Genomic DNA, 60948 nt, shown 5'->3' on the forward strand with positions numbered 1-60948 from the left:
GTTTAGTCCTTGATACCAATTATTATCAACATTTTTGTAGTGTTGTGTTGTTGTTCTCCTCTTATATTTATGCGTTTCCCTCAGTTTTAGTTTGTTACCCCGATTTTGTTTTTTGTCCATGGATTTATGAGTTTGAACAGCGGTATACTACTGTTGTCTTTTTTTAAGAATAATTTATTGAGAATTCAAAAATATATAAAATTGACTCCTTTGATAATGGATCATTATATTTTATAAATGTCACTTCTATGGAACGAAGATTCAGAGTCGTTAGGCAATTACCCTTGATGAGCATGATATGATTGTTTAATTCCACTGAATGCTCTTTTTGTCTATTTTTACCTCAGTTTTACTCTGGCAGTGAAAAGAAAATCTCGTCATATAGAAAATTTGAAAAAAATATACCATATCTATCATCCAATCAAAATACAGGTTTATTTCCTAGTGTGGAATTGTAATTAAAAGCTGGTAATTTTATAACACCTGTTTTGTGTTATTCGTTGGATTTACTAGACAACAGGTTTTTTTCATCTATGGGTTGGTTTACTACAAAACCAGGTTCAAGCCATCTTTTTTTTTCTTAAAATGTTATGTAACAAGGCAGGATAATGACAATTGCTATCTTATACTTTGTTTATCTGTGTGTTACATTGTCGTTTGGTTTGTTTTCATACACTCCAGTGTTCCTGTTGTTTCACTGTTTTTCTCATAAATTTTATGTGTTTCCCGCAGTTTTAGTTTGTAAACCGGATTTGTTTTCTCTCAATCGACTATGACTTTCGAACAGCGATATACTACTGTTGATTTTATTTATTAAACGTATATTTTATTATTTTCATATTTTTGTTAAAATCATAAAGGTTCTTTTTTCAACAAAATATATTGATTTGATACTAAAAATGAAATTCAAACGAGCTCAATCAAGTCATGTGAATCTCATGTGAAACTTTGAAATAAAGAAATTCAAATAATATTGATTTAAAATTTTGTAAAAACTCATAAAAAACACAATTTTCACTGTAGTCAAGTGTACGTGAAGTTCACATAACAATTTGCAAGTTAATTTTATAAATTGGAGGCGAGATTCCTGTGAAAATCACGTGAGCAAATTTTGCATGTGTTGTTGTTGTTTAATATGTGCCTGGTGTTAAGTGCTACCGTTTATGTTTCTTTCAATAATGTCCAAGTATTGCTATCATAAAAAAACAATCTTTGAATTATTAAGTTCTTGTTGAATTAAACTAAGGACTAACAAACCCCAGCACAAATTGGGGTGATCTAAGATGCTCCGGAAGGGTAACCAGATTCTGCTCCAAATTTGGCACATGTGGCACCCACCGTGTTGGAAGGAGTCCACCTACATATATGTGTCTAATCTAGACGACGACAAGACATCTTTTCAAATTAAATCTAAAAATGATTGGGTTTTAATCAGTAACTCTTTTTGTTAGATAACTACCATCAGCAAATCGACAATCTCATCCGAACAAGCGGTTACAATTCTAACAGTGCTTCTGATATTCTTATATAATTTTAAATACAACACAAGTCCAAAGTGGGTGGAAAAATAAATGATAATTTTTTTTTGTGTTGTCTACTTTTCCTACTGTATTTACATTACAGCTTTCTATTTAACAATCAATGCAAGTAAAGACAACAAACAATGACAGTATACACAACAATTAATGACAGTTTACACAAAAATCAATGACAGTATACACAACAATCAATGGCAGTATACACAACAATCAATGACAGTATACACAACAATCAATGACAGTATACACAACAATCAATGACAGTATACACAACAATCAATGGCAGTATACACAACAATCAATGACAGTATACACAAAAATCAATAGTAGTATACACAACAATCAATAACAGTATACACAATACTAAATGATAGTATACGCAACAATCAATAACAGTATACACAACAATCAATGACAGTATACATAATAATCAATGACAGTATACACAACAATCAATGTAACAAATAATTATTGTAGTTTTAACATGCTCGGCTACATTTAATCACAAACATAACGCCTACCTATGCTTGTAAAAGCCAACAAATGGCAACGTGATTTTTCAGAGGGAAGAGTTGTGAACAGCCAGCATTAACGTTTGTCGTATCTAGGTCAAAAATGTCAATTTCGAATTGCAACACATTACAGTAATTAAAAATGAATTAGAAATAACATGTGCATCATTAAACAGTTTGGAGAGTGTTTTATTTTGATATGAGCGTCACTGATTAGTCTTATGTAGACGAAACGCGCGTTTGGCGTAGTAAATTATAATCCTGGTACCTTTGATAACTATTTACACCACTAGGTCGATGCCCCTGCTGGTAGACGTTTCGTCCCCGAGGGTATCACTAGTCCATGAATAACAATAATGTGGTCATTTTTATAAATTTCCTGTTAACGAAATTTTGAATTTTTCAAAAAACTAAGGATTTTCTTATCCCAGGCAGAGATTACCTTAGTCGTATTTGTCATAACTTTTTGGAATTTTGGATTCTCAATCCTCTTCAACTTTGTACTTGTTCGGCTTTATAAATATTTTGATATGAGCGTCACTGATGAGTCTTATGTAGTCGAAACGCGCGTCTGGCGTAGTATATTATAATGGTACCTTTGATAACTGTAAAGTTAATGAAAAATATCAAATACATGCCAATTTGATAACATTCATTATTCTGCAGTAATCAATAAACGCATGTGATATCAAATTTTATTGGATTGAGCATGGGTTTAGTGACAAAACGAAAGAAGCACGTCATATAAGAATACAATATAGACAACAACCAATAACTGTGTACACATCTTGATAATCAGTTTTATTTACGCATATATTTACAACACAGTTGGGACCAACTCATAAAAACTTCAGAACATGAAATAATGCTTAACACTAAGTTTGTTAAATGAATTATAAGTAAGGCACATGTTCAAAACAAGGAAAGCTGTCCACCCTTAATTTGTGTTTTTTCGATATTTAAATTTTAAAACGACCACAACATTATCAAGTCAGAGAAAATGTCTGTCCTGTCCGGCCTGGTTCGTTTGTACACCTACAATACTTTTTCAATCTTATTTTTTTTGCTTTTACACATTATTATCCAATGTTTCAAATGCTCTAATCTGTCTTGATTCCAAATTCAAATCAATTTCAATTATCAAAATAAAGTAATTAACCTTTTTTAAATCGATTAGGGCATAGTCTAGGCAAAGTCGAACTTGGTCATGTAAGTTTTTTTTTAGAATATGGCTGTTATACTAAGTGTGAATTTGCATTGCTATACAAAGTGTCTCAACATATGTACATTCAATATTCATGTATTTATTTGTGATGTTTCTGTTATGTTTTCGGTTGGATAATCTGTTTTGTCTTAACATCAGTTTTGTAAAGCGTATTTCCGGCATAGTTTTAATGGTAGACATCTTAAAAACAAGAACCCGGACCATTCATTTTTCCCCGTCTTTTTTGTAATGATTTACTTTTATAAATTGTTATTAGATTAAGAGTTGTCTCATTGACACTCATACCACATCAATTTATGACATTTTTTTCTTCATTTTTTAAAGAGAAGCGAACATCATTAAATCCAATGAGATTTAAGATGCGAAGTATAACTTTTATAATCCATAAATCCTTTCGCACAGTGCGTACACACGTAAGGGAAGTCTCTGTTATGACAACGTCTGTGCTTTCTTAAACCTAATCGTGTTTGAAAAGCTTTCAGACAAATATCACACTCGAACGCTTGACTCGCATGTTTCCTACAATGTATCTTAAAATCATAGTGTCTTTCGAATGTCTTTTTACATTCTATACAATTGTACCATTTTTGATGGGAATGAATAGGCATATGTGCCTCAAGATATTCCTGTCGATTAAATTTTGCACCACACTTCTTACATGAAAAGGTTTCGACTCTATGTGATGATAAATGTCTGTCATAGTTAATAAAACTGTCAAACGTTTTCAGACATATATGACAAGTTGTTTTACTACTTTTATGAAACTGCATGTGAAGTCGTAAATGTTGGCGCATGCCAAATGCCTTCCCACAGATACGACAACCATACGGTTTGGTGTCTAGATGTTGTATCATGTGTTTGAAAAAATTTCGATGGTCCATATAGCAATTTCCGCAAATTAAGCATTTATATGGCTTGTGTGTTCTTTCATGAAGTTTAAGAAAAAACATACTTGCAAATTTTGAATGGCAAAACGAACACGGAAACAACTTAATCTGAATATGCGAGTACATATGAGCTTGAAGGTGACACTTCTGAATGAATGATTTGTCACAAACTTCACAAGCATGAGGGCGGCTTTCTGAATGCATCTTTAAATGTATTCTAAATGAATGAAGTGTACGAAAGATTTTGTTGCAATGTTTACATATTACATTCGAGGAGTGTTCCTTTTTCAGGTGGAGTCGTAATTTATTACGTAGAAAGAATCCTTGGTCGCAGACGACACAGTTATACGGTGCTTTCCTGTCACTTTGGTTATCAAAGGCTTTAACTTCATTATGTCTGCAATCATCAAGGTATTTTCTTCTTATTTGATTGCTGTATAATCCTTCATTATATGAATGATAATGACTAGCATTTAAATCAATATAAAATTCTTTCCTTTCTTTGTTTTCTTCATTATTCATTGCAAATATCTTGCTTTTAACTCTTGAGCTGTATAAATTTTCTGCTGCTATGGTTCAACCTACAACAAAAGAAATAATTTGATTACTACGATTTTTTTATAAGTTCTAGCAGCAGTCATCATTAGCATATCATGGACGTGAACACATTATAATTAAAGCAAATTTAAGTTAATCTTTAGAATAGTGTTACAATGTAAGTGCTTTCGACCAATGGAATTGTTTGATTTAAGGAAGCGTAATTGTAAAGAACCAATTTAATACGTGTTCAACAAGTAATGAGATTATCTTATGGTTAAAAAGGGGGATTTCTATAAATGAGTATCTGCACTGAAACAGAATCAACTCTAACAATTTGAAAAGATTTCTAATTAAATTCAATGCATATTAGAAAATAAGTACCAAAAATTAAAAGAAGACGATAACTTAAAATTAATGAAAACAACAAAATTTCGGAAAGAAAATTCAACCTTCAATTGAATACGCTTTTCATGACTATATAAAGATGATCTCACGGGTTGTTATCTACTCATTTCAAATAAACCTTCTTTAGTACATCTAAAAACATATTTATCCCTTAAGTTATTCCATTGACACAGTCCGGACTATAAACATGATAAAGGTATTATGAACTAACGGAATTACATTCTTAATAAAATATGTTAAACAATTTCAATATATATTTCCGTAAAATAGAAAATGTGTTTTTCTGCGGAAAAGAAAGTACACCATATGATAAATTATAAAAATATGAATATCTTAAATTTTGCATCGAATGCAATCCTTAACCAACATGAATTAACTAATAATTTAAAGAATCAAAACAGACTTACATCCCCAGAAATTCAATATAAACACTATAGCCCGTATCCTATCCTCATATTCCAGTTTGATAGTCATCTAATAAATGTTTCCCTTTTTATCACAATTAACATATTTTCATTTTGCTCTATTTCAATCAATATTATGAAAATTAGCTGTGAAAACTTAATATTATAAGACACCTTTAGAAATCAATAAATTACATCTACAGTGTATCTTTATTTTACTTTGACGAAAATTAATGTTTATAAATAGTGGCTTTTTTGATAGTGCGAATTTATGTATGTTTACAGTCAAATATCAAAATAACAAAAATACCAAGGAAAATTATACACGAAATGTTCATAATCAAATGTCAAAATCGATCATACACATCACACTAATGGAATTTCATAAAAGTGTAAGCATTAGGTTAGACATTCTTTGTATACTTCCAACCAACCTAATTTACTTATGAATGGATAATTGTATCAAATTACTGTTAATGACAATTTAAAGGCTGCTGCTCAGACTTTAACATTTACATTATTGAAATCATAACCATGATGTCTTTCATGTGTTTCACAGCAATACAAGTCATACATTTTATCATATTGCTGTGTCGGAAAATAAACAATAGTTGCTCCCGATAGAAAAAGGAGAAAGACTATAACAATCAAAACAAAGGAGTAAACAAAGACTCATAAAACCAAAAGACATTTACATCAACAAATAATAGTAGAGAAACAACACGAACTCCACTAAAAACCGGAAGTGAAATCAGGTGCTCCGGAAGGGTAAGCATTTCCTGCAGCGTATACGGCACCCGTCGTGTTATTTCTTTGCTCAGTTGGGTAATGATGGAAGGTTATTATGTCTGTTTCAAGTAAAGAATATGATAGTTGATTTCCATTCGGTTGAGGTATTTACGCTTATGGTTATGCCATTCAATAAGAGACTTTCCGTGTTGATTTTTCTTTGGAGTTCTGTAATTTTTATTTTTTTTTGTACCTTTTAGCATCGTTCGCCTATATTTTACTGATGTATTGATAAGCATCTTTATACAGTAATGTCTGAATTAGTTTTACAATTATCGGATATAAATTCAGCTTTTATATATGAATTTGTGATTTTCAGTTAAATAAAAAAGATTAATAGAACACAAACGGACAGTAATTAGAAGAAAGAACGTATTCAAATCGTTTGCCGAAAAATTAACTGAATATATTTTGTAGACGGATTGTAATTTAGTTAATGCTGTTATTTTAAGGAAAATGAAATTAAAAAGGAAAAACTGTTTATAACTCTAAATATATTTCTGTTCTAAATTGAAATAAAATGAAAATGGAAAAAAGTTGGTTTTGTTTTTTTCTTCTTTTTAAATCCTAGTGTGGTCTGTTTATTTTCAAGTTTGAATGTTTATATGGTATATTTTCTCTCTCTTTTGGTCTCTAGATTATTTTTTATTATTTTTAAAGGATTAAAAGTAATAAAACAAGCTTACTGGATAAACACATTTTCTTAGGTATTTGTACTTATTTTATATCGTAGACTGACATACCGAGACTGAGGACAGAAAAGTCGACTTTGATATGAGCGTCACTGATGAGTATTATGTAGACGAAACGCGCGTCTGGCGTACTAAATAATAATCCTGGTACCTTTGATAACTTTTATTTCTATTAACTTATGGTGTTATGATTTGGGGTAACAGAAAAAACTCTTTATGAAGTTGCAGTTTTCTGTGTATACGTTCCTTCAGTAGAATTACAAATACAAAACATGATTAAAAATTATTCACATTCTGTATAATACATTATACTAATTCCCCTTTATGTCATACCGGCAATACATATATGAAGGAATGTTATTGTTCTTTTTCGTTATTTATACATTACTGACCTGGGTCAGTGCACCCGTCACACCATTTTTATGCAAATTGTATGTTTATTTTCTGATATTCTGTACCAAGTCATAAATATGACAGTTGTTATCCATTTGTTTGGTGTGTTTGGGCTTTTAATTTTGCCATTTGATTAAGGACATTCCGTTTTGCATTTTCATCTAAATTTGTTATTTTTTTAATTTTACTTTTTATAACGAGTTTTGAGTGACCTGATTTAGAAAATGTAAAGGTGAAAGGTCCACAAGATGGATATCAAGAAAGAAGAAACCAAGATGGCAATCACCTGATTAACTTAATCGTATTGGTCGTAAATCATTTTGACGTCATTAACGCTTACATTTTCTCCTTAAAATAGGTCATGATTCTATATAATGCACCCTTGCAGTTCTAATCTTATACGAAAATTTTTATTTCAAAACGGCCTCTCCAATCAATCAAGATTATATCTCAGTAAAAATAACGTCTTATAAAGAGCATGTGTTGATTGCATGATAATTTGGTTTTATGTTACATGTATCAGATACAAAACAAAAGTAACAAAAATTGTCTGGTAACAATTTAACGGTGTCGTATATTTATTTCTGCTCTAGTAGTCGAGGACTGTGACTAAAAGTGCAGAAAAAGTGTGCTACTGGTTGTTACAATCCGTTTCTTTTGTTAGTTTTGATTTTTATCTGACTTGTGCTATCACGGTCGCACAATTAAAAAGATTGAACACAAGAAAATGTGCACACTGGTTTTTCAACTGCTATGCTTGAATATTTTTTAGTTTTTGATAAATTATGCATTTATTTTGAACACTAGCGGTTCTCGATTTTATAAGTTGGTCATGAGTAAAAGTATTGCAAATTTCTTTGAGTCATAGCAGTAAAGTAAGAGTAGATTGAAAATTCCAGACATAATAAACGAGTGACCGGTGAAAAATAATGTTATTTTCAATTCTTGAACCAATGCATACAAACATCATAAACTTAGTCTTCGCATACGGAAAATATGTCAGGGAATTGCTTCCTTATTAAAATAAAGTAAACTTCTAAATATTAACAAATTAAAGAATTTCCTTCAGAAAAAGTTTATGCACATAAGTTTTATAATTAAAACTATCCATTGAGTTATAAAAAAACATATGCATTATTTTTTTTAATTTGAGGTTTATTATGACTTTAAGTTTGGAGGGAAGCGGAATTCATTCTTAAAAAAAACTTAATAAATATTTTCTTTAACAGTAGTCATGTACTTTAAAAATAAGCCTTTTCAGTCATTTTATATTCTAATAGCAAATAAATTGCAAAAATTAAGGGGGGTTGTGCTTATAGATTTGTAGCTCATGTATGTGTGAAATATTCCGTTTTGGTTCAGTCCATATATCCCACGTATATATCCCTTCACAGAAAATTGCAAACATGCTTACATCATCTAAACCCCTTTTTGATAGTTCGAGGGTGATTGTCCCTTCTTGGGCGCGTACCCTCCCTACACCCCCCCCAACAATTTTTTTTTTAAGACAATTAGAAATTCAACAACGTGAAAAGTGAAATAAGAAGGAGTAATCAGACAAACGTAAATAAAACATGTTAAAATCATGCAATAAACAAAATAAACAAAATGAATAAATGTAAAATAAATGTTTTTCTTTTACTAAATAGTGTGGGGAAAAAATACTTAACGAAAATTATTGATGTTCTCTCGTTTTAATTTGTTTATCCACTTATTTTTTATTTTTATTTTTGATTTGTTTCTAATTTATTTTTTATATAAAACAGAAGATGTGATATGATTGCCAAAGAGACAACTCTCCAAGAGAGACCAAATAACACAGAACATAACAGCTATTAGGTCACCGTACGGCCATCAACAATACCACATAGTCAGTATAAAAGGCCCTGGTATCACAAATGAAATAAAAATCAAACGAGAAAACAAACAGCCTTATTAATGTACAAAACAATTTACGAAAAGTATATAACACATCAACAAACAACAACCGCTGAATTACAGGCTCTTGACTAGGAACAGACATATACATACACAAACGACAACCACTGAATTTCAGGCTCTTGACTTGGAACAGACATATACATAAACAATGTTGTAGGGTTATATTAACTTATATACATACACAATGTTGTAGGGTTATATACATACACAATGTTGTAGGGTTATATACATACACAATGTTGCTGGGTTACAGTTATTTGTAGTCATGAACTTCGAAGACACTGTATTTGATTTCAACATTTTGGGGCAAATATAGCTTTTTTTTAAATATCACTCTTTTTTTATATAAGTTAAAGTGACATCATTACATGACAGAACTAAATTCAAAAAGTGTCTGTGTAACACCCGTAATAATGGGTTAATGGTTGTCATATAACTGCTGCGATCGTTATTGGTGTTAAAGTTCTCAGACAGAATAAAAACGTCTGGTGTCCTTATTTATCAACCTGGTATTTGTAATGAATTCATTTTTTAAGAAAATAACACATGCTTTTGGAATTGATCTCTTCATTATATCAAAAACGCCATCTGATACTTTTTGCAACATTTTAATATCCAATTCCCATTCATATATCATGTGTATAACATATATCAAAATATGATCTATGTGTTTGCTTTAAAAATAAATCTAGCAGTAGTATACGGTATCAGCACTTTTCTTGATAACCCTTTATCAGGAATGCTTATTCTTAAACTTATAAAGCAAGAGGTTCAAAAATATACTGCAACAATAGATTCTATATAACTAAAAAAAACTCATCAGAATAGTCAAAATGCATAAGATGTGGTGTGAAAATTACTAGTGTAAAACCATTCAAACGGGCAACCCAACGGTCTAATATATATAAAAAACGAGAAACGAGAAACACGTATAAATTACATAAACAAACGACAACTACTGTACATCAGGACATTTTTGCCATAGAGCGTTGGAACTTTTTTTTTCTTATTTCGTGATTTACTAAAAGGGAATTTTCTTGGTTAGTTTACCAGCAGCTTTATCTACGAGTGCTAAAAAAAATGACATCAAGCTTTATAAACTGTGTGCTTTTGGAGAGCCTTTTGTGTTTATTTTTATCTTAAACGGGGATCAAAATGCTGATTCAAAAATAAAATAAACGGTACCATTATATTTCTGCACCAGATGAGAATTTCGACAATCAATGTCTCTTCACTGACGATCGAGGCCAAAATAATTGAAAATGCAAAGCTTATTAAAGCATGAAGAGCTATGAACAAAAAAGGAAAAAGTAAAACCAAAGCCTTCCTTAATTTTATAACTTTTGACACAGCAAATTTTAATAACCCAAAATTGTATTTTCAACTGCAGTTGCTTTTAAATCCTTTATTTGAAATTGTACACCTATTAATTAAGTTATACCCCGTAGAAGCATATGCATTTTTTCAATTTAGAAATGAACATAAATTAATAGTTAATTCTTAGTTATGGTTAGAATGTGTATACGTAAAAAGGTACTCACATTGTATTTGCTTTTCTCCAACTATAATTACAATTGGACATGTGTTATCCTTACAATCACCTATTCAAAATTGTCTAACAGACGGGTTCATCTTCGTGAAAATAACTAAAGGCTTGATATAATAACACACCTTTAAAATCAATACATTAAATGTTTAAAACCTGACAAATTGATTGGTTTTAAATTTTAAATAAATATAATCGGTTGAAAAAAGAATAATCGACGGTAGGAAGCATTTATATCTACAAAAGAGGGGCGAAAGATACCAGAGGGGCGAAAGATACCAGAGGGGCGAAAGATACCAGAGGGACATTCGAGCTCATAGATCAAAAATAAACTGACCACGCCATGGCTAAAAAAATAAAACATTCTAACAGAAAAATATTAGTACGCAAGATACAACATAGAAAACTAAAGACTAGTGTTGCACGAACCCAACCAAAATCTGGGGGTGATCTCAAGTGCTCCGGAAGGGTAAGTAGATCCTGCTCCATATGTACAAATTACAGTACATACTGTATGGTTTTCATACAATAGAGACGGACGATGCTAAAGGTATATCCAAAGTTTCTTTGTTGAATTGAATAATGTAAAAAAATTTAAAAAAAAATATCGTATATTCCGGAATTGACCCTTTATTTCTTCCAACTACATTATCAAAATGTCTATTAATTTTAAATGTTTTGCCTCCGCTATCTTTTCTTTTACTTTCTAGTATGATATAATTTGTTTTCAAAACTGTCAGCACAGCCATTACACTATACCTCCCACTTCTAGAACAAACCATAAAGACAAATTGTAGGCGTAAAATGAAAGGACTCTTCTTAAAGACAGTTTGTCGTTTGCTCTTGATGAACACAAACATGCCATCTGATTATCAATCACATACTTATTGGCGGGGAAAGTAGTCGTGTTTGCAATTTATTTTCTACATAAATGATCGATGCATCGTATTAATTACTTAAGCTAACAGCTCATTCATATTTGAACAGTGGTGACTTTATTTACATTTATGATCGATGCATGTGATTAATAACTTAAGAAATGCTCATTCATTTGATATAGGTGGTCGTTTTTGCAATGTGTATTTAACATATTAGAACAATGCTTGTTTTTATAATATACTTGCGGTTTATATCTGTTTCAGATATAATCGAACGACATTTCCGTTTTCTTAAAGGTTTTTGCCTTACAACAAATAACATTTTAGGAATAATACCACTGTAATATTAAAATAAAAATGGTCTGACTTGTTTTTCTCAATATCAATTATGTAAATTATTAAATTGTTGAATAAAAACTTACTTTATTAGAAAAAAAAATACTGCAATCTAAATATTAGCAACAATCTATTATATCATGAACTATATAATACACTTTCAATGTTTATCATGGTTATAAAATTTCTTATTTCTCGTATTGCAAATAAATATCTAAAAAGGTTACGAGGTTACGGGTCGGGAACATCAATATATGCTTTACAATTTACAATCATGTTTCAATATAAGTTCACACCAAGTATAGCAGATCTATCAAAAAGTAAAATCACAAAAATACTGAACTCCGAGGAAAATTCAAAACGGCAAATCCCGAATCAAATGTCAAAATCAAAGGCTCAAACACATCAAACGAATGAATAACAACTGTCATATTCCTGACTTAGTACAGGCATTTTCTTATGTAGAAAATGGTGGATTGAACCTGGTTTTTTTGACAGTCGATTCAAATTCCATTATATTTACAACGATGCGTGAACAAAACAAACAGACATAATAGGTAAAAATGTATATACATTATATAATATTATTAATTGTAGAAAATGATTCCTTGTGAAAATGTTCACTAACGTTAATGGTCGTTTTTTTAATAAAATCGTGATTTCTTGTCCCAGCCATTTTTAAACAAATGTGTTTGATCTTTACAAGTACTTTTTGGTGCAGTCAATACATTGAATTAATTTAACATTTTAAAGCAAAGAAACAAACTATGTTAAAAGGGATTACTAAGATATTGATTCCTGAATGGTTCAAAATAACCAAAATGGCATGTTCCTAGACCTTTTGTTGAACATTCACACTCTAAAATATTGTAGAAAGGGTAGAAATAAATGTTATTTTTACTTAATATAATTTCTTTAATTATTCAAAAGTATGTTTAGCACCAAAATATTTCAATAAACAGCTTTTGAAAAAGATTTTATTTTATTTTAGAAGGTGTGTCCCTGACATATCTGACAAAATGTCCACTACGAAACCAAGTCATTAAATTTAGCTAATGAACGGTTTTATAAAATCAATGTTTGCAGGAGATATAAACATTAGGGTCATACAAAAGAAGGGATACTTTTATAACGGCAGTTAAATTGTTGGCAAAAGACATTGAGCACAGCAAATGGACCAGAGTGATACCGTATGTTTGTTAATGTCTACTACGAAACGGGTCAAATCTCCTTCAGTATCTGGTATTAATATTATAAATAAAATATCAGTGGACAGCTTAGTACGTGCTTTGAGGAATAGAATCATTCTTGTTAATATTGCATTATAGGGATTGTGGGGGGGGGGGGAATAAACATGTGAATATGTCCACTACGAAACGATCACCTACGAAACAAGTATGAGAGAAAAACGTTTCGTAGTGGACACTACCACTACCATGCACTCGTTTTTTTACTCTGTTTTCAATTATATTCGTGAAAAACAATTAACAAGGTTAGTTTCATATAATTTCAGTATGTTTTTATCAACATAGAATAGGGTTGATGTCAGCTACGAAACTTTTTGTTCACTACGAAACGGTTTTGTCAACTACGAAACTCATCAAAATTTCCTCTACATAACATGAGTTGTACCTTCATATATGAAGTACTGTCTAGTATGATATAAAGTAAAACAAACTGGAATGTCTATTGGAGACATTACAATGTAATAAAATGTGCGTTTAGAAGCAGTTTCGTCATGTCCGCTACGAAACAGTACATAAATTATGAAAATAATATCATTTTGAATAGTATTTGAGATTGCACTTTTATTTACAAAAGGTCTATAATAGAGGTATTCAAAATAAATATTGAAATAAAATTTTAGACAAGTTGGTTTTCCATTTTATTTAGGTCTAAAATTCACACTTTTATTGAAAAATACCCTTATATCCCGTCAATACCTGACCTTATTCCGCCATTTTTATCATTCGTGGACAGTAATGTGGATGTTATATAACAAGAAGCAGGCCAAGGATTTTTATGATTTTGATGATTCTCACATACATTATAAATTATCATATATATCCCATCGATACCCGACCTTGTTCCACCCTATTTTAACATTCATGTTCAGTAATAAGAATTTTATTTTACAGGATGTAGGCCCTGTAAAGAATTTTTATGATTCAATTTGTTTTAATTTATATATGTATAACCTTTCCAAAATGAATATTCTCCACGTTTTACTATTTGAAGATCAGCGATTGAGGTGAGCGGGTGCGTTTGTATAATTAACTGCATGGAATGAATTCATGTTAAAGGGGATGTTAACTTTCTTGTTGTTAGTGACTAGACTAGGGAACAGTACCATAATTCTAACTTTCAACACCCAATAACTATATCAAAGAATTTAAAACAGACACACACAATCAGCGGTTAACTAGAGTATCCTCTAGCTGTTAATTTCTATGTCTATGTTTATCTTGTGGAGACATTTCTCATTCGCATCAATACCTCATCTTCTTATTTTTGTATTATTTTATATTTAAAAAATCCCAACTTACCTTACTTAAGATCGGTCGTCCGTCTAACAAGGTAGCACAGTTGGATTTGTAATCACATAAACAACACGACGGGTGCCACATGTGGAGCAGGATCTGCTTACCCTTCCGGAGCACCTGAGATCACCCCTAGTTTTTGGTGGGGTTCGTGTTGTTTATTCTTTAGTTTTCTATGTTGTTTCGTGTGTGCTATTGTTTTTCTGTTTGTCTTTTTCATTTTTAGCCATGGCGTTGTCAGTTTGTTTTAGATCTATGAGTTTGACTGTCCCTTTGGTATCTTTCGTCCCTCTTTTGTTTGTACTACAATAACTGATCGCAATTTTAACTGTTATAATCAATAAACGTGTAAGCTGCCTTCATCCCCTACTTTAAACATGAAGTTCAAATATCAATCCTATTTAATATTCATTAGATATAGGAAGATGTGGTGTGAGTGCCAATGAGACAACTCTCCATACAAATAACAATTTAAAAAGTAAACCATTATAGGTTAAATTACTAAAAGGAATTAACCTCTAATGTGTATGTATTAAATGAGGACAAAACTTCAATTTACGTTTAATTCAATTGAGGTCATAAAGTCATAACTACAGAAATTGATAACCAGATGTCGTATGATTGACCACAATGAGACAACTTTCCGACAAAGAACGGTGAAAGAACAATAATAAATGAACTCATAATAGATTTCCAGAGTAAACGTGCGTACTCTAGACGCGCGTGTCGTCTTCAAAAGACTCATTAGTGCGACACGAATTGAAAAAGTTTTAAAAGCAAATAAATGGTTCCCAAGTTGAAAAGCATTGTTAACGAAAAAATCCAAAAACCACGTCAACACTGCTAATTCAATACAGAAAAAATAATCTTGAAATGTCGCTGTAAAACATAATGCAGAAGTCAAAAGAGAAAAAAACAAAAGACACGATTAAAGCTAATAGAACTTAATGAAAAGAGAGGCGAAAGATTCCAGAGGAACAGTCAAAGTTATAGATCGAAAATAAACTGAGAACGCCATGACTAAAAAGGAAAAGACAAACAGACAAATAATAGTTAGAAAGATACAACATAGAAAACTACATACTAAGCAACACGAACCCAACTAAAAATTGGATGATCTTAGGTGCTACGGAAGGGTAAGCAGATCCTGCTCTACATGTGGAAAAAATACTAGGGCAGACAGCTATCAACAACAATCGTTGACATGTATCTCATCGAGCTAAGTAAACAAAAAGGAAAATCGTCAAGCTTGACAAAGTTTAGTTATTGATAGTTTTGCTTTCACCTTAAGCAGGATTGAACAAACCAAAACATTTAAAAGCCCAATATGCAAAAATACTTTTATGATGTACTTATGCAAACAGGATCTGAATATCGAAGATCCTAAACCAATAACAAAGCAACACAAAGCAGGGCAGCTTTCCACAAATAGTTTAGGTGTAATACCACCACTGGATTTTTTTCCTATTAGCCTTTGTCAAATTTGCACTTTCAAAACAAAATGTGCAGAATATTATCTTTGTTTAAAAAAAACTTACCTGTCATGAGTAGAGTTTTATACTATCTAGAACTACAGACAAAATTGCATATTACATTTCATTGCATATCAGATAATAATCATTATTTAAATTAAATATTTCAAATGTTCACCTTTTATTTTCATGTCTCGGTCTAGTACATTTCAGGCAGACCGCCACTATTTAGCCATATAATATGGGTATGCAACGTTTAAACCAAAATGTTAACCATCAACCAAAATCTTATAGCAAAAATAACATCTTTCATGACCAACATTTTGTGTTTCAGTACTTTCTTAAGTTCTATGTATCTTTATATACAACTTAGCAGATGTGGATTGATTTCCAATGAGATAACAATATACTACAGACTGAAGAATACCAGAGCGCAAGTGCTGAAATGTCTCGTCTGCTTTACTTATGATAGCATATTTGTTGATCGTCTGTAATATTAGGGTTTTACAAGACGTGTTTCATACTCTTAAGATTGTCAATGATTGATATAAAGAGGTCAATGTCAGATAAACCATGTCATACAAAACTCTACAAACATCCCGTACACCAAATATAGGTGTTCTGATGATTACAATTCCTTAAAAACTGGGAATTTTAAAAGTTATGTTTGACCAATAAATTTAGAATAAAAGGTCGAAAGTATATGAACCCTGACCGATAGCCAGACATAGATATCTTACTACCATTCAATAAATCAAATACAATTAGTGTCATATATGAAACATACAGACAGACATGTACACCATACACCAAATACCGTGGCGCTATAGCATACAGGTATAAAAACAAAAAGCCAAACAACATAAAACGAACATTGCCAAATGATGTATTATAATGAGGTCAATGTTATTTTGAAACCTTGCAAAAGTCGAAAATGTACACCTCACAATCATAACAACAAACAGTTATCCTAAAGCTTAACGAATCCCCGATACGGACTTGACCATAAAACAAAATCTTAATTCCTCCATCATTGGCGTTTTATTGGCCATTGTCTTTTCTGATTTCCGTAATACTAATACTTTGGAATGCTTAAATTTATTGAGGATCTTGGCCAAACTAGTTTTTCTCAAAACCAATAACAAATATTAATTATCATATAACTGAAGAATAATTTGAACGTCTTCATAGCATCAACTCTTTCACGATCCTTTTCACGATCTTCAAAAAAGCGGTACGTGATCTTTCACGAACCGAAAAATCATTTTGTGTAAATATTTCTTTTTTTACCAAGTTTCAGATTATGTTTATACAAAATAACTATGAGAACCATTTGATTCGTTCGAATAGAATGCCCTTATTTGGATAACAGTAGTTTATTTTATTCGACTTTGTGAAAAATCATGTTTGTTTACATTTTTGAGGTCATTGAAATGTCGAGAAGCAATTTGCCTTTTTATAGTTTTGTAAAACTATGTACTTTTTAAAAACAGGATTTTCTCACATACTGATCATACTGTTGAACCATTTTGACAGACAGTTTTATTTTGCTGTAAATTTGTCTGTGTAATTTATTAAATTAGGTTATTTAATGACCTTTGATATGTCTTCTCGATTAAATGTCATTCACGATCCAGTACCAGAGCTTTCACGATCGTCTAGCAATACTTGACCACTGTTAGATACTCTTTCACGCTCACTTCTCTCGTTAACCGAATGACACCCGTGTACTCAATTTAATTTATAATTAAATAACTGTGTGTAAATAATTATACAGTTTGTTTTGGGGCATTATGATTGATAACAGATAACACACAACTGTATATTTGTATCTGTTTCTTATATAAATAAAAATGCTAGCTATTGGCCACTGTCTGGCGAATCTAATGCATGTGAATTTGTAGTAGAATGGCTCGATCACTGTTGTCTTATTTAACAATTATTTTTGGATTTTAAATAGCGTATCGTTTCGTTACTTATATTATTTGATAACTAAAAAATACTTACACGTTTGCAGAAATCGTGGTACTGTTGTGCGGCCCTTAATGATTTTTATGTAATATATAACATATATAAAACATTTCATTCTGCATATCAGGTGAATAAATTGTTTTTCATCATGCAATCTTTAATATTTTGATGTAAACTGCTTCTGATGTAGAGCATTATAAGTTTTGAAATTCAACTTATATTGAAGTACAAACACTGGCGTTATAAATGGTTACGTGAATAACGTACGTTTTGTCAATACTTTCAACTCTTATTATTTATTAAGAGAAGCAAATATTCGTGCTAACGGCATTCATTTTGAACTTTTATTTAATTTGTCTAATGTATTCTCGATAGGAAAAAAGTTTTGAAAAATTTGACATAACATCATACATCATCAAGCGTCCACGTTACCTTATGGACTTGTTACCCTTTTTTTGTACAAATGGAAAGTAAACATTGAAATATATCATTTTAATAGCACCAATTCCTGGGGTTGATAGTTTTCCAACTTGTCAATAATCGTTTCACAGCAAATGTTTCTGAATTAACATACATCTGGTAGCCTTAAAACAAAATTAAACAGAAAGTTTATAAAAGCCAAAATCATGTTAACAGTTTAAAACCGACAGATAGGTACATCCAAGGTAAGTGAATGATAACACATCAAAATAATAAAAAGGTTTTTTTTCATAAAATTAAATGTTGAATTGTTATTCAATTATATACCTTTATATAATCAACATAGATGTGAGAACTAAGTATTTTCCCTTACAGCTGTTAATATCTCAGAATCAAAACAAGTCATTGAAATACCACTGTTTATAAATGGTAATTTTAAAAAGTTGGCTTCTATGGGTATTTTTTTCTTTTCTCACTGACATTAACATACATCTCCTGGGTTTACCTTTAAAAATATATTATATTACAATTTGTTTTTCAATTAAAACTTGAGCACACTTATTACCTGATGGATTCGTGTGACTGGGCGGGGTTTATCCGGATGTCGAATCATAAACCAGTCAACCAACAGACAGATGATCTGGGGATAAATTCATCAATGAAGTGCACAGTTATGGTTATTCATGCGTTAAAATATATACAGACTATAAATGTATTCAACAAGTACATGTCGAGACACAAATATTTTACAAAAAGTTGCATTTTGGAAGATATGGCAAACAGTTAGTATAATTATGAAGACGCCCGTTGCAAAATATTCATATGTTAAAGTTGATATTTTACAGCGTGTTAATAAACGTTTTACTTTTCCTCATCATTATTCATGAAACCATTTTTTGTTTTGTTTTGTTTTGGTTGAAAGGGAAGGCAAATCGAACTTTAATTTTCTCCCTTTAACAGCTCGAATAAATTTCTTTTAAGATTGTCTTTTAAGATTTTACTAAATGAATATTAAATGTAACCAAAAAAAAAGGAAAAAGTTTAAATAAAAAATGAAAATGACTCGCATACTGATTTAGACATCATTTCTTTTATTCTATATCATGTTTCTTTGATTTTTTTGTCATTTTTCTTTTTTCTTTCTCCTGCATTCAGGTTTTGATAAAAGTGGAAGGTGGGAGTAAAATTGCTATATTTCCTTTTTTCATGTTTTGATTTTAACTTTCTTAATAAGGGTGACACATGTGGAGTAGGATCTGCTTACCCTTCCGGAGCACCTGAGATTACCCCCAGTTTTTAGTGGGGTTCTTGTTCCTTAGTCATTAGTTTACTTTGTGTATTTCGTTCTATTATTTGTCTGTTTGCCTTTTTCTTTTTAGCCATGGTGTTGTCTGTTTATTTTCGATCTATGAGTTTGACTGTTCCTTTGGTATCTTTTGCCCCTCTTTTATTACATATCAGATATATAAAAAAAAGAAGATGTGATATGATTGCAAATGAGACAACACTCAAGACAAGACCAACGGACACAGAAATTAACAACTATAGGTCTCCGTACGGCTTTTAACAATGAACAAACCCCATACCGCATAGTCAGCTATTAAAGGCCCCAATATTACTATTTTAGAACAATGCAAACTAGAAAACTAACGAACAAATTCATGAACAAAAAATTATAAACGAGATATCAAATTGTAACACAAAAACTATAATCTATTTTCTTGTTAGTCCAACTTTGATGACAGCAGTAGCAAAATATGGATATATATATATATATATATATATATATATATAATCAAAACATGAAGTCGTTACCCAGTTTATTGTGGGGTTATTGTTGCTTTGTCTTTAGTTTTCTATGTTGTGCCTTCTGTATTATTATTTGTCGGTGTATCTTTCTAGTTTTAGCCATGGAGTTGTCAGTTTAATTTCAATCTATGAGTTTGACTGTCCTTCTGGTATCTTTCGTGCCATTTTATATATTGTTCACCTGTCTATGTTTTTAAACCAACTTGGCTTTAAAATAGTTGGCTTTAAGCAAACCGGATGAGGGTACAATAAGAACTAGAGGCCCTAAAGAGCTTGTGTCGCTCACCTGTATTTACTGATGCTTTGGAATTCATGTAGAATAAGGTTAAAAACATAATTTATAGTAGTCCGGAAACTCAGGGACAGCAACCCAACAACTGGTTGTCGGATTTGTCTGAAATTTCACGGCAGATATATCTAAATCTGATGAACATTTTTGCCACCAGTCAGATTTGCTCCAAATGCTTTGGTTTCAGAGATATAAACCAAAACTGCATTTTACCCTCTGTACTATTTTTAGCCATGCCTGCTATCTTGGTTCGCGGGCAGGGTCATCGGACACATTTTTAAAACTTGATACTCTTATGGTGGTTGTGGACAAGTTTGGTTACATTTGTCTAAGTAGTTTCAGAGGAGAGATTATTGTAAAAGATTACAAAAATTTATGAAAAATTGGTAAAATTTACTATAAATGGCAAAAACTCCTTAAGGGGTCAAATGCCCATTTTGGTCATGTAGACTTATTTGTAGATCTTAATATGCTTAACATTATTGCTGATTACAGATTATTTCTATCTATAATAATATTCAAAATAAAAACAAAAAACGGCAAAATTTCCTTCAAATGACCAATTTAGGGGGTACCAACCAAACAAACGGATTGTGTGATTCATCTGAAAATTTCAGGGGTAATAAATCTTGACTTAATTGACAATTTTAATTCTTATCAGATTTGCTCTAAATACTTTGGTTTGAGAGTTATAAGTCAAAATCTACACTTTTCCTCTGTTTTCTATTTCTAGCCACGGCAGCCATCTTAGTTGATATGTGTACCTGCTTTTAGATATAAGCTGATGTGGTATGAGTGCCAATGTGACATATCTCTCATCCAAGTCTCAATTTGTAAAATGAAACCATTATAGGTCAAAGTAAGGTATGTACGTTAGTGCTCACACATTGCTGTTACTATAATGTAATTATGTATGCCTATCTGTATCATACATATACGACGTTTAGTTGGCTATAAAACTAGGTTTAATCCACCATTTATATAAAAACAAATGCCTTTACCAAGTCAGGCAGTTGTTTTAACGTAACGTAGTAGCATTTAACTACATTAAATAGTTTGTTTCTATTAAAATTACCTCCTTTTACATAAACTGTACTCAAAAACTTAATCCTTCAAAAAAATCCAGTTTTGTTCATTAAAGATATTAATAATTGCATCAGTCTCCAGCTTGATAAAAACAAACATGCTTTTTGCTTTATCCACATTAACTTTGAGCCTCAAAACATGGGTACAATTTAAAAAAAAATCAATAACAATCTAGATTGGTCGAGGTCAAAAACAAAAGATTACAACTCAAACTGGTCTTCTTTTCTTTCCTTTGGATTTCAGATTACACATTTTTGGCAAAGCCCAAATGCGTGTAAAAAAGGAGGTGATAAATTTATTTATCTCATAAACGTATTCAATAATTTATGACTTTGTTATTAGATAATTACCCTCTGACAGCTCCCAGAAAGAAATATAAAAATATTACATTGAACAATATTTTTATTTTTATTTTTACTACTTAAATCAACGCACTTCTTTATTTATATAGCAAGTTTCTATCAACAATCAATGCAATAAAGACAACAATAAATGACAGGTTACACAACGATCAATGACAGTATACACAACGATCAATGACGATATACGTAATCAATTACAATATAAACAACAACCAATAACTGTGTACACATCTTAATAATCGGTTTTATTTACCCATACCTTTACCCCGCAATTAGTAAAATTGAGAATGGAAATGGGGAATGTGTCAAAGAGACAACAACCCGACCAAATAAAAAACAACATCAGAGGGTCACCAACAGGTCTTCAATGTAGCGAGAAATTCACGCACCCGGAGGCGTCCTTCAGCTGGCCCCTAAACAAATATATACTAGTCCAGTGATAATGAACGCCATACTAATTTCCAAATTGTACACAAGAAACTAAAATTAAAATAATACAAGACAAACAAAGGCCAGAGGCTCCTGACTTTGGACAGGCGCAAAAATGCGGCGGGGTTAAACATGTTTGTGAGATCTCAACCCTCCCCCTATACCTCTAACCAATGTAGAAAAGTAAACGCATAACAATACTCACATTAAAATTCAGTTCAAGAGAAGTCCGAGTCTGATGTCAGAAGATGTAAATAAAGAAGATAAACAAAATGACAATAATACATAAATACCAACAGACTACTAGCAGTTAACTGACATGCCAGCTCGAGACTTCAATTAAACTGGACTAAACTTACAACAACTTCAGAACACTTGCAAAATAACGTGTAACACTTACTTTGTATTATTTTAATGAGTTATAAGGTAGGAGCAGATTCAACACCAGAAAGGCCATCTCCCCTTAATTTTTGTATTTTCGTGATATATTTTCATTTTTTTTTTAAAACGATCACAACATTATCAAGTCATAGCCGCTGTCGGCCAATTTCCTTCTTTTTTTACATCTTCAATTATTGTTTTTTAAATGTTTCTAGTTTCTATTCTTATTCAATGTATTACATACTATAATCTACCTTGATACCAAAATCAAATCAAATTCAATCATTAAAAGTTATGAACATTTGTACATCGAAAAGGACATAGTCTAGGCAAAGTCGAACTTGGTCAAGAAAGACTTATAGAATCATTGTCATTTTGTATAGCTTTTGCAATTATTAATATAAAATGGAAAACGATCTACAAAAAAGAATTTCCCGCCAAATTTGGAATGGCTCATATGTCAAAAACATGATCATGGACATTTCCTTCGTTTTTTTCATTTATTTATATATCATCAACTTTTCGTTTAGTTAAAAGAGTAGCGACCATCCTTAAATCCAATGAGATTCAAGATGACAAGTAAATCGTTTATAATCCATAAATCCTTTTCCACAGTACGTACACACGTAAGGAAAGTCTCTGTTATGACAACGTCTGTGCTTCCTCAAACTTAATCGTGTTTGAAAAGCTTTGAGACAAATATCACACTCGAACGCAGCTTGACACGCATGTTTCCTACAGTGTATCTTAAAATCATAGTGTCTTTCGAATGTCTTTTTACATTCTATACAATTGTACCATTTTTGATGGGAATGAATAGGCATATGTGCCTCAAGATATTCTTGACGATTGAACTTTGCATCGCACTTCTTACATGAGAAGATTTCAACTTTATGTGCTGATAGATGCCTGTCATAGTTAATAAAACTGTCAAACGTTTTCAGACATATGTTACAGGTTGTTTTACTACTTTTGTGAAACTGCATGTGAAGTCGTAAATGTTGGCGCATGCCAAATGTCTTCCCACAGATACGGCAACCATACGGTTTGGTTTCTAGATGTTGTATCATGTGTTTGAAAAAATTTCGATGGTCCATATAGCAATTTCCGCAAATTAAGCATTTATATGGCTTGTGTGTTCTTTCATGAAGTTTAAGAAAATACCTACTTGCAAATTTTGAATGGCAAAACGAACACGGAAACAACTTAATCTGAATATGCGAGTACATATGAGCTTGAAGGTGACATTTCTGAATGAATGTTTTGTCACAAACTTCACAAGCATGAGGGCGGCTTTCTGAATGCATCTTTAAATGTATTCGAAATGAATGAAGTGTTCGAATGCTTTTGTTGCAATGTTTACATATAACATTCGAGGAGTGTTCCTTTTTCAGGTGGAGTCGTAATTTATTACGTAGAAAGAATCCTTGGTCGCAGACGACACAGCTATACGGTGCTTTACCGTCACTATAGTTATCAAAAACAAACTTTAACTCCATTATGTCTGCAATCATCAAGGTATTTTTTTCTTATTTGATTGCTGTATAATCCTTCATTATATGATTGATAATGACTAACTTTTAAATCGATATAAAATTCTTTCTTTTCTTTGTTTTCTTCATTATTCATTGCAAATATCTGGCTTTGAACTCTAGAGCTGTATAAATTTTCTGCTGCTATGGTTCAACCTACAAGAAATAAAATAATTTGATTACTACGATTTTTTATAAATTCTAGCAGCAGTCATTATTAGCATATCATGGACGTGAACACATTATAATTAAAGCAAATTTGAGTTAATCTTTTGAATAGTGTTACAATAGAAGTGTTTTCGACCAATGGAATTGTTGGATTTAAGGTAGCGTAATTGTAAAGAACCAATTTAATACGTGTTCAACAAGTAATGAGATTATCTTATGGTTAAAGAGGGGGATTTCTATAAATGAGCATCTGCCCTGAAACAGAATCAAATCTATCAATTTGAAAAGATTTCTAATTAAATTCAATGCATTTTAGAAAATAATTACCAAAATTTTCAAGAAGACGATAACTTAAAATTAATGAAAACAACAAAATTTCCGAAAGAAAATTCAACCTTCAATTGAATACGCTTTTCATGACTATATAAATATGATCTCACGGGTTGTAATATACTCATTTCAAATAAACCTACTTTAGTACATCTAAAAACATATTTATCCCTTAAGTTATTCCATTGACACAGTCCGGACTATATACATGATAAAGGTGTTATGAACTTACGGAATTACATTCTTAATAAAATATGTTAAACAATTTCAATATATATTTCCGTAAAATATAAAATGTTATTTTCTGCGGAAAAGAAAGTACACCATATGATAAATTATAAAAATATGAATATCTTAAATTTTGCATCGAATGCAATCCTTAACCAACATGAATTAACTAATAATTTAAAGAATAAAAAAAGACTTACATGCCCAGAACTTTCATATAAACACTATAGCCCGTATCCTATCCTCATATTCCAGTTTGATAGTCATTTAATAAATTTTTCCCTTTTTATCACAATTAAATTTTTTTGATTTTGCGCTACCTTAATCAATATTATGAAAATTACCATGACAAATACATTATTATAAGACACCTTTAGAAATCAATAAACGAAATCTACAATCTATCTATATTTTAGTTTAATAAATCGTAAAACCTTAAATGATATTAATGTTTTTAGATATCGTTGCTTCTTTGGTAGTGTGAATTTATGTACTAGTACAAAAATGTATGTATAATACAAACTATACAGTCAAATATCAAAATAACAAACATACCGTATTCTTAGGAAAATTAAATACGAAAAGTTCATAATCATATGTCAAAATCGATCATACACATCACACAAATGGAATTTCATAAAAGTGTAAGCATTAGGTTAGACATTTTATTTATACTTCCAACCAACCTAATTTACTTATGAATGGATAATTGTATCAAATTACTGTCAATGGCAATTTCAAGGCTGCTGCTCAGACTTTAACATTTACATCATTGAAATCATATCCATGATATCTATCATGCGTTTCACAGCAATACATGTCATACATTTTATCATATTGCTCTGTCGGAAAATTAACAATAGTTGCTCCAGATAGAAAAAGGAGAAAAATTTAGATGTCTATCAGTTTTCTTCCTTTCTTCTGGTGCTTTATCTTAAATAACGGATGTTTAATTGTCTGTTCCATTGTCTGTTATCATTGTAAATATAACGGAATTCGATGAGACTGTCAACAAAGTGAGAGGTTTAGCGCTATAAAACCAGGTTTAATCCACCATGTTCTTCATTTGAATATGCCTATTCCAAGTCAGGAATATGACAGTTCTTGTCCATTGGTTTTTGATGTGTTTTTTCATTTAATTTTTTGCCATGTGATTATGGACTTTCCGCTTAGATTTTCCTCTGAGTTCAGTATTTTTGTGATTTTACTTTTATTTTTTCCAAGTAAGGAACATGACAGTTGATTTCCATTCGGTTGATGTATTTTCGCTTATGATTCTGCCATTTAATAAGCGACTTTTCGTGTTGAGTGTTCTGTAATTTTGTTATTATATCTTTTAGCATCGTTCGCCTATATTTTACTGATGTATTGACGAACATCTTTATACCATTATGTCTGAATTAGTTTTACGATTATGGGATATAATTTCAGCTTTCATATATGAATTTTTGATTTTCAGTTAAATAAAAAAGATATTAGAACACAAACGGACAGTAATTAGAAGAAAGAACGTGTTCAAATCGTTTGCAAAATCAATAAACTAAATATATTTTATTGACGAATAGTGTTTTAGTTGATGCTGGTATTATTAGGAAAATAATATTAAAAAGGAAAAACTATTTATAACTTTTAATATTTTTTTTGTTCTAAATTGAAATAAAAATGAAAATGGAAAAAAACGTGGTTTTGTTTTTCTCTTTTTAAATCCTGGTGTGGTCTGTTTATTTTCAAGTTTGAATGTTTATATGGTATATTTTCCCTCTCTTATGGTCTCTAGATTAATTTTTTTATTCTTTTTAAAGGATTATCGCTCAGTATTAAAAGTAATAAAAACAAGCTTACTATATAAACACATTTTCTTAGGTATTTGTACTTATTTTATATCGTAGACTGACATACCGAAACTGAGGACTGAAAAGTCGATTTTGATATGAACGTCACTGATGAGTCTTATGTACACGAAACGCGCGTCTGGCGTACTAAATAATAATCCTGATACCTTTGATAACTTTTATTTCTATTAACTAATGGTGTTATGCTTTGGGGTAACAGAAAAAACTCTTTATGAAGTTGCTGGTCCTAGTTTTCTGTGTATACGTTCCTTCAGCAGAATTACAAATACAAAACATGATTAAGAATGATTGACATTCTGTATAATACATTATACTAGTTCCCCTTTATGTCATACTGGCAACACATATATGAAGGAATGTTATTGTTCTTTTTCGTTATTTATACATTACTGACCTGGGTCAGTGCAACCGTCACATGCGAATTGTATGTTTATTTTCTGATATTTTGTACCAAGTCATAAATATGGCAGTTGTTATCCATTCGTTTGGTGTGTTTGGGCTTTTAATTTTGCCATTTGATAAAGGACATTCCGTTTTGCATTTTCTTCGAAATTTGGTATTTTTTAGATTTGACTTTTTAGAACGAGTTTTGAGTGACCTGATCTAGAAAATGTAAAGGTGAAAGGTCAACAAGATGAAGATCAAGAAAGAAGAAACCAAGATGGCAATCACCTGATTAATTTAATCGTATTGGTCGTAAATCATTTTGACGTCATTAACGCTTACATTTTCTCCTTAAAATAGGTCATGATTCTATATAATGCACCCTCGCAGTTCTAATCTTATACGAAAATTTCTATTTCAAAACGGCCTCTCCAATCAATTAAGATTATATCTCAGTAAAAATAACGTCTTATAAAGAGCATGTGTTGATTGCATGATAATTTGGTTTTATGTTACATGTATCAGATACAAAACAAAAGTAACAAAAATTGTCTGGTAACAATTTAACGGTGTCGTATATTTATTTCTGCTCTAGTAGTCGAGGACTGTGACTAAAAGTGCAGAAAAAGTGTGCTACTGGTTGTTACAATCCGTTTCTTTTGTTAGTTTTGATTTTTATCTGACTTGTGCTATCACGGTCGCACAATTAAAAAGATTGAACACAAGAAAATGTGCACACTGGTTTTTCAACTGCTATGCTTGAATATTTTTTAGTTTTTGATAAATTATGCATTTATTTTGAACACTAGCGGTTCTCGATTTTATATCATGAGTAAAAGTATTGCAAATTTCTTTGAGTCATAGCAGTAAAGTAAGAGTAGATTGAAAATTCCAGTCATAATAAACGAGTGACCGGTGAAAAATAATGTTATTTTCAATTCTTGAACCAATGCATACAAACATCATAAACTTAGTCTTCTGTGCACGATTTTTTCATCTTTTTCGCATAAATTTCATATGAGCGTGTTGTTGTGAAAATATGGCAGGTAATTAAAGTTCGTGTTTTGAAACCGAAGTTTAACGATTGTCATTTGTTTGTCACAATTAACGAGAGAGCATGGATATTGAGCACGTGTTTAACAAGTACAATCAGATAATAGTTTATTTTAAGGCCATCCATGCGTATTGCGAGCAGCGGATTTTTACGAGATGGGTCCCCCTGAGGTCACTTTGCATACGGAAAATATGTCAGGGAATTGCTTTCTTATTAAAATAAAGTAAACTTCTAAATATTAACAAATTAAAGAATTTCCTTCAGAAAAAGTTTATGCACATAAGTTTTATAATTAAAACTATCCATTGAGTTATAAAAAAACATATGCATTATTTTTTTTAATTTGAGGTTTATTATGACTTTAAGTTTGGAGGGAAGCGGAATTCATTCTTAAAAAAAACCTTAATAAATATTTTCTTTAACAGTAGTCATGTACTTTAGAAATAAGCTTTTTCAGTCATTTTATATTCTAATAGCAAATAAATTGCAAAAATTAAGGGGGGTTGTGCTTATAGATTTGTAGCTCATGTATGTGTGAAATACCCCACCCCCCCCCCCCCCCACCCCCAACAAATTTTTTTTTTTTAAGACAATTAGAAATTCAACAACGTGAAAAGTGAAATAAGAAGGAGTAATCAGACAAACGTAAATAAAACATGTTAAAATCAATAAACAAAATAAACAAAATGAATAAATGAAAAATAAATGTTTTTCTTTTACTAAGTAGTGTGGGGAAAAATACTTAACGAAAATTATTGATGTTCTCTCGTTTTAATTTGTTTATCCACTTATTTTTTATTTTTATTTTTGATTTGTTTCTAATTTATTTTTTATATAAAACAGAAGATGTGATATGATTGCCAAAGAGACAACTCTCCAAGAGAGACCAAATAACACAGAACATAACAGCTATTAGGTCACCGTACGGCCATCAACAATACCACATAGTCAGTATAAAAGGCCCTGGTATCACAAATGAAATAAAAATCAAACGAGAAAACAAACAGCCTTATTAATGTACAAAACAATTTACGAAAAGTATATAACACATCAACAAACAACAACCGCTGAATTACAGGCTCTTGACTAGGAACAGACATATACATACACAAACGACAACCACTGAATTTCAGGCTCTTGACTTGGAACAGACATATACATAAACAATGTTGTAGGGTTATATTAACTTATATACATACACAATGTTGTAGGGTTATATACATACACAATGTTGTAGGGTTATATACATACACAATGTTGCTGGGTTACAGTTATTTGTAGTCATGAACTTCGAAGACACTGTATTTGATTTCAACATTTTGGGGCAAATATAGCTTTTTTTTAAATATCACTCTTTTTTTATATAAGTTAAAGTGACATCATTACATGACAGGACTAAATTCAAAAAGTGTCTGTGTAACACCCGTAATAATGGGTTAATGGTTGTCATATAACTGCTGCGATCGTTATTGGTGTTAAAGTTCTCAGACAGAATAAAAACGTCTGGTGTCCTTATTTATCAACCTGGTATTTGTAATGAATTCATTTTTTAAGAAAATAACACATGCTTTTGGAATTGATCTCTTCATTATATCAAAAACGCCATCTGATACTTTTTGCAACATTTTAATATCCAATTCCCATTCATATATCATGTGTATAACATATATCAAAATATGATCTATGTGTTTGCTTTAAAAATAAATCTAGCAGTAGTATACGGTATCAGCACTTTTCTTGATAACCCTTTATCAGGAATGCTTATTCTTAAACTTATAAAGCAAGAGGTTCAAAAATATACTGCAACAATAGATTCTATATAACTAAAAAAAACTCATCAGAATAGTCAAAATGCATAAGATGTGGTGTGAAAATTACTAGTGTAAAACCATTCAAACGGGCAACCCAACGGTCTAATATATATAAAAAACGAGAAACGAGAAACACGTATAAATTACATAAACAAACGACAACTACTGTACATCAGGACATTTTTGCCATAGAGCGTTGGAACTTTTTTTTTCTTATTTCGTGATTTACTAAAAGGGAATTTTCTTGGTTAGTTTACCAGCAGCTTTATCTACGAGTGCTAAAAAAAATGACATCAAGCTTTATAAACTGTGTGCTTTTGGAGAGCCTTTTGTGTTTATTTTTATCTTAAACGGGGATCAAAATGCTGATTCAAAAATAAAATAAACGGTACCATTATATTTCTGCACCAGATGAGAATTTCGACAATCAATGTCTCTTCACTGACGATCGAGGCCAAAATAATTGAAAATGCAAAGCTTATTAAAGCATGAAGAGCTATGAACAAAAAAGGAAAAAGTAAAACCAAAGCCTTCCTTAATTTTATAACTTTTGACACAGCAAATTTTAATAACCCAAAATTGTATTTTCAACTGCAGTTGCTTTTAAATCCTTTATTTGAAATTGTACACCTATTAATTAAGTTATACCCCGTAGAAGCATATGCATTTTTTCAATTTAGAAATGAACATAAATTAATAGTTAATTCTTAGTTATGGTTAGAATGTGTATACGTAAAAAGGTACTCACATTGTATTTGCTTTTCTCCAACTATAATTACAATTGGACATGTGTTATCCTTACAATCACCTATTCAAAATTGTCTAACAGACGGGTTCATCTTCGTGAAAATAACTAAAGGCTTGATATAATAACACACCTTTAAAATCAATACATTAAATGTTTAAAACCTGACAAATTGATTGGTTTTAAATTTTAAATAAATATAATCGGTTGAAAAAAGAATAATCGACGGTAGGAAGCATTTATATCTACAAAAGAGGGGCGAAAGTTACCAGAGGGGCGAAAGATACCAGAGGGGCGAAAGATACCAGAGGGACATTCGAGCTCATAGATCAAAAATAAACTGACCACGCCATGGCTAAAAAAATAAAACATTCTAACAGAAAAATATTAGTACGCAAGATACAACATAGAAAACTAAAGACTAGTGTTGCACGAACCCAACCAAAATCTGGGGGTGATCTCAAGTGCTCCGGAAGGGTAAGTAGATCCTGCTCCATATGTACAAATTACAGTACATACTGTATGGTTTTCATACAATAGAGACGGACGATGCTAAAGGTATATCCAAAGTTTCTTTGTTGAATTGAATAATGTAAAAAAATTTAAAAAAAAATATCGTATATTCCGGAATTGACCCTTTATTTCTTCCAACTACATTATCAAAATGTCTATTAATTTTAAATGTTTTGCCTCCGCTATCTTTTCTTTTACTTTCTAGTATGATATAATTTGTTTTCAAAACTGTCAGCACAGCCATTACACTATACCTCCCACTTCTAGAACAAACCATAAAGACAAATTGTAGGCGTAAAATGAAAGGACTCTTCTTAAAGACAGTTTGTCGTTTGCTCTTGATGAACACAAACATGCCATCTGATTATCAATCACATACTTATTGGCGGGGAAAGTAGTCGTGTTTGCAATTTATTTTCTACATAAATGATCGATGCATCGTATTAATTACTTAAGCTAACAGCTCATTCATATTTGAACAGTGGTGACTTTATTTACATTTATGATCGATGCATGTGATTAATAACTTAAGAAATGCTCATTCATTTGATATAGGTGGTCGTTTTTGCAATGTGTATTTAACATATTAGAACAATGCTTGTTTTTATAATATACTTGCGGTTTATATCTGTTTCAGATATAATCGAACGACATTTCCGTTTTCTTAAAGGTTTTTGCCTTACAACAAATAACATTTTAGGAATAATACCACTGTAATATTAAAATAAAAATGGTCTGACTTGTTTTTCTCAATATCAATTATGTAAATTATTAAATTGTTGAATAAAAACTTACTTTATTAGAAAAAAAAATACTGCAATCTAAATATTAGCAACAATCTATTATATCATGAACTATATAATACACTTTCAATGTTTATCATGGTTATAAAATTTCTTATTTCTCGTATTGCAAATAAATATCTAAAAAGGTTACGAGGTTACGGGTCGGGAACATCAATATATGCTTTACAATTTACAATCATGTTTCAATATAAGTTCACACCAAGTATAGCAGATCTATCAAAAAGTAAAATCACAAAAATACTGAACTCCGAGGAAAATTCAAAACGGCAAATCCCGAATCAAATGTCAAAATCAAAGGCTCAAACACATCAAACGAATGAATAACAACTGTCATATTCCTGACTTAGTACAGGCATTTTCTTATGTAGAAAATGGTGGATTGAACCTGGTTTTTTTGACAGTCGATTCAAATTCCATTATATTTACAACGATGCGTGAACAAAACAAACAGACATAATAGGTAAAAATGTATATACATTATATAATATTATTAATTGTAGAAAATGATTCCTTGTGAAAATGTTCACTAACGTTAATGGTCGTTTTTTTAATAAAATCGTGATTTCTTGTCCCAGCCATTTTTAAACAAATGTGTTTGATCTTTACAAGTACTTTTTGGTGCAGTCAATACATTGAATTAATTTAACATTTTAAAGCAAAGAAACAAACTATGTTAAAAGGGATTACTAAGATATTGATTCCTGAATGGTTCAAAATAACCAAAATGGCATGTTCCTAGACCTTTTGTTGAACATTCACACTCTAAAATATTGTAGAAAGGGTAGAAATAAATGTTATTTTTACTTAATATAATTTCTTTAATTATTCAAAAGTATGTTTAGCACCAAAATATTTCAATAAACAGCTTTTGAAAAAGATTTTATTTTATTTTAGAAGGTGTGTCCCTGACATATCTGACAAAATGTCCACTACGAAACCAAGTCATTAAATTTAGCTAATGAACGGTTTTATAAAATCAATGTTTGCAGGAGATATAAACATTAGGGTCATACAAAAGAAGGGATACTTTTATAACGGCAGTTAAATTGTTGGCAAAAGACATTGAGCACAGCAAATGGACCAGAGTGATACCGTATGTTTGTTAATGTCTACTACGAAACGGGTCAAATCTCCTTCAGTATCTGGTATTAATATTATAAATAAAATATCAGTGGACAGCTTAGTACGTGCTTTGAGGAATAGAATCATTCTTGTTAATATTGCATTATAGGGATTGTGGGGGGGGGGGGGGGAATAAACATGTGAATATGTCCACTACGAAACGATCACCTACGAAACAAGTATGAGAGAAAAACGTTTCGTAGTGGACACTACCACTACCATGCACTCGTTTTTTTACTCTGTTTTCAATTATATTCGTGAAAAACAATTAACAAGGTTAGTTTCATATAATTTCAGTATGTTTTTATCAACATAGAATAGGGTTGATGTCAGCTACGAAACTTTTTGTTCACTACGAAACGGTTTTGTCAACTACGAAACTCATCAAAATTTCCTCTACATAACATGAGTTGTACCTTCATATATGAAGTACTGTCTAGTATGATATAAAGTAAAACAAACTGGAATGTCTATTGGAGACATTACAATGTAATAAAATGTGCGTTTAGAAGCAGTTTCGTCATGTCCGCTACGAAACAGTACATAAATTATGAAAATAATATCATTTTGAATAGTATTTGAGATTGCACTTTTATTTACAAAAGGTCTATAATAGAGGTATTCAAAATAAATATTGAAATAAAATTTTAGACAAGTTGGTTTTCCATTTTATTTAGGTCTAAAATTCACACTTTTATTGAAAAATACCCTTATATCCCGTCAATACCTGACCTTATTCCGCCATTTTTATCATTCGTGGACAGTAATGTGGATGTTATATAACAAGAAGCAGGCCAAGGATTTTTATGATTTTGATGATTCTCACATACATTATAAATTATCATATATATCCCATCGATACCCGACCTTGTTCCACCCTATTTTAACATTCATGTTCAGTAATAAGAATTTTATTTTACAGGATGTAGGCCCTGTAAAGAATTTTTATGATTCAATTTGTTTTAATTTATATATGTATAACCTTTCCAAAATGAATATTCTCCACGTTTTACTATTTGAAGATCAGCGATTGAGGTGAGCGGGTGCGTTTGTATAATTAACTGCATGGAATGAATTCATGTTAAAGGGGATGTTAACTTTCTTGTTGTTAGTGACTAGACTAGGGAACAGTACCATAATTCTAACTTTCAACACCCAATAACTATATCAAAGAATTTAAAACAGACACACACAATCAGCGGTTAACTAGAGTATCCTCTAGCTGTTAATTTCTATGTCTATGTTTATCTTGTGGAGACATTTCTCATTCGCATCAATACCTCATCTTCTTATTTTTGTATTATTTTATATTTAAAAAATCCCAACTTACCTTACTTAAGATCGGTCGTCCGTCTAACAAGGTAGCACAGTTGGATTTGTAATCACATAAACAACACGACGGGTGCCACATGTGGAGCAGGATCTGCTTACCCTTCCGGAGCACCTGAGATCACCCCTAGTTTTTGGTGGGGTTCGTGTTGTTTATTCTTTAGTTTTCTATGTTGTTTCGTGTGTGCTATTGTTTTTCTGTTTGTCTTTTTCATTTTTAGCCATGGCGTTGTCAGTTTGTTTTAGATCTATGAGTTTGACTGTCCCTTTGGTATCTTTCGTCCCTCTTTTGTTTGTACTACAATAACTGATCGCAATTTTAACTGTTATAATCAATAAACGTGTAAGCTGCCTTCATCCCCTACTTTAAACATGAAGTTCAAATATCAATCCTATTTAATATTCATTAGATATAGGAAGATGTGGTGTGAGTGCCAATGAGACAACTCTCCATACAAATAACAATTTAAAAAGTAAACCATTATAGGTTAAATTACTAAAAGGAATTAACCTCTAATGTGTATGTATTAAATGAGGACAAAACTTCAATTTACGTTTAATTCAATTGAGGTCATAAAGTCATAACTACAGAAATTGATAACCAGATGTCGTATGATTGACCACAATGAGACAACTTTCCGACAAAGAACGGTGAAAGAACAATAATAAATGAACTCATAATAGATTTCCAGAGTAAACGTGCGTACTCTAGACGCGCGTGTCGTCTTCAAAAGACTCATTAGTGCGACACGAATTGAAAAAGTTTTAAAAGCAAATAAATGGTTCCCAAGTTGAAAAGCATTGTTAACGAAAAAATCCAAAAACCACGTCAACACTGCTAATTCAATACAGAAAAAATAATCTTGAAATGTCGCTGTAAAACATAATGCAGAAGTCAAAAGAGAAAAAAACAAAAGACACGATTAAAGCTAATAGAACTTAATGAAAAGAGAGGCGAAAGATTCCAGAGGAACAGTCAAAGTTATAGATCGAAAATAAACTGAGAACGCCATGACTAAAAAGGAAAAGACAAACAGACAAATAATAGTTAGAAAGATACAACATAGAAAACTACATACTAAGCAACACGAACCCAACTAAAAATTGGATGATCTTAGGTGCTACGGAAGGGTAAGCAGATCCTGCTCTACATGTGGAAAAAATACTAGGGCAGACAGCTATCAACAACAATCGTTGACATGTATCTCATCGAGCTAAGTAAACAAAAAGGAAAATCGTCAAGCTTGACAAAGTTTAGTTATTGATAGTTTTGCTTTCACCTTAAGCAGGATTGAACAAACCAAAACATTTAAAAGCCCAATATGCAAAAATACTTTTATGATGTACTTATGCAAACAGGATCTGAATATCGAAGATCCTAAACCAATAACAAAGCAACACAAAGCAGGGCAGCTTTCCACAAATAGTTTAGGTGTAATACCACCACTGGATTTTTTTCCTATTAGCCTTTGTCAAATTTGCACTTTCAAAACAAAATGTGCAGAATATTATCTTTGTTTAAAAAAAACTTACCTGTCATGAGTAGAGTTTTATACTATCTAGAACTACAGACAAAATTGCATATTACATTTCATTGCATATCAGATAATAATCATTATTTAAATTAAATATTTCAAATGTTCACCTTTTATTTTCATGTGTACAAGCTTTAGTAACCATGTAACTTCAGTTTCCTAAATTTTCTATAGAAACACCATATAAAAAAGAATTGTGTTTTGAAACTCTCAAGATATATATTAATGACTAAGAATTGTTTTACTTCAATTAAATGTAAAATAAATTTCATGCAACTGTTAAATTCAAGGGAATATTTGTTCGATCATTTTTCGTATGCAATGGGATGCGACGTACAATGATTTGATGGTATTATCCCTTTATGAAGAAATATGAAATATCAATACCATATCCCTGACATGTAATAAACCGGATTAATAGAGGGCGAAAGAAAACCAGAGGGACAGTCAAACTCATAAATCAAAAATAAACTGACAACGCCAGGGCTAAAAATAAAAAGACAAACAGACAAATAATAGTAAAAAAGACACAACATAGAAAACTAATTATAATGCAACAACGTTTGTAACGTTCATTTTGATTGGATAACGTCACTTATTTACATGGCATCAATTGACAATTGATGCTATGGGACGTACGCGCAAGCGCAGACGGCATGTGACAGATTTTTAATACATGTTTTAACGTTGTTTTTCTGTCAGTTTCATTAGAATGGAGATAACAATATTGTATTTAAAGCTCCGACGGCATCAATTGTGGATTTGATGGTCGCAAATACCCGTTTACTGTCTCCGCTAACGCGTCTCAAGTAAACTTAATTTGCGACCATCAAATCCCCAATTGATGCCATCGGAGCTTGAAATACAATACAGTTATCTCCTAAAGACTAGGCAACACGAACAGCACAAAAACCTGGGGTGATCTCGGGTGCTCCGGAAGGGTAAGCATGTCGTGTGTCCACGCTCCACTTACGAGGTTCTGCCAACACTTTCTGTTCTGGCAATTATTAAATCAGCCCATAAAATTATAACCTTCAAGTTTATGAAGGTGTGTATCATGTCGACACAATCGAAGGAATTTGAAAGTCCTTTAAATAGAGTGTGTATCGGAGCGTGTCATATTCTTGTACGCGAAGCGTGATCACGAGATGTACATTTTATTTAGATTGTACCACAATGAAAATACTATTCCAAGACAAGCTTTACAATACTAAATCAGCGGCTTATGCTTTTTCGAGCATTTACAACTGAAAAGTCAAGACAAAAGGAAACATCGAGCATATCAAAGAAAACACCGTATAATCTACTACAATTTATTCAGGTTACTTATAAAAGAAGTCACAACTGACAATATGGTATATTCACATCGGCCTTTCGAATACGTTGCAATTAATTGATTCAAAATGTGTTGTACAAGTATGTTTCAATATCCTTTCTTATAAAAGAACTGAATATAAAAAAAAAAAAAAAAAAAAAAAAAAAAATTATAGATATAAGATATCGTTTTAATACACTCATCATAGATACCAGGCAGTAAATTTCAGATAAAGGACATATAGTTCTATTAAAAATAATTTTGATATGTGTATCTAGTTTTTGCTTCGCCTTGCCAAAGTCTAAAAGTCAAGACTTAGGCACTCTGTTTCAGGTGGCAGTGCCGGCGTCAATCTTTTATCAGTTAATCAATTATTGCTAAATTATGACAAGCCAAAATTTAGTATGTAATTGTATTATAATTGTTATTTTTCATTTTCATGCAGATTATCTGACCCTAACTCTTCAATCATGGTTCATGTCTGCATAGTATTACTATTTTGATTTGAACATATACATCATACTATCACAATCATTTAAAGGCGAGCCATATCTTTGTGTCAACAGCTCTTACCCCAGGAGTAGATTACCTTAGCCGTATTTGGCACAACTTTTTGGAATTTTGGATCCTCAATGCTCTTCAACTTTGTATTTATTTGGCTTTTTAACTATTTCGATCTGAGCGTCACTGATGAGTCTTATGTAGACGAAACGCGCGTCTGGCGTATAAAATTATAATCCTGGTACTTTTGATAACTAATTATCTTGAAGATGATGAATTATCATAGTATCAATATATGGACATTTTTAATTAACGTTTACATTTAAACCTTTAAACATCGTGTTGCATTTAAGTAGTTTTATATGACATGGCTGCCTCACAGCAAATGAAGCAACAGGTGATATAGTTTAATTTTATTCTCACATACGTTGTATATCTTTAGTGTTGGCAGGAAATTATTCCATGTGAAAATGTTCGTACCTTGTTCCACCCTTTTCTAACATTCACAGTCAGTAATTTGGATATTATATTACTGGTAACAAACCCTATTAAGGATTTTGTCATTCAATCTTATTTTATCTTTTGTATGATTTAAACCATTCTAAAATGAATATTATGCATGTTTTATAATTTGAAGAAAATGTTCTCATCAAATCTATGTCAATACAGTATGCTAAATTATCTATATAAAAAAAGAGCCTTTAACGTAACACTTGTTTCGTTGGCGGTAATACTTGTACCGCATCTTCTTACGCAAATAGCAACTTACCTTAAGTTAGTTAAGACCGTTCGTCCATCCAACAATACAACTCAAAGTATGTTGTTCTTCAATAACCGAACGCAAGTTTTCAACAGCTATAATCAATAAACGTGTAATCTGATTAAATTCCCATCTTTAAATATGAAGTTCAAAACTCATTGAGACACCTAATTTGATTTCAACATTTGCATACTACTATCAAGATACCAAACAGACGATTCTCATCTTTGTGTCGATAGATAATTATCAAGAAGTTACATATTCATTGATTTCATTGAACAAATGAGCTGCGTCGGATAGAAATCGACCTTGTGCAAATGCACGTATACATGTACATCAATAATTATTTGGTTGTTTCGTTGAACATTCAAATGAGAAATGAAAACTGAACATTGGTGTATTAGTAAGGTTCGTATAACAACTCACTTTTCAAATAGTTTCACACTTTCCGTAGCGATTATTTTAATCCAGAATAGGTTAATAGATGTATTGATATTCGTTTGCATCAGGTCGATTTCTATCCGACGCAGCCCAAATGTTACTAAGAATTTTTAATATGAATCAGATAATAACATTAATTTGCATAAATTTTCACGGTGAAAGACTTTTAAACAAATTGCTGTTGAATAGACTACTCATTTAAAAAGTCAAAAATCACAAAAATATAGAACGCAGAGGAAAATTCAAAATGGAAAAATCAAAAGCTGTAACACATCAAACGAATGGTTAACAGCTGTCATATTCCTGTCTTGGAGAAGGAATTTTCTTAAAAAGAAAACAGGGGATAAAACATGCTTTTATAGCTAGCTAAACCTCTGACTTGTATGACGGTTGGTAAACGCAAATTTTGTACCGACTATCTGGTTGACTGCAGTTTGAAATTGTTTAATATCAAATGCGAGAAACATATGGAAGCTTTTGTGTCGAGTGAGCGCAACAAAGGCTTCATATTGTGTAGATCAGCCGATATTTTGTCAATATCTATAAGGATGCAGATAATCAAATAATCGATTTATCGGGTTGTATTTGCACATTTTGCCTGATAGAAACAAATGTTGTCTTTGTTTCACTAGCAAACCGGAAAATGACTTGATAAGTTCGGGTCAGGCATATTGACATCGTTTATATAACCTCGTTATCGTTAACAACCAAAAGTTGACGTATTAGGAGTGAAAGAGCCAAGATTTGCAATTTTATCAAGAACTGTACAGACAGGTGGATGCCAAACAATATAAGTTACATAGTGTGTTAATGACCTAATACGATATATGCGGGGGTCAGTTAATTCCATATGGGGTGAGAGCGAAGTCACTAGCACACTATGTAACGAATTTATCTAACCAACTATCCTTATTTGTTGAATTTAAACTAGAGTTGTCTCATTTGCAATCATACCACATCTTCCTCTCTTTTTTTATTAAAGTCTTCAAGCGTTCAATTTTAAGAACATACTTTCATTGGTCTGCACAAAAAGAATAATGTCCACAGTCACAGTTTAATATCATCATTCTTGGTATAACAATTTTAAACAGAACTTTCAATTCATTTATATGATCAATGGTGTATCTCCACAACTAACCGTGTAATGAAATAAGCCCCGCCTCTCTACTAACCTAATACAAAATATATACGGTCTCCACGCGGACGCTTTTAACCAATAATATTCCTAGAAATGAATAGGAGGTAAGATAATGCTTGATATTGATAATGTTGATTTATTTTTTGCAAATAAAAAGATGATCTTACCAAGTGTCTAAATGCCTGTGCATTTGACATGATACTATGATTTCTAACTTATATGTATCATATTAGAGATTTATGATTTCATACTATTTTGGACATTTTGCCGTTTTTCCGATTGAAACATCTAACTTAAATAAAATAATCTGATAACTAATACTAGTCTTAATGCGTATCTTAATAAGAGTTTGAATAATGTAGATATGAGCATTTCACATACTGAATATAATTAAGATATCAATGAAAGATATATTTCAAGTATAAGAAACAAATGTGTTTCCCTCAGTTTTAGTTTGTAACCCGGATTTGTTTTTTTCTGAATCGATTTATAAATATCGAACAGGGGTATACTACTGTTGCCTGTATTCTTCTCTCAAATTTCGACTTTTGTACCGACCGGATGTATTTTTGAAGGATTTTGTTCTCCAAAGATTAAGTTGCCTTGTCAACATATATTTGTTCCACCTGACAGAAGTTCTACTGGAAACTTTGTTATAAACAATGTCATAATACCTATTCCTGTTGGAACAAATATTCTAAACCATTTATTCCGTTAGGAACATATACTGTAATATTTATTTCTTTTGGAACTTATATTATGAAGGAACTTCTAATCCGTGACAGCCTTAAGGGGGCTCCTGGGTATAAATGATTTTTTTTTTCTAATATAGGATTTCGCTATATTTTTTCATAAATGAACTTTATCCTATACTTAAAAGAAAAATGAAATAAAAAAATGGGGTCACCGTTTGTTTAAGCTAAAATCTGCCTCTGGAAGAAGCATACATTTTTGTTAATGTCCTTTTTTTCTGTTGAACTAATAGGAGAAAAACAGGAAATATTGAAATAAAAAAATAACCTAATATAAGAAATCGCTTAAATTTTACAATTATTTAGTTTATGTACAGCTTATTTGAAAACAATAATAAAAAATGTAGGTCACCGAAGAGTTAAAAAAGATATTTCAAATTTAAGGCCAAAAAATGGCATTTTTGCATCAAAGGGAGATAATTTGGAGCGTTTTCAATTTTTAAAGTCATCTGGGGCCAAACCAAATCATTTTTTTTTGGTTGTTTTTTGTACCATATCATAAAGTAACAACTAATAGTGTAATAAATAAAATTTGTAATGAAAAAATAAAGGTTTAATTTTTTGCTAAAATTTTTGTACCCACGAGCCACCTTAACCGTATTTGGAACAATTGTTCTGGTTTTGTTTGTCTTCAACCTGAACCCTTTTTTGGCATTTTATTATTTTTAATCTAGCACTAAGAATGACATGAAATTAGAGCCCATGTGTCTTTCTTTCTTAATTTGGGAACTCGTTTTGTTTGGCTTTATAAATATTTTGATATGAGCGTCACTGATGATTCTTATGTAGACGAAACGCGCGTCTGGCGTACTAAATTATAATCCTGGTACCTTTGATAACTATTTACAAATTCAAATGTGACGTCACTTTGTACTTTGTGCGTTGCACTGGCTTTGGCTAACACGGCTGTGTATTTTTGTAATGTATCCGTTTTATTCTGTAGCTAGTCACCTCTTCAGTTTAATCATGTATATCTATTATCTAGTCATTTTATAAAATTTACTGTTTGCAAAAGTATGAATTATTCTAAATGATAAGGATGTTCCAGTCCTAGGCGGATAACCCTGGTCGTATTGGTCACAACTTTTTGGATTTTTTGGTCCTCGGTAATCTTCAATTTTGGACTTGTTTTGACTTTTAAACTTTTTTCATCTGAGCTTCGCTGGTTAGTCTTGTGTGGACGTGGCGCGCGTCTGGCGTATTATTTTTTTTTAACCTGGTACCTTTTATTGGCTATTATTCGTATAATTAACAATTGGCTATCAATTTTAGGTATTTTTGTCATATAGCCTTTCAAAGGTTTCGGTACTTATACATCCTCGGATTTGAAATGTTTGGCTTTGAGCGTTCCTGATGATAGAAAATCCAGAAAAGCGCTTCAGACGCATGAAATTATTAAACGTGATGTTTTCAATTTTTTACATCACTGGGTTGATATCTCTGCTGGTGGACTATCAGTTCCCGAGGGTATCATCAGCTAAGTAGTCAGTACTTCGGTACTGGCATGATTTAACAAACTTTTCTAAAATTGTCCGTTTATAAATTTTAAAATTATTAAGAAACTAAGATTTGAACTTCCTCAGGCAAAGCTGACTTATGGTGAATTTGGATATCAATTTAAGGTATATTTGTCATTTAGCTCTTCAACGGTTTCGGTACTTATACATCCTCAGATTTAAAATGTTTGGCTTTGAGCGTTCCTGATGAAGGTAAATCCAAAAAAAAAAGCGCTTCGGACGCATTGAAATTATTAAAAGTGTTGTTTTCAATTTTTTATTGAACTAAAACTTATTGATCAGCTGGTATTGTTTATCGTGATTGATTATACAAAACTTTGTATTTGTATCTGCATTTGCATCTTTTGTGAAAATTAAAATCACAAATATACTAAACTCCTAGGAAAATTCAAAACGGAAAGTCTGTAATCAAAAGAAAAAATCCAAACCTCATCCCCATCAATCAAATGTATAATTACTATCGTATTCCTAACGTGGTACAGGTATTTTCTTATTTCGAAAATTGTGGATTAGACCTGGTTTCAAAGCTACATGTACCTTAACCTGTAGTTTGTATGACAGTCGGATACGTTTCCATTATATTTACAACGATGTGTGAAAAATACATATAGACTTACTATGTAAAAATGTTATATAATGATAGAGACCTGGTATTATCTTCCCGTCATATTTATTGTATTAATCATAATAATTGTATATCGTGAATTTCAAATATTGCATCTTTACTTAGTTTGATTAATTGAATACTTACACATAAACATAAATGTTTCTACTGTTGTGTCATGACCCGGCATTTATTGATTTTAATGTAGGAAACTCTGTTGTGTTACATATATGATACTGCATATTAGGTTACTTAATCAAAAGTGTTTTTTAATCACGCATTTTTCATGTCATTGATGTAAAGAATTTCTGCTATAAACAAAAAAAATTCATCAAAGATGCCAGGCTTAATAATTTTTTCACCGTGAAAAACTTTTCAATAACGTTGGAATTAAAACGACAAGGGAAAGGACAAATGGAGAACGATGTTTAAAAGTATACCAGGCATAACAAATCAAGTTAAAAACTGTATCATATTGATGCTTCATTGTTGTACTACAAACTTTTAAGATACACTTTTGGTACGTAGTTGACATTTCAGTATTACATGAATATGCAATTGATTGTGTACAATTCTACATTAGAGAAAAAAAAATTCACATATCAAATAGTAATATATTATAACACTACTAAATTTGCTAAACAAATTATCGATTTATAGACATATATGCATGTATGTATTTAATTTTAATAGTTGTAAGGACTTACAATTTGAAAATTAGGGCTTTGTAAATCCAAAATAGTCAAATTAAGCACAGGTTTTTTAAATGTATTTCTTTAAAAAAGTTGTTTATTAATTCTACGCTTCAATTACATAGTATACCTATCATTTAGTCAACATAGATGTGAAGTATTTGTCCCATGCAATTGTTAATATTTTAGAATCAAAACAATTAATTGAAATACCACTGTTTCTTTTCTCACTGAATGTCACCAACGTCCCGTTTTTTACCTTTAAAAGTATATCACATTTCAATTTAATCCTCAATTAAAACTTGAGCACACTTATGACTTGATGGATGCGTGTGTCTGGGCGGAGCTTAACTGGTTCGCTAATCATAAAACCAGTAAACCTACAGACAGGTGATATGAGTTAATTTATCAATAAAGTGCTCAGTTATGATTATTGATACGTTTAGATATATATAAACGCAATTATATATGCATTATGTGTTGTGTATTTACAAAGAATTGTCGCATTTTGGAAGATATGGCCCAAAAAAGCCTAATTACGATGACAGCCGTTGTAAAATATGCATATTTGTAATATGTATAAGTTGTTATTTAAGATTTGATTAAAGTTTTTTTCCCTTAAATATACTCATGAACCCATTTTTTGTGGCAAGGGAAGGTATGATTTGCGAATCGAACTTTGATCTTATTGATTATCTTTAACAGCTCGAATAAAAAAAAAATATTACATTGGTTGCAATGAATTACATGATTTCCCAGTGAAATAAAAACCGATAATTTCACATGTGAAATAAACGTGGTTATTCACTCCTCTGACGTCATACAACAATAGGCGTTGTCAAGACGTCGATAACGTCGGACCAAAACAAATTTTGAATGCTTAGAAAAAGATATAGTTCCTTACATTTTCTTCTTTAATTTCGTAAAAAAAGCCATTTGCCAATGTAATTAAAAGAACTATAACATCTATAACATACTTTAAGTTTTGTCATTTTGAATTTTCCATTCTTCTTATTTAGTTTTTTTTTATAAAAGAAGATTGTGTGAGTAGGATTATTACACTTTCCTTCTTTTTAATGCATTATTTTTTCGTTATATCTGTAATGATCGATTGTTTTGTAAGTCACAAAGATTTCTGCACATTTTTAACTTTTACATTTACATGTAGGACATATCCAATGAAACTAATATATTTATATATTTTTTATTTTTTTTAAGTACGTCTGAGTCAGTGACAACTCTACAACAGATTTATCCATCTGATCACCAGCAATGATGGTGATACATGGCTGTGTACATTATGTATATACAACTCGTCTAAACATCAACCCAACAATCTGTAAATTTGCTTTCGCAAATTTTTTGTCCCTCCCTCACCGGGATTCAAACCCATGCTACTGAGATATCGTGACACCAAATCGCCTGCACTGTACCCGTCCCGCTAGACTTTTTTTATATACCATAGATAAAATTATACAATGAAGTCTTTGTCATTACAGATTTTGAAGAAATATTTAGTATTTGAAAAAAAGTAAAATAACAAGCATACCGAACGTCGAGCAAAGTTCAGAACGTAAGTCCCTTGTCAAATGGAAAAATTAAAAGCTCAAACACATTAAACGAATGGACAACAACTGTTATATTCCTGACGAGGTACAGGTATTTTCTTGTATCAAAAATGTTGGATTGATCCAGGTTTTTACCTCTCGCTTGTATAAAAATTTTTCATACAATTGCATAGTATTCATAATACCTCCTTTCTACAATTGTTCATTTGTGAATAGAGAAATTTTACAGGAACAATGATTTCAACTCTCACATACAAAATTTACTTAACGTTTATATAATTCTTCCCTTGTTTAGGTTCTTATACATACTTGGTGTATAGTATTCGCAGTTGTATTTTGAAAAAGTAGAAATATATAATACCTCTAATGAATTAATTGTGTGAATAACCAAGAACCGTTCGATAGCAACAAAGAAAGATTTTTATAGTTCAACTGTTCTAAGGTCCTTGATACTAATGCTTATCAACATCTTTTTAAATAATTTATTGCGAATTCAAAAATATATACATTTGCCTCATTATGTAACATCAGGTAAACATTTTCTGAAGAACATGTGGATGAATTAACTCATCATAGATACCTAAATTAAATTTTGTATTTACGCCAGACGCGCGTTTTGTCTACAAAAGACTCATCAGGGACGCTTGAATCCAAAATAGTTAAAAAGGCCAAATAAGGTACGAATGGCAGACTGAATTGAATAACGACAACAAATAGAGAATTTTATAAAATGTGCCAAAAAATAATTTATGAGTTGGAGGTCCTGCAGACATATAAAAATAAATTGGTAAAAGAAGTCAGATCATCAAATTTTATGTTCAGATATATTGTTGATGTTTTTTTTTTCATTAGCAATCCAACCTTTTCTGTTTGAGATTTATAAATATATCATGTAGAACAAGAAGTAACAGAAACAACAGACATGGCTTGCTATGCTTCGTTTTTTGAACAATGCATCGAAAATTATATAACTTGTTATTTCAATACTAGAATCTATGTCAAATGAGCTAAAAAAAAATTGAAAGAAGGGCGAAAGAAATCAGAAGAAATTCAAACTCATAGATCAAAGTAAACCTGAAAACGCCATGGCTCAAATAGAAAAGACAAACAGACAAATTATAGTACACAAGACACAACATAGAAAACTAAAGACTAAGCAACACGGACACGCCGTTAAAAACTAGGGGTGGTCTCAGGTGCTCCGGAAGTTTAGATTTCACCTATCTTAATAGCGATATACTACCTTCACCTGCGTACGGGATATGCATTTGCTAACTGATTCAATATTCAAGAGCTTGCAATTTGTACTCTAATTTCATAAGACTTTATAACAGTGCCAGGGCAGAATATTTATGAATCAGGATTATGTCAGAGTACGTCTAGTCCTTTACTACAAAAGTTCATCGGAAGATACCAAGACCTTGTTGATAATTTTGCAATACGCACTTCACAAATAATAAACAATGATATAAATTCTAATTCAATGACATTGTTTATCATGTTAATTACGTGTTATAGTGTTCTTTTTAATTTTCTATGTATACTTCTATCGTTGTTATTATGCTATGAACATACTTTTTATTTGCATTTTTGTATTTTATTTTTGCTTTTGTACTTTATCTATATCTTTCTGTTTTTTCTCTTTTGTTTTGAAATAGTTATTTCTTTATATAATATATAGATTATAAAACAATGTTGACTGCTGTACCCCACTTTTTGACATTTTTACTTGCTTTAAGATATAAAATAAGGTGGTATGTGTGCCAATGTGACATCTCTCTCACCCAAGTCGAAATTTGTAATATAAAACAATTGTATGTCAAAGTAAGGTATGTCTGTTTGTTCTCACACATTGATGTTACTATAATGTTAAGCTGTATGGCTATCATACATATACGACGTGTAGCTGGCTATAAAACCAGGTTTAATCCACCATTTTATATAAAACAAATGCCTGTACCAAGTCAGGCAGTTGTTTTTTTCATTCGTTTTTATTGTTTGAACTTTTTTTTATTTTCTAATTCGTAACCGCCCAGTTTCACTAGTTTATCAAATTAGTCCAACTGACTTTAAATGAAACGATTACGTAAAAGATCGAGTCTTACATACTCGCAAAGAAAACTTAGTAGCCTTTTCCTACATTAACTAGTTTGTTTCTTTTAAAATTGCCTGCTCTCATATGAGCTGTACCCAAAAATTAGATCCTTCAAAATTATCAAGTTTTGATCATTAAAGAAACATTCATAATTGCATCACAGTCTCTTGCTTGATAAAAACAAAACACGTTTTTTGCTTTATCCACATTAACTTTAAGCCTCAAAACGTCGGTATTATCTTTAAAAAAAATCAGTAACACTCTAGATTGGTGGAGGTAAATATTCAGCTATACGACAATATACACCGAACAAGCGGTTACAATTCAAACTGTTCTCTTTTTATTTCCTTCGGATTTCAGATACAACATTTTAGGCAAAGCCCAAAGTGGATAAAAAGAAGGTAATAAATGTATCTATCTAATTCACTTATTCAACAATTTATAACTTTTTTTAATTAGATAACTTCCATCCGACTTCCAGGAAGAAATATATAATCTTCATCTTCGCGATGCCAAATTTTATTCAACACATTTTTTTTTAATTTATTTTTGTGTTGGCTACTTTTACTACTTATTTCAAAGCACTTTTTTATTCATATAACAAGTTTCAATTCAAGAATCAATGCAAGTTAACACAACAATCAATTACAATAAAGACAACAATAATGGACAGTATTCACAACAATTTATAACAGTATACACATCAGCTAATTACAGTAAACACAACAACCAATGACAATAAACACAACAATCAATGACAGTATTCACAACAATCAATGACAGTATACACAACAATCAATGACAGTATACACAACAATCAATGACAGTATACACAACAATCAATCACAGTATACAACAATCAATGACAGTATACACAATAACCAATTACAGTATAGACAACAACCAATAACTGTGTACACATCTTAATAATCGGTTTTATTAACGCATTTCTTTACAACACAGTTCTGACCAAACCATAACAACTTCAAAACACTTGCGAAATAACGCGTAACAGTTTTTTAAATGAGTTATAAGTAAGGCGCAGATCCAATACAAGGAAAGTCGTCCACCTTTAATTTTTGCTTTCTTCGATATTTGCCTTTTTAAAACGACCACGACATTATCAAGTCAGAGCAACTGTCTGTCCGGTCCGGTCCTGATTGTTTGGACACATACAATACTTTTTTAATAATCTTATTTGTTTCTTTTTAATATTCTTATCCAACAATGGATATAAATATATCAAATGCTATAATCTGTCTTAATTGATTCCAAATTCAAATCAATTCCAATCATCAAAATATAAAGTTATCAAACTTTTTTAAAACGATTAAGGCATAGTCTAGGCAAAGTTGAACTTGGTCATGTAAGATTTTTTTCAGAATATGGCTGTTATACCGATTGTGAATTTGCATTGCTATACGACTTGTCCCAGTATTATGTACATCCAATATTCATGTATTTATTTGTGATGTTTCTGTTATGTTTTCGGTTGGATAATCTGTTTTGTCTTAACGTCAAAGCCTCCAATAATATTGTCTTCATATGTAAAAAAACATTATTTGCAATGTCTCACTACAGAGCTTGGAATTGATAAATTTACTGGTAATCCTACATATTCTTTAACATCATTTACCAAGGATGAAATTTTACAAAATCATAAATCTGTCATTACACTGGATACCTAAAATACACAAAACTCCATATAAAGAACGATACATAGCTGCGTCTTCAAAATGTTCGACTAAACATCTTTCTAAAGTACTGACTACTATTCTTTCTACAGTTAAAGATGGGCTTCAAAAATATTGTGAGGAGATATATTCTACCAGTGGTGTTAACCAGATGTGGATTCTCAAAAATTCGAAAGATCTACTGCTAAACCTTCGATACAATTTTTGCAATTTTGCAGCAACATAAAAACTTTAGATTTTTCTACGCTATATACTACTATTCCCCATGATCAGTTGAAAGATCGACTTCACCATCTCATAAAACAGAGCTTTTTCTATGAAAATGGGAATCGTAGATACAAATTTCTTGTTTTGGGTTACAATAATTCATATTTTGTGAAGAATCACACTGAATCTTCCAGAAAATATACTGCAGATGATATTATCAAAATGCTGGACGTTTTGATCGACAATATATTTGTTGAGTTTGGATGATTTTATATTTCAACAGACAGTCGACATTCCAATGGGTACTAATTGTGCACCCCTGCTGGCTGATTTGTTTTTGTACTCGTATGAAGCAGAATTCATTCAGAACCTTCTAAAAGACAAAAAGAAAAAGCATCTTGCGAACTTCTTTAATTTTACTTTCCGATATATTGATGATGTTCTATCATTGAATAACCCATACTTCAGCCAATACTTACATCTCATATATCCCAGTGAACTTGAAATTAAGGATACTAGAAGGACTGCTTCATACCTCGATCTTTTCCTCAATATTGACGTAAATGGTCAACTTCACACGAAAATCTATGATAAACGGGACGATTTCAACTTTCAAATTATCAATTTCCCATTTCTCAGCAGTAACATACCCTCTGCCCCTTCGTATGGTGTTTACATATCACAATTGATACGTTATTCACGTGCTTGTTTACACTATACAGACTTCATATACAGGAGTGTGCTCTTTACGCAGAAACTGCTCCAACAAAGTTATGAGGAGGACAGATTAAAATTGACACCCCGTAAATTTTATGGACACCATCACGAATTAGTGGATCCATACGATGTGTCTTTGACCAAACTAGCTAAGGACATTTTTACCAAATGGTAGATTGTGGTTTGTCATTATGTCGTCTAATCTTTTAATTACCAAACGTGACTTGTGATTGTGACTATTTTGCTGAGTGTGAATTCGCATTACTATAAGACGTGTTACGGTACTTGTCTATCCCAAATTCATGTATTTAGTTTAAATGTTTAATGTTATATCTGTAATTGTCATCGGATTTTGTCAAATGTGTTGACGTCTTTTCTATTATATTTATGTGTTATGGAAAGAAAAATTAATAACCGCCTTCATTTATAAGATTTAATTTTGTTCAACGTAATCTGTACGATAATTTACATTTGAAGTTGGATTCATAACAAACTGGACATATATATATTATAGTTAACTGCTATTAATAAGTATTGCAATATGCAATGTGTTTAAATGTAATATCAGTTTTCAGTTCTAATATAATCTTAAATCAATCCTAATCCTATCTTACTTTTGAGATATAGTTTTTCATATGTGACGTCATTTTTGTGCTGTTTCAGAAATTTCATAAATTCAAATGTGACGTAATTTTTGTACCTTTTCGCCATCGTATGTGACGTCATTGTTATGATTTATTGCGTTGATGCCTGAACTGAGTCGGGTGTGTCTATTCTGTGTTGGTCTTAGCATTATGTATTCGGGTTTTGTTTTCTGTAATTAGTTAATACTTCATTTTCATTATGTATATCTTTAATATTCATTTGATAAAATTTACTGTTTGCAATAGCATTAATTGTTCTAAATAATAAGGATGTTCTTATCCCAAGCATAAAAACATAGGCGTATTTGACACAACCTTTTTCAACTTTTGATCTTCAGTGCTGTACAACTTTGTACTTTTTTTCACTTTCGATCTTTTATATCTGGGCGTCACTGGTGAGTCTTGTGTGGACGAGGCGCGTTTTTGGCGTATTGAATTTTAAACCTGATGCTTTTTGTTATCTATTAATCATGTGTTTCTTTGTCTAATACGTTCCCCTATTTATTTATATTGTAGTCCTGTAATATTATGTTGTCATTTCAATGTTATATTTAACATTGCCATTAAAGTGCGAGGTTTGGCATGCCACAAAACCAGGTTCAACCCACCATTTTTTCCTTTAAAAATGTCCTGTACCAAGTCAGGAATATGGCCATTGTTATATTATTGTTCGTTTCTGTGTGTGTTACATTTAAACGTTGCGTCGTTTGTTTTCTCTTATTTTTTTAGTGTAAATTCACATTACTATAAGACGTGTCACGGTACTTGTCTATCCCAAATTCATGTATTTGGTTTTTATGTTATATTTGTTATTCTCGTGGGATTTTGTCTGATGCTTGGTCCGTTTCTGTTTGTGTTACATTTTAGTGTTGTGTCGTTGTTCACCTCTTATATTTAATGCGTTTCCCTCGGTTTTAGTTTGTTACCCCGATTTTGTTTTTTGTCCATGGACTTATGAGTTTTGAACAGCGGTATACTACTGTTGCCTTTATTGTAAAGTGGTCTCATCTGGGGTCTCAGCGTAACGTTGGATTGACGATTTTTTGTAAGCGTGACACGTGAAAGTCAAATTATTGTGCCGGGAAAACGGGAAACATACTCTAGCGGGACACGAGAATGTACGAAAAAATGAGATTTGCTTACGTACATAGTGTAAGCGGGATACGGGAATCTAACAAAACAGTAAGCGGGATCCAGGATCAGAACCCCCAATGAGACCCCCTGTAAAGCGTTTGATATTGTCAATGTTCAATAAATGAACAGTCTATCTCAAAACCAAGATCACAGACCTTTCCTTTTTTCATTTATTTATATATCATCAATTTAAAAAAAAATAAAAGAGTAGCGAACCTCCTTAAATCCAATGAGATTTAAGATGAGAAGTAAAACGTTTATAATCCATAAATCCTTTTGCACAATGCGTACACACGTAAGGGAAGTCTCTGTTATGACAACGTCTGTGCTTCCTTAACCTTAATCGTGTTTGAAAAGCTTTGAGACAAATATCACATTCGAACGCAGCTTGACTCGCATGTTTCCTACAATGTATCTTAAAATCATAGTGTCTTTCGAATGTCTTCTTACAGTCTATACAATGATACCATTTTTTATTAGAATGACTAGGCATATGTGCCTCAAGATATTCTTGACGATTGAACTTTGCATCGCACTTCTTACATGAGAAGATTTCGACTTTATGTGCTGATAGATGCCTGTCGTAGTTAATAAAACTGTCAAACGTTTTCAAACATATATTGCAGGTTGTTGTACTACTTTTGTGAAACTGCATGTGAAGTCGTAAATGTTGGCGCATGCCAAATGCCTTCCCACAGATACGACAACCATACGGTTTGGTGTCTAGATGTTGTATCATGTGTTTGAAAAAATTTCGATGGTCTATATAGCAATTTCCGCAAATTAAGCATTTATATGGCTTGTGTGTTCTTTCATGAAGTTTAAGAAAATACCTACTTGCAAATTTTGAATGGCAAAACGAACACGGAAACAACTTAATCTGAATATGCGAGTACATATGAGCTTGAAGGTGACACTTCTGAATGAATGATTTGTCACAAACTTCACAAGTATGAGGGCGACTTTCGGAATGCATCTTTAAATGTATTCGAAATGAATGAAGTGTTCGAAAGCTTTTATTGCACCGTTTACATATCACATTCGAGGAGTGCTCCTTTTTCTGGTGGAAACGTAATTTATTACGTAGAAAGAATCCTTGGTCGCAGACGACACAGTTATACGGGGCTTTCCTGTCACTATGGTTATCAAATGCTTTAACCCCATTATGTTTACAGTCATCAAGGTATTTTCTTCTTATTTCATTTCTGTATAATCCTTCATTATATGATTGATAATGACCAACTTTTAAATCGATATAAAAATCTTTTCTTTCTTTGTTTTTCTCCTTATTCATTGCAAATATCTTGCTTTTAACTCTTGAGCTGCATAAATTTTCTGTTGCTATGAGTCAACCTACAAAAAAAGGAAAGTTCATTTGATTACTACGTTGTTTATAAGTTCTAGCAGCAGTCATCATAAGCATAACAAGGGCGTGAACAGATTATAATTACAGCAAATTTAAGTCAATCTTTAGAATAGTGTTACAATGTAAGAGCTTTCGACCAATGGAATTGTTGGATTTAAGGTAGCGTAATTGTAAAGAACCAATTTAATACGCGTTCAACAAGTAATGAGATTATCTTATGGTTAAAAAAGGGATTTCTATAAATGAGCATCTGCCCTGAAACAGAATCAATTCTAACAATTTGAAAAGATTTCTAATTAAATTTTTGAAACTAAAATCAATGCATGTTAAAAAAAAATACCAATAATTGCAAGACTACGCTTACTTAAAAATTACTAAAAACATGACTATATAAAAAAATGTTCCGGATGTAAATATATCTTTAAAATTAAATACATTTTCATCAACTAAATTAACATGATCTTGCGAGTTCTAAAAATAGTTATTTCAAATGAACTAACTTTTGTACATATTAGAAAATTAAATTAGTCTTGAAAGTTAAAAAACAAAAACACCGAACTCTTTGGAAAATTTAAAACGAAAATTTTCTGATGCAATTGCAAAATCAAAAACACACACACTTCAAACGAATGACAATGTTTTTTTAGATTAATTTCACAATGGCAATATAAGTAAGTTTGAAAATGCTGTAAATTTAATGGTAAATTAAAAACACAAAAATTGTTCATTTAAGGATAATTTACATTATTCAAATTATAACCATTCTGTCGTTCGTGAGTTCGACATTTTTACCATTTCTTCATTTAATCACATGGTGTGTTGGAAAATAATTAATAGTTTCTCCCGCTAAAAAAATATGAAAAACTCAAAACTTCTCTCAGTTTTCTGCCTGTCTTTTGGTTCCTTTTCTTAAAAGCGGATGTATCCCTTTAAATATTTCATTGATTCGCTTCAAACTGATAGTTGTCATGATATACTGGAATTACATTTTTGACGACTTAATAATATTCATATTAAAGATTTTATAACGAAATATATATTTCCGTAAAACTCGAGTTTTACCCTGCGGAAAATAAAGCAAACGATATGATCAATTATAAAAATATAAATATCTTAAATTTTGCATCGAATGCAATCCTTAACCAACATGAATTAACTTATAATTTAAAGAATAAAAAAAGACTTACATCCCCAGAAATTCAATATAAACACTATAAAATTGAGAATGGAAATGGGGAATGTGTCAAAGAGACAACAACCCGACCAAATAAAAAACAACAGCAGAAGGTCACCAACAGGTCTTCAATGTAGCGAGAAATTCCCGCACCCGGGGGCGTCCTTCAGCTGGCCCCTAAACATATATATACTAGTCCAGTGATAATGAACGCCATACTAATTTCCAAATTGTACACAAGAAACTAAAATTAAAATAATACAAGACTAACAAAGGCCAGAGGCTCCTGACTTGGGACAGGCGCAAAAATGCGGCGGGGTTAAACATGTTTGTGAGATCTCAACCCTCCCCCTATACCTCTAACCAATGTAGAAAAGTAAACGCATAACAATACGCACATTAAAATTCAGTTCAAGAGATGTCCGAGTCTGATGTCAGAAGATGTAACCAAAGAAAATAAACAAAATGACAATAATACATAAATAACAACAGACTACTAGCAGTTAACTGACATGCCAGCTCCAGACCTCAATTAAACTGACTGAAAGATTATGATTTCATCATATGAACATCAGGCACAATCCTTCTCGTTAGGGGTTTAGTATCATACCATCATAACATATATGAGAAGAACATAACCCGTGTCATGCCAACAACTGTTTTTAGAATAAATGTGTTTAGTTCCGATGCAAAGACCTTATCAGTGACTCAATATTAACGCCAAAATATGCAATCTTTAATGACTTGACAACAGTATCGTAATTATATCCCTTCTTAATAAGTCTATTCAAAGGTTTTGTAAGTTTCTGAGGTGAATACTGACATCTTTGTGCTTTATAAAGAATATTTCCATAAAAAATTGGATGTGAAATACCTGAACGTATTAGAAGTCTGCATGTTGAGCTATATTTACGAATGATGTCTTTATACCGATGATAAAATTTAGTAAATGTTTAGACTAGTTTGTGATATCGAAAACCCTGGTGTAATAATTTTTCAGTAATACATAAATTTCTCTCGTAAAAATCGCCCGTATCCTATCCTCATATTCCAGTTTGATAGTCATTTAATAAATTTTTCCCTTTTTATCACAATTAACATATTTTGATTTTGCTCTATTTCAATCAATATTATGACAATTAGCTGTGAAAACTTAATTATTATAAGACACCTTTAGAAATCAATAAACTACATCTGCAGTGTATTTTTATTTTACTTTGATAAATCGTCAAATACAAAATATTAATGTTTCTATATAATTTTGCTTCTTTCGTAGTGAATTTATGTAATGTATATTGAAAACTCTAACAATTAATGGCAAAAAGTCAAATCAGAAACATGCCGTACTCCGAGTAAAATTCAAAACAAAAAGTCCCTAATCAGAAAAAAAAAGCGTAAACACATCAAAAGAATGGATAACAACTATCATATTCCTGATGTTACTGAAGTACATTTAAAATTGGACATTAGGTAAAATGTTAACAATGTGTAACAAGGTAAATAAAAGGTAATGGGATTAGTGATTTGACCGTGTCAGCATAAGGTCAGATATTCTATTCACAATTCTCCTTTTCAGAATCGAAAGGACTATGGGAAATCTCATTGTTCGTGCACTAAAAGAACGTTACGTCATTGGTTGAATTTTCATTGTTTAGAACGTTTTAAACCAATCACAACGTTTTGATGTACGTTTTGGAAAATGTTACCCAGAATGCATTAGACTATGAAACGGCGAATTCAAAACAACCTAATTTATTAATGAGTAGAGATTTGTATGAAAAGTTTTATTGTTGACAATTGAAAGTATGTTGTAGCCATTAATGTAACTTTGACTTTCAAATTACCATTATTTGAATTATGAGCATGCTGTCTTTAATGACAATTCATTCAATTTATCATTTTGTTGTGTCAAAAAATATAACGGGTGCGTCTCTTTAATTGTTTGTTCCAAGTCAGAAATATGACAGTTCATTTCCATTCGGTTGATACGTTTACGCTTTTGATCTTTCCATTTGATATGAGACTTTCCGTGTTGATTGTTTCAGATTTCTGTACTTTTGTTATTTTACTTTTTCGTATCATTCGCCTTTCTTCTACTATTTTATTGACAAAATCCTTAGCCAATAATGTCTGAATTAGAATGTTGTTTTTGAGGATATAAATTCAGCTACCATGTATGAAATTTGAACTTTCATTTAGAATAATAAAAGTAACTAAATAGAACTCAAACGGACAGTAATAAGAAGCACTGGTGTCTGAAATTCAAAAATCGATTGAGGAAAAAACAAATACAAACTAAAACTGAGGATAACAAATATAAGAGGAGAACAACGACACAATATAGAAAAACAACACTAAAATACATACAGAAACGAACTATAATATAAAAATGGCCATTTTCCTGACTTGGTACAGGACATTTTAAGAAAAAAATGGTGGGTTGAACCTGGTGTTGTGGCTAGCCAAACCTCCCGCTTTTATGGCAATGTTAAATATAACATTTGCATTACATCATTACATGACAGGACTAAATTCAACAAGTGTCTGTGTAACATGCGTATTTATTGATTAATGACTGTCATATAACTGCTGCGGTCGTTGTTGGTGTTATTGGTTTTACAGTTCTCTTCATTATATCACGAATGCCATTTGAAACTTTTTGCAACATTTGCATACTAAAGTTCCCATTCATATAATATGTGTATAACATATATATCAAAATAGGGTTCATGTGTTGACTTTCAAACTAAATCAAGCAGTAGTATACCGATAGCAGAGCTTTTCTTGACATACCTTTATCAGGAACGCTTATTTTTAAACTTTTTTAAAAGCAAGAGGTGCTTAAATATACTGCAACATAAGATTTTATACAACTAAAAAGAACTCATTAGAATAGTCAGAATTCATATCAGGTCATTTTTTTCATAGAGCGTTTGAACTTTTTTTTTTCTTCAATTTCGTGGTTTATGAAAAGGGAATTTTCACGGATACTTTTAGACTACCAGCAGCTTAATCGAAGAGTGATAAAAATGACATCAAGCTTTATAATGCAACATGTGGAGCAGGATCTGCTTACCCTTCCGGAGCACCTGAGAGCACCCCTAGTTTTTGGTGGGGTTCGTGTTGTGTTTTTTTTAGTTTTCTATGTTGTGTCATGTGTACTATTGTTTGTCTGTTTGTCCTTTTCATTTTTAGCCATGGCGTTGTCAGTTTATATTCGATTTATGAGTTTGACTGTCCCTTTAGTATCTTTCGTCCCTCTTTTATCAACTGTATGATTTCGGAGAGCCTTATGTATTTACTTGTATCTTAAAAGGGGATCAAAATGCTGATTCAAAAATAACATAAACGGTACCATTTTTTGCTGCACCATATGCGCATTTCGAAAATCAATGTCTCTTCAGTTATGATCGTGGCCAAAATAATTGAAAATCCAAAGCTTATTAAAAGCATGGAGACCTATAAAAAAAAAAGTAAAAAAGTAAAACCAAAGCCGGACAAGGAATCAGAGCTTTACACGAGGGAGATGCATTCCTTAATTTTATAGCTTTTGTAACAGCAAATTTTATAACACAAAATCGTATTTTCAACTACAATTGCTTTTAAATTCTATATTTGAAATTAAACACCTAATAATTAAATTATACCTCGTGGAAGCACATGCATTTTTTTCAATGTAGAAATGAACATAAATTAAAAGTTAATTCTTAGTTATGGTTAGAATATATATACGTAAAAAAGGTTAACTCACATTGTATTTGCTATTCTCCAACTATAATTACAATTTGGATGTATGTTATCCCTACAATCGTCTATTTAAAATTGTCAAACAGACGGTTATATCTTTGTCAAAATAACTAAAGGCTTAATATAATAACACACCCTTTCAATTCACTATATTAAATGTTTAAAACCTGACAAATTGATTGGTTTTAAATTTTAGATAAATTCAAATATAATCGGTGGAAAAAAGGTAATCGACGGTAGGAACCATTTATATCTACAAAAGAGGGGCGAAAGATACTAGAGGGACATTCTGGAACTCATAGATCAAAAATAAACTGACCACGCCATGGGTAAAATATAAAAAAGACTAACAGACAAATATCAGTATGTAAGACACTACATAGAAAACTGAAGACTAGTGTTGCACGAACCCAGCCAAAATCTTGGGGTGATCTCAGGTGCTCCCAAAGGGTATGCAGATCCTGCTCCATATGTAAAAATTACAGTACACACTGTATGGCTTTCATACAATAGTGATGGACGAAGCCAAAGGTATATCCAAGTAGAAAACCATAATGTTAACTTTTTTTAATTGAATAGAATTACATTTTGTTGGTAGTTATTTGAAAATTGTAAAATGTTAAGGAATCTTTGAAAAAAAACCATCTGATAGACAAATTTTTTTAGTTCAGAGTCTTTTTTTTTAAATTTTTATCAAACTTCTCTCATAAAAGTGCACTTTTCGTCATCTTAATCACATACATGTATGTCCAGATATACATTAAAATATCGTTTAAGCGTAAAAATACGCAATATGGCTGTCAAACTATGAAATTTACCCAAAAAATAAATAGTATTTTTGAAAATTGTCTTTTCATTAAATTCATGTGAAATTAAAACAAATTTTGATTTATTTGTCTGCTTTGCGTATGTATTGTGTTCATTATGCAGGAGGTGTAAAGAGACTAAAAATATTTTTTTTGAAATCGTTAATAAAAAGACTGTTCTTCAAATTTATACTTCCTGGTTTAACGTTTTGTCAAAAGTTGCATTTTGATTACATAATCGAAGTATTTCATCAATAATAAAATTAGCATAAGATGGGTTAGATTTCGTTCAAGATTTTCTTATAGAGCGAAGTATGTAACGAAATTATATAGCGTAAATTACATGAGGGAGATAACATGAAATCTTTACAAGAAACATGCTCAAAGGACGGTTCAGAATTTACACAATTTGGGGTTGACTAGTTTGCATATAGAATGTATTTGTCATGTTTGTATTATACTAATTTTCAAATTAAAATGAATAATTTTTGTGAAGATGTTCTTTAAAAGTACAAAAAAAAACCTTTCACTTCTTGTCTTAATTTGGTTTTTTTTCACCGTCAAAGATTATTATAATACTAATAAAATTGAGAATGGAAATGGGGAATGTGTCAAAGAGACAACAACCCGACCAAATAAAAAACAACAGCAGAAGGACACCAACAGGTCTTCAATGTAGGGAGAAATTCCCGCACCCGGAGGCGTCCTTCAGCTGGCCCCTAAACAAATATATACTAGTCCAGTGATAATGAACGTCATACTAATTTCCAAATTGTACACAAGAAACTAAAATTAAAATAATACAAGACTAACAAAGGCCAGAGGCTCCTGACTTGGGACAGGCGCAAAAATGCGGCGGGGTTAAACATGTTTGTGATCTCAACCCTCCCCCTATACCTCTAACCAATGTAGAAAAGTAAACGCATAACAATACGCACATTAAAATTCAGTTCAAGAGAAGTCCGAGTCTGATGTCAGATGTTGTAACCAAAGTAAATAAACAAAATGACAATAATACATAAATAACAACAGACTACTAGCAGTTAACTGACATGCCAGCTCCAGACTTCAATTAAACTGACTGAAAGATTATGATTTCATCATATGAACATCAGGCACAATCCTTCCCGTTAGGGGTTTAGTATCATACCATCATAACATATATGAGAAGAACATAATCCGTGTCATGCTAACAACTGTTTTTAGAATAAATGTGTTTAGTTCCGATGCAAAGACCTTATCAGTGACTCAATATTAACGCCAAAATATGCAATCTTTAATGACTTGACAACAGTATCGTAATTATATCCCTTCTTAATAAGTCTATTTAAAGGTTTTGTAAGTTTCTGAGGTGAATACTGACACCTTTGTGCTTTATAAAGAATATTTCCATAAAAAAATTGAATGTGAAATACCTGAACGTATTAGAAGTCTGCATGTTGAGCTATATTTACGAATGATGTCTTTATACCGATGATAAAATTTAGTAAATGTTTTGACTAGTTTGTGATATCGAAAACCCTGGTGTAATAATTTTTCAGTAATACATAAATTTCTCTCGTTAAAATCTAAAACATTGTTACATACACGAGCGAATCGTACAAGTTGAGATATATAAACTGCGTAAGTCCATTCACTTCTAGACGTACTTTATTTTAATTTCTAGTTTAACTTTATTCATTCGAGCGTCACTGGTCAGTCTTGTTTAGAAAAACAGCGCGTGTCAAATACACAATGTTAAAAAGCCTTGTATCAATAATGAGCTTATAAACATGACAATACACACAAATAAGAAGAACCAACATAAAACACAATTAAAAA

General features: G+C 31.3%; 1 long non-coding RNA gene across 1 annotated transcript; it reads right to left on the reverse strand.

Moving 5' to 3' along the window:
- Positions 1 to 52186: 52186 nt before the first annotated feature.
- LOC139499589 (uncharacterized) lies at positions 52187 to 58428 on the reverse strand. The gene is made up of 2 exons (XR_011658221.1): positions 58326 to 58428; positions 52187 to 53387 (listed from the first exon to the last, which is right to left on the reverse strand). It is a non-coding gene; the product is annotated as an uncharacterized lncRNA (long non-coding RNA).
- Positions 58429 to 60948: the final 2520 nt, after the last annotated feature.

This window comes from Mytilus edulis, chromosome 12 (assembly GCF_963676685.1).
Source record: "Mytilus edulis chromosome 12, xbMytEdul2.2, whole genome shotgun sequence".
NCBI lineage: Eukaryota > Metazoa > Mollusca > Bivalvia > Mytilida > Mytilidae > Mytilus > Mytilus edulis.